Source organism: Garra rufa, chromosome 6 (assembly GCF_049309525.1).
Source record: "Garra rufa chromosome 6, GarRuf1.0, whole genome shotgun sequence".
Lineage (NCBI taxonomy): Eukaryota > Metazoa > Chordata > Actinopteri > Cypriniformes > Cyprinidae > Garra > Garra rufa.
The window spans coordinates 27,854,579-27,926,667 of NC_133366.1; the positions used below are offsets into that span (position 1 = coordinate 27,854,579).

Sequence of the window (72,089 nt, forward strand, 5' to 3'; positions counted from 1 at the left end):
TTTATTCAGTTTACATCTATATGCCAGTAGGTGACAACAAGAGGCTGTCTTTATGAGAAAGTCATTGAATCATTTATTCAATGGATTTGTTTAAAAAAAAATATTCAATATATGATCACATTTACCTTTCCGCAGTGAAATGCAGTAGGCAAAATGTGATCATCTCAATGTCAATCCACGTGATCAAGAAATTTCCCATGAAATTTTTTTGTCAGGTTCAAGTTTGTTGAACTTTGACAGCACTGACAAATACGCTGCTGTTTAGTTCGGCAGAAACCTCTGTGATGTTTCAATCTGGAACACATGCAGGTTCTTGTATGCTTAACTTCCAGTCTCGTCTTCTTTGCCCATGTCTTTTCACTTCCCAAAGAGAAGAATTTACAGAGACAAATTTCATGTTGGGTTCAAGATTTTTGCAATTTTGTCACATTAAGCGATTTAGGCAGTGCTCTGAGAAAAATGTTTTCAAAACAAAGTCTATATAACATGTTAAATATGTAAGTTATATAACATATATAACTTGTTGGTTTGCTTTTTTATGTGTAAAAATGGTATCACACTGCAACCGTGATGTTTGTCATTTGGATAAATTCCTGTTTACTTGGCTTATGCTGAGCTCAATGTACACACTATGTCTTATGGTTTTAATTTAGCCTGTTTTTGAATTTTGTTCCATTTCGCCAAAAACATGCCTTTTTTAAACTCATTCCTACAGCTTTAATCAGATTGCCCCCAAATTGAGGTCAGATGCTCGTGAGAAACAAATTCAGAGGCAGAGACTCCATTCAGGAGGTAAGGCTGTTCATTTTTAACTCTATATTAAAATGAATCCAAATTACAAATTCATGCACTATATTGTCAAATTAACATTTCATTAGTTTTGCAAGTTGTGCTATATGCATTTCTGCTGTACTTGTCCTAAAAAGGTTTCTTATCTTGGCTCCATAAATGTGCTTCTTCAATATGCTTTGACATTGTACAACTGCTGTCTCAGAACTCACAATTAACATCAACTTACTTTTAGCAAAGATGTGTTTAAAAACTAAACAGTGGATATACCAATGGTCAAATCTGTTTTATATGATCTTATATCCATGTTTTTTTTTCATCTTTATGCATATTTGAACAGACCCATGTCTTTTTGAGGACAGACAAGCTTAAGCAGGAAGCTACTCATGATATCTCAAAGCCTTTCCTCACACACATGAACAGTTATCCCATCTCTATCCAGCCATCTGTTAAGTTAAAGAATGTCCTAAGATTTCTATTTTAAGGGCAAGATCACAACACAGACACTAGCCAAATCTTATCTGTTAATTAAGAGCTACTGTCTCCTTACAATGCATGAACTAAAGTAGGTAATCTCTATCCTGAAAACGAGGTCAGGAAACTCAACTTAACTCATGAGCCCACATGCACCATCAATCCAAAACTGAAAAACATGCATCACACCAGGACGCCAGTTGGTCCTCAGTGTCATCTGCCAAGCTTTTAAAATGTATCTTGCTCACATGCATGAGCAAAAATCCTTTATTGATATTTTGTGTTCTGTAAACATCCACATCCCAGAATAGCTGTCATTTCCATTACACTTCATTCAGGTTAATATTTGCTTACAGATGATTGTGGCACGATTTACAAGACTGAGTCGTGCTCGCACTGACAACCAGTATGAGATCCAGTCATGTGCTGTAAATGATGCACTGTGTGCCTTAACAGGTACAGACAGTTCATAGTTAAGAGTGTATTTATTGCAGGCAGACCTTAATTCAGTGTTTTATTAATGGAGGTGGTAAACATGTTGTCAAGCCTCCTGTGTCTATGCTTGTGCCTGGGAGGCGGGGGTGGAGCATCATGAAAAACACCAGTCCTTAGAGCACCTTCACTGATGTGTCCCAGTGTCATGATAATACAATAGGCACCTATTGATGTGGTTTCTCTTTCTTATGACTACCTATAAATCGTATAATACTTTCAATGTCTTCATAAAAGCACAGACATGTATTCACAGTATTATGATGGTTTGTGTTGCCAAGCAACATCACTAAAAATCAGAAGGAAAAATAGAGAGAGAGAGCATGCATAAATGAATGAAAGTGAGGGATAAGTAGAGTGATGTGTGTGGGTGGATAAGATTTGTTGGCTTTGTGTAAACATTTGGAATAGTAAAACCTGAAATCACCCACACTGTGGGAAATAATGATGAACATGGTTTATATATTTACCATAATAAATAGAAAAAAAGGAAACAAAAAAACACTTTGTTTGAATATTAAGAGTATGGGATAAAAAGTACCTTTAGCTCATTCTAAAAACAATAGAAGTCAATGGAAAGTCCCCAGCATCATAGAAAAACAAGCGCGTGTGCGCGTCATGCTCGCATGGTACACTGTGTTCCCCTGTCTTGTTCCGGTTTTCTCCAGGCTCAGAATAGACAGATAGACAAGAGGGGAGGGCAAGAGGGGAAGGGGAGAGAGGTGAGGGGGAGAGAAGAGTGTAAATTATGGATGACAGGGTTGAGCTTAGAGCAGAACAGCAGTGAGAATCTCTCGTATCTTTCAAGAAAACGTCCACCATTTCCTGACCTCTGTAATGATGTGTTAGTTCAGATCTGCTCTCATCATGTACACACAAAACCCACAAGGATGGTGCTAATATGTTGTTGCTTGTTTGAAATCAGGATGACAGTAATTTGCAGTGTCACTCAAACAGTAATAAACATATGATGGATTAGTGCGCCTCACTCAAAAGATCAGTATCAACATTAAATGATGTTTCATTAACAAAGTTCGGGAGAAGCGCGTCAGATACTTAGCGTAAACAGCACAAGAGGAGCCCACTCAAGTCAATCAGCGCCATAGGTTTAAATACAGCGGACTCACCTCCATTCACTTGATGGTTTATCAGTAACCCTCCACCACCCCATCTCCTCACTCCGAGTTCTCACTACTTCTATTGGGGGGGTACTCTGGGTTCGGGCCATCCCCGAGCTCGGAGCCCTTCACCGGACAGCACGCCAAACATGCATTTCTATTCTCCGGCTAATTATATGTAAGCGCGAACTCGTGAATTAACATGTCTGGAAAACCCCTTCAGTTTGAAATCTTTCTGTTGCCTGGAATCTTCCTAATTTCCTAACTGCCGAAACATAATGTATTGGGAAAAGCTAAGATGGTTAAAACTGTGATGTAAATTGTGTGTTGTGTTGATTTAGGCTTGTGTGCTGCTAATATCAGATATATCTCCTCATTACTGGCTTGCTGTACTGCCATAGCCAAAGCAGGGTACACGCTATATCTCTCTCTCTCAGGCAAGCAAATCAGTGTAACACATCCTTTTGTTCTTTGTCTGTCTGTCTTTTTCTTTCAGTTTAATGGATACTGCAGTTTGCAAAGGGATTGTAAGTCTTTGGATATTTTTCACCCATTTACATTAGATTGTTTTTGGTACTAGCACGTTGAACTACTGGACATTGGGATATTGTCCAGAGTATCAGTTAACAAATACTATGTGAATTTAATATATTTCTATGATGACAACTCTCTGAGAGTTTAGCATGGCAATATACTTCGCAATGCTAATGTGTTAGGTCTTGCCAGAATAGATCTGCTATGCTGCTGCAGCAGAGCAAGTACAGCGACTTGCTATTGCCAATACATCTAAAGATATGCGAGTATGTAGGAAATACTGCTGCTGCACATATAACCCCTGTGTACACTGTAAAAAGTGATTTGTTAATCTTACTTAATTAAATTGTGCAAACTCGTTGCCTTAATTCAATTAAGTAATGTTAACTTAACTTTATTTAGTGTAATTTAAGTATTATCTACTAATATAGTTAAAGTATTCCGTACTCACTTTGATTTAAATTAGCTTAAGTCATTTAAGTTTTGTTAACTTAATTGAATCTGTAATCTGAGCAACATTGAGAGCAACTATGCTAATCAGAATGACTGACTCCCAGAATGCATTGGGGCATGAATAAATTATGCAATTGCTTTGTTTTACTGTTATTTTTGTATTTGCCGATTTTATTTGCTTTTATTTTATTTGATTTTTATTTGTCTTGTGTCAGTAACACAACAAAAAGAGCAAATAAAATGGTTATTGTTACAATTTATAAAAATACATGAAATGGAATTGTTACCATTGTTGCGTTTAGTGTGCTGAAAGTTAAAATCTGTGTCTGACTAAAATGCGGCTGATTGCAAGATATTGCCACAAATAGTAAAGGATTATAACAACCCCAATTAAAGCTTCACATGGTGTTTATTATAAAACTTTAGATTATTATTAATCAACATCAAAAGCATTCTTGCTAATGATTTAATTCTAAATAAGATCACCTTTTTAAAGCAATCTTACTTATTATTTCTTTTTCTTTGAAACCAAATAACTTTGACTTCATGATGCATGAACAGAGAAAATTATAAACATATTAATGAAGTTCCAAGTGCCCAACTCAAGGGATCACTAACCACTATAATGGTGAGATCAAACTAAAATATTTTAGGAAAATTAACATCAATTTATGAAGTCAGCTCTCTCTAATTTTTCAGTTGTGTTGACAATTTAACATTCAAGACGACTTTGGGAAATGACTGAATGCAACTAGAAAAAGATGACTTCCAAAGTGGAGGAAATTAGTAAAAAGTCTATTAGGCTAAGAATTGCCCCGCCTCCTTTTTCTTTTCTTCTTCTGTTGTTATGTCGCATATTAGCAACAAATTAGCGCACTGCTGCCTCTCACTGTTGTGTTAATGTCATTGGTTCCTTTGTGGTTACTTAATTATTTGAAGTAAGTGTCACTCAAAACAGTAAGTAAATTGTTTATTTTGCCTTGAAAGCAGCTGTAACTTAATAATACCTAGTAAGCATAACAACTAAGTAAAAATAACTAATTATATCTAAGTAAGGTAAACTGTTGGATTTTACAGTGTATAGCATACATGAAATTACCTTGTAGCTAGTGATGGGAAGTTCGGATCATTTTACCGACTCGGATCTTTGAGTCTCGTTCAGCAAAATGAACGAATCTTTTTACGAGTCATTTCGTTCATTTCGTTCATTTTACCAAAATATAATTAAAAAGCTATGTGTTACTTCCATTACATGTACTGCTTATACGAACGTTGATCACACTGCAAACAAGACAAAACTATAATACTATTAGAAACAGAAAAGATTAATTCATTGTTTACCTGGGTCTTCAGTCTATGATTAGCTCCCTCACCTCTGTCTGTCCGGGTTTGAGTCGTTCGTTCATTAAGTGACAGCCTCATATTAACTTAACTAACGCAGTCTGAGCCGGAAACAGAATTGATTAGTTCATCTCTCGAGTCTTCAGGTTTGAATCGTTCGTTCATCACATGACAGCCCCATAAGCTTAACCTATGCTGCCTGAGCCGGAAACAGAATTGATTAGTTCATCTCTCGAGTCTTCGGGTTTGAATCGTTCGTTCATCACGTGACAGCCCCATAAGCTTAACCTATGCTGCCTGAGCCGGAAACAGAATTGATTAGTTCATCTCTCGAGTCTTCGGGTTTGAGTCGTTCGTTCATCACGTGACAGCCCCATAAGCTTAACCTATGCTGCCTGAGCCGGAAACAGAATTGATTAGTTCATCTCTCGAGTCTTCGGGTTTGAGTCGTTCATTCATTGTTGCGCAATTGCGCATGCGTGACTGAATGAATCATTCCCCGAGACGACTCGTTCTTTCCGATTCACATTAAAGATTCATTCAAAATGAACGAATCTTTCAAGAACGACCCATCACTACTTGTAGCAGATCTAAACAGGTGGAGCAGGGAAAGGTAGAGGGTTTCTGAAGCGCACTGCAACTGCTACAGCAAGCACTAGCCAGTTTGAATGTTGAACAGCAAGCTCATTGGCTGCTGATTCGAAAGAAACCAATCAGCTGCACCATGTGAATGAAGATGTAATTATATCAAACTGAGTTGGAACTCATCGGCCTTCTAGAGTTTCATGACAGAACTTTGTATTTCTATCATGACTAAACTCTCAGAGAGCTCAGCATGGTAATATAAATGGCAATGTTAATGTGTTTGGTCTCACAGAAATAGATCTGCTACGCTGTTGCAGTAGAGCAAGTACCGAGACTTGCTACTGCCAATACATCCACAGCCATGCTGCTGTGAGCATATAGAAAATACTACCACACATATAACATATATGAAATAACCCTGTGTATAACATACTTGAAATTACTCCAAACAAATCTATACAGGTGGAGCTGGGGAAGGTGGAGGGTTTCTAAAGGACACTGCAAATACTAGCCAATTATTTGTATACTGCTGAGCAATCTTATTGGCTGCTGATGCGAAAATGCGGCATTCGAATGATGATGTAATTATATCAGATTAAGTTACCTATCGGCTTGCGCCATCTGGAGTTTAATGACAGAAATTTTAATGTATCTTTTTAAATAAAACTTTTGTATTAAAAAGTTTTTGTTATTGTTTTGTTTTGTTAATCTATGAACCAAACTTGCCCCCAAAATATTTGACATTTGATTTACTTTCTTAGACATACTGTTCTAAAAACACCTGAATTGGTTTACTAGATTGATTTCATATAGTTATTTTAATGTGGCTAAACTCTTATTCCTTGAGTAACAGGACCCCCATTATTTTCTCATAAAACACCATGTGATAAAAATAAACTACAGCACTTTGTACTACTCCATCAATTTTCTATTTTACTGCTATTGCAATTTTGAGACCAGAAAAACACATAATACCTTAATAATGAATTTACAAATATAAAGGATTTTCACTGTGGCTCAAATTTGACCCTAGGACCAGGTGGATGTAGAAAAGGACAATAGACGGGCCCGGACATAGGCATGGGCAAGGTGGGGCAATGCCCCCCTAAATGCTGTGACTGCCCACCCCCCCCCCCCCCCCCAAACGTAAAGGCATGCAAAATTCAGAATTTCATAAAACAAACAAACTAAATAGCCTTATGTTATTTATCTTATTTACACGAAGGCATGTCATTTCTGTCTCTACATGATCGCGCGTTTACAATGTCTCCTCCGCGAAAACACGGACGGGATCGCGGACTCCATTCATTAAAACCGACTTTACTATAGCGCGGAATACCACGGAATTCGTCGATTTTTGGATTAATAAATCAAAAGTTGGTCTGTCACTTAATTCAAATCGCGTTATGGACTAGTGTCTGTGAAAACTGAAATGCAAAAAGACTGGAAAGAGAATTTAAAAAGACTGATGATGATGGCAATGTAGAGTTTGTAGACCTCTCCACCGTTTGCAAATATCTGCACGGGTATAAGAATGCCTTTCCTCAGCTCCATCGCATGTATGTGACCTCCCTTGTGATTGGAATATCATCTGCATCATGCGAGAGCTCTTTCTCCACTTTGTCTCGTGTTCTTACTCCCTTCCGCCGCACTATTGCTACATGAAAGAAAAAGAAATTTAGTTATTCTGGCTCAGGAGAAGGGCATAACCACAGGCCTGGATATGGATGCATTTGTTAGTCTTTTTGCACAGAAAAGCAGACGACCGATGCTTTAATGATTGTTATAAGCCATGCTGTGTACAGAACTAAGAAATAAAAACGACAAAAAAATACACAAAAAAAGAAATAAAAAATATATAAATAAAATAAAAGACAAAAAAAATGAAAGGATAGATAGATAGATAGATAGATAGATAGATAGATAGATAGATAGATAGATAGATAGATAGATAGATAGATAGATAGATAGATAGATAGATAGATAGATAGATAGATAGATAGATAGATAGATAGATAGATTTAAAAGTAAAAATTAAAAAAACAAACAAAAAAAAATAAAAAATAAAAAAAAACATAAATGCAGCCTCAAAAGGGCACAAGCCAGTGTCCTATTTGTGCCGGTCCCAAGCCCGGGTAAATGCAGAGGGTAGGGCATCAAACATAAAACCTATAAGACAAATCAAATAGATCAAAGGAGAAGATAGAGATATGGATAGGTGGACTAATATGATGACAGCATAGTTAGTCTTTGCATAGATAATTAGAGAAGCTCACCCACACAGAAGCTCACACACTTCTACATGCACCCTCTACAGGGGCTGGCTAAATCCGGCCCTGACAATAGAGGATTTTAAAAATTGATGTTGCTAATGGTCCTACCACAGCAATGTAAACAGCAAGTAATGCATGCTTGATTCCACCAAAACTTGTTTCAGAGACGCTTGTTTCAGTGAGCACCTCATGCTGTGCAAATTTTAGATTGATTAGATTGATTTAGCTTAATTAGATTGATTTGGTTTTATACAGTGATTCAACTTGACTCCATGCCTTAGTCACAGTTGTTCTTGATATAATTTAGAATGCACCTAGAAAGCTAAAAGTGAAATGGCCAACTTCCCTCGACTTCAAGAACCATGCTGGAGCACCAGTGAACAATGACATCACATCAGCCATGAGTTATATAATGCCCCCTATAGGGCATGCATTGCAAATGATCTCACAGTTGTTAGTGTTACATTGTGAGACAACAGCAGTACCACAAGCATGCTGTGAGCCATGTGAGCTTTGCACTTATCAATTGCAATTGCAATGCTATCATTGCAAAGGCCATAAAAACATAGTAACAGGTCATTAAGTGCACACGTGAGACTTGCAGAATAAGTGCGTGCCAATCTGTTAGTAGTATGGTTTACTGATAATTCATCTGTGTCCCATTATGTGTTTGTTGCAAAAACATTGAAAGATAATCTGTTTTTCTTATGTTCTGAAAGTTATTTTCGAACAGAGGTTAAGAAATAAAGACATTTGAAAGAGATAAAGATTGCTAAATAGTAATGCTTCTACCTCAGTACTGATGAGTAATTGTTGCCCTTTACTCTGTAGATAATGTATTCAAATGGGAAGTCATTTCAGTTCATGAAAAAACATATTTTACTCGAGTATAATATTTCATTAATATAGTTTAACAAAGGATTTTTGATTAAACTATTGACAAAAAGTCTAAAAAATAATGCCATTTTTATTTGTAGGTTGCTTTTCATGTAGTTTCAAAACAAACATATAGAATAAAAATGCCTTAAATGTACTGTGCACTGTAGATGTTTCACAAACCAGAACTGACCATGGAAAAGCATATTACATTGCAAATACACACTGACCTTACATTCATTGTACCAGTAATCTACTTAAGCCAACCCTAATATAATACAGACCTTACCTTACCTAAGTCTAAAGCTATCTGATTAAGAAACGTATACCATGGGTCAGTTAGTTCAGATGGGTTTCACAGATGTGTTAGTTTCTATTATTAGAGCACATATTCATATTCTAACTGTGTTTTGCATAGAGAGCAAGATATGAAGAGAGGACCTATTAGAATGGAGTTTCCCATTAGTATTGCCTATTTTAAAAATGTTAAAACTTCCACATGCTAATGTATAGCACGACTGCCTAGAGTATTACAGATGTTTTCTCACTCTGCATACATATTGTAGTATAATGATCAATGTACCAAGTACTGTTTCTGGAGATCAAGATATGCATTTTCTAAAATCCTGAAAGTTAATTACAGATGTCTTTTCAAGCAATGGAACAGTTGGAAAGTTATAGAGGCCCATGTGACTAACATCACAGTCTTCTGTTTCAACAGAAAAGTGTCCAAAATAAGTAGCTTTTCTGCCACATTGTATACTGGAATGGTTCCAGCACCTTGTTAAATCCATGCCACAAAGAACTGAGACAGTTCTGACAGTAAAGACAACACTTACCCATATGTGGTAATAAACCTGAACCAGTCTGGTCATTCTCACTTGACCTCTCATTAAAAGGAATTGTACTTACAGAACCACTGGCTGAGCGGTTTTACTCAGTATTTTAGCATTTGTTTAGAAAGAAATGCTAGCTGTTAATAAAAAGGCATCTCAAATACCTAGCAAGCACATTACAGTGATTCATCAGTTAAAAGCTATGTTGGTTAATAGAAGCACCAGTCAAAAAAATAACAAAAAAATGTATGAACGCTAATGTACAGGAGGCTATATGCCTTTGTATATGTTATATGTCTTGACATGTGTACCTTACTCTGATGAATTTCCCTGCCGGAGGCCACACTTGACCTTTGCTGTAAATCATTCTTAAGAGCAATCGGAATTAAATAATTTATTTACCAAGGATTTAGAGAATAAGTGATGAGGATATCTAACAATGACCTAAAATAAGCTACAAACCTATATAAACATACAAAACAACCATGTTATATACATGTTGCAAGCATATTTACATTCTTGTCAGAGCATAATTTGTTTAAACTTAAAATAATAATAATAATAATAATAATAATAATAATAGCCTCCCCAAAAGAACGCAGTTTTATTTTAGTTAGGTAAAGTGACCTACATAATGAAGAAGAGAAATAAAAACAAAAAAGGAAAATAAGCATGATGCTCTAAATCTTTTCTCCTCTATAACAGAAAGTTTTCATATTATAAGCAAATACAGGTCACAGCTGAGTAGGCTTGTGCTTGAAGCAAATCTTCAGCAGGGAACATAATGAAAAGATAAATCAAACCAGAATTACCTCTATTCTATATAGTACAGAAACGATGCCATAAGGTATTTGACTGGATTCAACTTAGCATCATTTGTCATAGGAGACTACACCATAATTTTCCAGGATATCTAAAGACTGTACAGAAATAATTTTAATGTATGTCTATGTGTGCTGAGATGTTGGGAAACTAATGTTGTTTTCGATGTAGCTGGGGTTGGTTACAATTACAAGAGCAGGTTTAACAGGCTGCCTGCTCAAGAAGGGCTTCTTGTGCTGTCAAGCAGAACTGATATTTATGGATCTGAAGATTTTTCAGGGGAGTGTTTCTGAAAGACATAGTCAGCAGTGATGTTTTCTGCATGCTACCTATATTTCTGTCTGTCTGTCTGTCTGTCTGTCTATCTATCTAGAAATATTTTGTAACAATATAAACTACCATTTAAAAATTTGTGGACAGTATTTTTTTCTTTTCTTTTTTTAAAAGAAATTAATACTTTTATTCAGCAAGGATGTGTTAAATGATTAAAAAGTGATAACAAAGACTTAAATTGTTAGAAAAGATTTCTATTTTGAATAAATGCTGTTCTTTAAAATTTTTGATCCATTAAAGAAAATCACAGGTTCCAAAAGCAGCACAACTGTTAATAACAAAAGTAATAAATCAGCATATTACAATGATTTCTGAAGGATCCTGTGACACTTAAGACTGGAGCAGTGGCGTAGCAACTCAGCCCAGGGCCCATATGCAAAAGAATTGGACGGGCCCCCCAATTACAACTCGGTTAACTTTTAGATTTTTCTTGAAGGAACACTCCACTTTTTTTGGAAATAGGCTCATTCTCCAACTCCCCCTGCGTTAAAAAGTTCATTTTTACCGTTTTGAAATCTATTCAGCCGTTCTCCTGTTCTGGCGATATCACTTTTAGCATAGCTTAGCATAGATCATTGAATCCTATTAGACCAATAGCATCGCATTCAAAAATGACCAACAAGTTTCCATATTTGTTGTATTTAAAACTTGACTCTTCTGTAGTTATATCGTGTACTAAGACCGGTGGAAATGCAAAGCTGCGAGTTTGTAGGCTGATAAGATTAGGAACTACACTTCCATTCCGGCGTAATAGTCAAGGAAGTTTGCTGCCGTAATATGGCCGAAGCAGGCGGAGTATTATCAGAAAGAGTTCCCAGCTAGTTTAGCATTTGCACATGTGCTGCGTGGTATTACTGCTCCTGCTTCAGCCTTATTACTGTAGCAAACTTCCTTGACTATTACGCCGGAATGGAAGTGTAGTTCCTAATCTTATCAGCCTAGAAAATTGAAGCTTTGCATTTCCACCGGTCTTAGTACACGATATAACTACAGAAGAGTCAAGTTTTAAATAGGACAAATATCGAAACTCATTGGTCATTTTTGAATGTGATGCTATTGGTCTAATAGGATTCAATGATCTATGCTAAGCTATGCTAAAAGTGATATCGCCAGAACAGGAGAACATCTGAATGGATTTCAAAACGGTAAAAAATCAACTTATTAACTCGGGGGGAGTTGGAGAATGAGCCTATTTCCAAAAAAAGTGGAGTGTTCCTTTAAGTACATAACGTTATGTGAGTTTTCAAAAGCAGTTTTATTTACGGTATAAATGCTTGGAAATAATATTTAACGTTTTTAAATCCATTCATTATTTGTAGCACACAAGTCTCAGCCTATAACTTCTGTCAATTTTATGATAAAATACAAACAATAAATGTGTTTTTAAGCTCTTTAATTTGTAATGAGATAACTATATTCGCCTCAGATCAAGCGGCATGTGAATCAATGATCTATTTAATATTTGCAGTATGAAATAAACATGAAAAAAATATTTGAATGCATTTTTAAAATTAATATACAATGTCTCATGAAATCGATCAATCAGAGTTAAAAAAAAAAACATCAATAAAACAAATTTTGAATAAGTCATAATAATAGTAAAATAACATTTGCCTATACCTCAGAAAAGCCAACAAGCCTTTGCCAACATTGTTTTATTTTTCTCATAAATCACATAGTTAACTGAGTTGAAGCTAACGTTTTTATTGCTGTTTTAACAGGGTTTTTTTGCTAATATTCACAGAGTTTCGGATCATTTTGTGAAGCACTGCTCCTCAAGACAGAGACAGCAGACAGTGCATGTTTGTATTCTTTAGCTATTTTATTTTACTTTTTACTTTAGCTATTTTATTATTTGATATTGTGAGTGCACACAAATAAAAGATCGCCTTTTGCAGTTCTGAATGATGTATTTCTCTTACCTTTATGAGCAAAAATGATGGCTTATTTTAGGTTTCCACTGTTATTAAGAAAAAAATGCAAGTGATCGCCTTGGGCTTCCATGTCCTGCAAAGCGTGCTTTAGCTTTCACTCTCCGCACAAACGATTGGATATGCATCTAACAGCACATATTTATCTAGGTTAAATGTTTAAATTAATATTGTAAAATGCAAGTGTTTTACGTCTATAGATTTTATTTAATGCAAATCCTAGTGATTTGAGAAGGCTAAATTTATCAAACATGCTGGAATTATTGCTGCTGGCTATTGGTCGTTACTTTAAAAAACAAAAGCTTGAATTTAACAAACATAAAATGTTCCAAACCTATTTCTAAATTAACTTAATAAAGAAATGAAACAAAATCTATCCACTTTGCCATTATAATCCAAAACTGAACTATTTTAATGGCTGCAACACGGGCTCTGTTCTGATAAGTTTTCGACAAGGGCAGGCTCGGGCCTGAGCGTCTCGGACCGGGGCTGTGCCCATTCAGGACTCTAATCGTTTCCTCGTTTAAAATTAAAAGTTCCCCCTCGGCTCGGTGGGCTCCCAATCTGCCCAGGCCCATATTCACCTGCATACCCTGCATACCCAGACACTACGCCCCTGGACTGGAGTAATTTATTTTTTTTTTTTCAGTTTTGCATCACAGGAATACATTCTATTTAAAATATATTAAACGAGAAAAAACATAGGCTAATATTAAACTGTAATAATATTTCACAACATTATTGTTTTTGGTTTTTGATCAAGTAAATGTAAGCTTGATAAGCATAAGAGAATTCTTGAAAAAACATTATACATTGTACTGATCCCAAACTGTTGAATGGCTGCGTATTTGTCACATTATTAGTACAGTAAAGTTTCAAAATTCATGCATTTAAATTCTATATTTTATATTAATGTAAAAAAAGTTAATTATAACAGATATGTTTTACAAATTCTGAAGAAAAAAATAAATGGTTTTACAAACAAGAATAGGCTTCTTCCACTATGTTTTAATTTCATAAATAAATAAATAAACGAAATGACAAATGACTTTGATATTTAACCCATACAGGCGATTTCAGGAAGTTTCAACTTATTTCAGATATACAACCGTCAACAGACTCTGAGGGAGGGGGCGTGGCTTTAGCCCTGAAACTGCAGCAAGCACGTGGACTTGTTTACAAGCTCGTGATTACACGCTACTGTCTGTTGCCTCGTGTGAGATTAGAACTAAGCCCATTCATGGTTCCTCAAAGCACGTTACTTGCCTCCACTGGAATGTTATAGGGTTAGTTTAGTTTGTAAACCAAGAGAATAGAAGCAGGGGGTGGAAAGATCAGGTTACACACCATCAGCTGCTGTCCGTGATGCTCATGCACGTGAGCTACTTGTGTACATGCTCTGTTGCATGTGTCGGTTCTAAGGGACTCCCACAGGGCTGCGTTTTTTTGTTTGTTTTGATGCCAGAATCAACCCTTTCTTGTTAAATCGGGTTATGCTGATAATTTTATAATAAAATAAATCAAATACCTACATTGCACATACACATATACTATGCTATATTACAGCTAGTCTCCAAAGAAAAAAAGGAAAATGTATGTGTGTTGGATGAAGCCATTACATGGATCCATCCAAATGCATTTTAAAATCCTAAATGTCCTGCAGTCATTGGGACAAGTCAGTATTACCAGCAATTAGATTAACATGCTGTCAAGCTGTGTTATCTGTTCTCACCCATTTCCTCTGTTCTGCTAGTGTCAAGACTTGTGTAATCATCCTGCTGTAATAGCTTTATAAAAGCACTATATGAAACCATCACAAGTGAAGCGTACATTCACGTGTACTATTAAAAGAAAACTGGCCATGAGAAATCCCCCTGAGAATTGCAAGCAACTACAGTTTCCCATTTTCATCTATGGCTATACAAGAGGTAACCAAACTTAAATTCTACAGGCAATCCATACTGTAATGTCTTTGAACTGTAACTCTAATCTAAAATAAACAAAGTTGGTTTTAGTATACACATGATAACCATTCTGTAATGGTCATAATGCTGTTGTTTTATGTATGCAATCAGTCTTGGTGAATAATTGTTGTCTCCTTGGCTAACTTTGTCACTGACTTTGTTCAGTTTTTATTCATGCAGCCAGTATTGCATAGAGGAGACCGGGGATGATTGTAACACTTTTAATTTCTCAAATAAGGAACAAGTAAAACACCTAAATCACTTAACACATCCTCAGATTAGCCCCTTATTACACATGTAAGGGAAGTAGAGCCCTTGGGCAGACACATCAAATCTTAGAGAAAAACTAGTTTTGAGGTAAAACAGTACATTTTTATATTTTATGTTTGTGATGGCAGTCCCTGTTTTGTAGTTTAAAGGAGTAGTTCACTTTCAGAACAAAAATTTACAGATAATGTTCATGTCCTTCTTCCTCAGTCGTAAGGAAACGACTGTTCAAACTCTGGGCACCATAGAAGTCCATTATATGGAGAGAAATCCTGAAATGTTTTCCTCAAAAAACATAATTTCTTTACGACTGAAGAAAGAAAGACATGAACATCTTGGATGACAGGGGGTGAGTACATTATCTGTAAATTTTTGTTCTGAAAGTAAACTACTCCTTTAACTCATCAAAGTTAAATGTTTATTGTGTGTCTGTGTAGATTTTTCATGCAAGTTGTTAATGCTAATGTTCTGGCTGTTGGCTGTAAGGTGAGCTAATTCATGGCTACAAGAGGTTAGTTGTAACAGCAAAACTCGGAGTTAGTTGTAACATCAATGAAACATATTATAAATTACTCCAAGATAATTATTTGTTTTATTTATGTTTTCTTTGAATTTCAGTATGTCTAGGTCTTGAAAGAAAAGACAAACTGATACATTTCTCTAAATGTTCAAGTGTTCAAGTTAAATTAACTAATTATGTCTGACATTAATTACTCACCCTCATGTTGTTCCAAACCCGTAAGACCTCCGTTTGTCTTCCAAGAACAAATTATTTTTGATAAAATCCAAGAGCTCTCTGAACCTTCATAGACAGCAAGGGTACTACCACGTTCAAGGCCCTAAAAGGTACCAAGAACATTGACAATGTAGTCGATGTGACATCAGTGGTTCAATCAAAATTTTATGGAAATTTTATTAAAGCGCGTACATGGGTCGTGATACTCTCCAAAAGTAAATCACTGATTCAATGTTCTTGGTGCCTTTCTGGGCCTTGAACCTGATAGTCTATGGAGGGTCAGAGATATATCTTAATTTGTGCTCCGAAGACAAACAAAGGTCTTACGGGTTTGCAACAACATGAGGGTGAGTAATTAATGACAAAGTTTTAATTTCTTTTTAAAGGGGTACTCCACCCTAAAATGAAAATGTTGTCATTAATCACTTACCCCCATGTCGTTCCAAAACCGTAATAGCTTCGTTCATCTTTGGAACACAAATTAAGATATTTTTGATGCATTCTGACAGCTCTCTGACCCTCCCATAAACAGCAATGTAATTAACACGATCAATGCCCAGAAACGTAGCAAGGAGATCGGTAAAGTAATCTATGTGACATCAGGTGTTCAACCATAATTTTACGAACTACGAGAATACTTTTTGTACATAAAGAAAACAAAAATAACAACTTTTTTCAACTTTATTCTCCTCTGTGTCACACTATAGCTCCATTTTGGAGCTTATCAACTGAACACAAACAGTGTGCACTGTTCAGCTGTGTCACACGGATACGCTGTTTTCATTCAGATCAAAGCGTAAATGACTTAAACAGCATATTTGCTTGACATGGGGATAAGTAATTAATGACAAAAATTTCATTTTGGGGTGGAGTAACCCTTTAAGGGGAACTAACCCTTTAAACACACACACACACACACACACACACACACACACACACACACACACACACACACACACACACACACACACACACACACACTCACACATTACTTAATTTTATTAGTATTTATTATTATGATGCAAATGTAACACACAAACACACACCAGTTATGTTGAAAAGTCAATGCTAAATAAAAAGCTTTCAAAATCCATTGTTTGTAATAATCCTTGTTGCATAATGTTACATCTCACCCTGGTGGATACCATAATGTTACATCTCACCCCAGGGCATGTTACAACTAATTACGACTATGGGGTGATTTGTAGCATTTTACTTCTCGTGCTTAAACCTGAACCATGCATTTTGTGTTTGTGTTACAAAAAGAACAGCTATGCCATTTAATAGCAGACACTTGTAGCTTGTTTGAATCACATTTTGAATGCACTGGCTTAAAAGAACTCCTGGTCTCCCCTATTATAGATGCCGGTGTTTCGTTGCATTTCAGCTGAATGTGAGAATGGAATAGTGAAACTTAAGTTTCCCTGTGGGGAGAGTATAATGAGCCACGTTTTCTGGAAATATTATGTGTTTGCATAATAGATGGATGTGTGCATGTTTGCCACCATGACTAAATGGGGTCTTCATAAAGAGTGGTTGCTCTTGTAATTGCTGAGGTGTTTGTGTTTGTGTCAGTGGCAGAGAGTTCATTATAAAATATTTTGTTTAGTTCATAGGTATGTTGTTTGGAATGCAGAAGGATAGCCTAGGTAAGTTATTTTAGGACCAAGACTGTATCTGAGAATATCAAAGGAGCTGATTAATGGGTGCTAAATGCATTGGATTCAATACAGAATTTAATGTTACACAGACAATACTAGCAGCATGTTAAGATACTTCATCCTCCTCTTAAATATACATTTCCTCACTAACCCACCCCCTATTATGAACGGCAACTAATTTTATCCAATTTTCTGGACTACACAATGTCATTTAGACCCCTCATTTTTAAGCTGTAGTGGTTCATTATTCAGGCAGTGTACAGATTATGCCATATACCACTGGTTTATTGTCCTGGAAAGACATGTGATGGCCTGTCTGATATCTGGGGAATCCCAAAAATTCCCATTTACTGACAGCGCTGCCCCAGGGACAAATCTCTAAAAACAAGTTATATTATCTCTTTTTTTTACCATTTGTTTTACTGGACGACAAGACAAAAATACTCATTAAGAAAATCAAGATGTTTTTTTTTTTTCAGCACAAAAAAAGGGATGTAGCCAAAATAATACCTAAATTATTTTTGACCAGTGCCTAACCGATGAAGATTGAGCTGACCAATGAAATCTGCTGCTGTGCAGGGTTTGCGTTTAACTGGTTTAGGTGGAAAATCATGCAGACAAGCTCGATTCTTCTGGTCAAAACTTCTACCTTTTCCTAAACAGAGTGTTTTCGTAGCAACACTACCTACATTTAAATTACTTTAATTGACTTGTTTGAGATTTGTTTTGTCTCTGTGGGAGGTCTTTTGCAAAAACAGAAACAGGCCCTGGGACAGAGACAGGGGAAATTGCAGTTCCGGCACAGTGTGTTCTCTGCACACTGACATGGATTATTGCATAACGCAGTGCCCTTGCCTCTTCCCTTCAGTCACTGTGATCTAACAGAGGTCCTGCTGCCCTTGCGCTTCATTGTGCGAGTACAAATACGTGATCATTTGTTTGTCAGGTGTTTCATTTCCCCCTGTGCATGCATGAGTCAGCAAATCTTTTGTTTTCTAAAATGGTCTTAACGTATGTAAGTCTAGTAAATGTCCTCTGAAAACCTACGCAAATGTCTAGTATAAGTGTGCAAATGTATATATGCATGAGTACATGTTGATAATCTGTTTTAATACATTGAGTAAAATTATATATTATCAAAATTCCAAAAGATGCTCATAATAAAGAGCTTAATAAAGGGTTTCTGTTTCTTAAAGTTGAGTATTCCTTTTATAGAAATACTTAACCACATACCACTGGCATAACTGTTTTTTGATTTCATCCAGATACTGTATGATGTCCACTGCAGGAAGGATGTCTTACAAATCTATTAGCTTCCTCCAGACAACAACAGAGCTTGTGCACGTGGAGCTGCACTGGACCTCACAGCTCAGATTTGAATAGTGATTTATTAGCATCCTGTTCTGTCAATGAGAGCCCGGGAATCATGATATGCACAGGAAAACACTTGCCTCTGTCCTGCTCGTTCTACAGGAAGTAATCTGTCCACTTGTTTATGAATGAACTGTGTGTTCCTTCCTCTATTACCCTCAAGCTTAGGAACACAGTGTCAGTAAAGAGGAGGGAATTATGGCAAAATATTGTATGTGTTTATGTAAGACTTTTGCGTCATAAAGTTGTTTTTTTATTATTTTTCACATTTGTAGTAGAAAGGATATAAGAAAGAATAAAACAGTTGTTTTCCTTAAATAATGATTTTATTCGTATTATTGCATGTGACTATCTTTTGCAACACAAACAAAAGCAATATTCATCAAGGATATATTAAATGATCTCTCAACAGCATAACAATGAACAGTATGTGACATTTGTACAATGGAAGACACAGCTTGTTCAATTAAACCTGGCAAATATTGAAAATATATTACCCTTTGATACGTACAAACAATAGTTATATTCATTTTTATGCTTATACTCGAGATCTTCAAGAACACTGTTGAATATATATATTTTTAGTTCCAAAAAGCAAAATAAAATAAGCTTTAAAAGTTGGCAGAAAGAAATGTACAAACAGCATAAATTCAATATCTCTGTAAAATCTTTTAACAAATATATTAACATAATATTTATACATTTGGTTCCACTTTGTAAACTAATCTGATTTGTAAGTATTGCATATAGAAAGGGTGAATGAAAGCTACCTAAGAAGCAAGACCTTCCCAAGAATCAAGTAGAATCTGTACCATTACCTCAAGAATGTGGCATCGAGTCATGTGTCACTCAGGGCTTTAAACATGAAATAAAAACACTATCAACACATCTATATCAGTGCTATACATGTGTTTTTAGATAAGGGATTTATTAAGATATGAACAAAACATGTTTTACCAATGCAGTGCTTAGTATCTTGCATTTCCTGTTTATTTTCTTAGCAGTTGCTAGTATTTTAATATAAGACACTAATATATTGCGTTAAATGAAGAGTATTTTTAAATGTCATGAAAATGCTAAACACATCACAGCTTTTATTTAGTTCACAACATTCAGGGAAAAGCAAACAGTGGCTAAAAATGACTGCTGTTGTGATCATTTTCTCTCTGCCCCACTAATCAGTTCTTTCATGTAAGTGGGTTTTGTGCTCTACATTCAGATGCGTCATGTGTTACAATCTCGTTGAATGAGACATCACTGCCGCATATCAACACAGAGCCAATGTGAGCAGATTAAGACGGGCAGCAACTATTAAACTGTTGTCATGATGCACAGAAATGAACAAAAATTATTGTCAAACTCTGAATCCACTAATCTGAAAACCAAAAGTGCTCATTTTAAATTAAGCTTTGTTTGGAATAACTATCAATTCTTTTAATAATACTTTTTAAGTAAGTGATTACTCTTACTATCTTCGATTTGTGTGACTTTACAAAAAGTTATTGGTTTCCAAAATGTTTTAAATATTTAAATATAACACATAATGCAGCTCCACAGTGTCAATATTAATCAATGTAATGTTTACTTTATTCTAAACAAACATGTGAACCAGATTTTCAGCAGTCAACATTTCTGTGCATCCCTGCCATCTAATTTTTGTGTTTTTACTTAATTTACTGGTAGCTATAATATTTCTAAGCAAAGCAGTCACTGGTAAATATGACTTGAGGCAGAGGAAAAAGGAATGGCCGTGTTTTGTGTTGCAAGGTGAAAAAGTGACAATGAATCTGAGGAAACATAAAAGTGAAAGACTGACCATATTTGGTCATAAATATAATATCTGCTTGTGTAGTTATTAACTATTATGTGCAATAACCACCTCTAATTAAGTGGTAGGAAACTCTGCATATCAAAATGGACTCTTATATAGCAACTTAGTATGTAATTATTTAATAAACTAAATATTTAGAAAAATAGAATGAATACTATAAATATCTTATATTTTTGATAATTTTCTGATTGTTTAGGTCCAGATAAGTAGCTGCAATTTTGCAGACTGATAGAGTAAGGCTTTGGATTGGTCATATGAGAACATTCAATTTTGAAAAAAAAAAAAAAAAAATCATAATTTTTTACCTCGTCTGAATTGCATACATCAATATAAGTATTTTCTTTAAAGAGGACTTGTTGAAATCTTTTAGTCATTGGTATTTTAAATTATTAAAATGCCACAAATGTAGCTATTCGAACAACAGGGCAAAAAGTACCTTACAGTTTAGGTCAGGTAAATAAAGATTACAGGTTTCAGGGTAAACTATATTCCAATTATTGTTCTGAATTTAAACAAATCCAGAACAAAGTGTTCACATCAGCAACAACAATAAATGTTCAAACATACAAGTGGCATGTACGTTTTCTTGACTCTTGTTACCAACAGAGCAGCAGCTTTGCAGTTCCTGAAAAATGGTGCAGACGGTAAAAACAGGAGAAGCACGTTAAAGTGGCCTCACTGGAATAATCACTGACGTTCAGCTTTAGGATGAGGTGTAAAGGTCACAGTTCATTTACAGCAGCATAGTCCAGATCAGACCAGTCCAATCCTGTTACTGGTTGAGCTTCCACTTTGCCTCAGTACCAGGAGGAGTAACATCTGCTTCCTGCTCAATCTGAAAAAGAGAGAAAACAAGAGAAGACTCTTTAAAGCTCTATTTGTATTGAGAAAAAAAACTGTAGCTTCACTGTGCAGAGAATCCCTGAATTCAAACCATGTCAAAGCATCTTAAACGTTATCCAAAAGCAGCCTTTTACAATTCCATTCTTATGAACTGGACAAACTAAACAAAAACTGGTTTAGACCAGTTACAGCCAAAGCACAAAGTTATTTTTCTTTTTTAACTTAAGGCTAAAAGGAAGTACAAAATACCTTCCAACTCCCAAGCTGCTGAGAGCAGTGATTAGATGAGTATGTAAATATCTTCTCAATAACACAACATAAACAACATCAATGATAGTAAGCATCTGATCATAGAGATATGCATAAGTTTGCACCACCTCTGCAATTTGCCAATCTAGTCAAGTTTTGATAATACAAATGATAAAACTATAAAGCAGTTCTTGAGTCTGTTCATGTCTGACCTCAACGGATTGAGTAAAGAAATTATGCTGAAAAGATTTCCATGTTTGTATGTGGTTTCAAACCACCAAAATGAATTGGCCAGATTTGGTTCGTCATGACGTAACACCTGTTTGTTCTTCAATTTCGCTTTAAGTATGTCAGGGCCTTGGGATCTCCTTGTAAAGGCTTGTGTTTGCAGAACCTTTCGATCTAATGTCTGCCCTTTTGGCCTTTTGTTCCTCTTTCACTTGCATCTGGGCCTCCTTACGGAATGAGACATTTGTAAAGCTTCATATTACTGCCATTGTAAAGTATATGTCATTGTACAGCCGCTAACTACCAACTTTTGCACCATTTCTGAAATAACACTATATATACAAACAAAAAAGACTTCTCAGCCATTACATTTTAGTTAGACCATCCTTTTTTATGACAGTCCCAGACATGAGGGATTAACCCATGATGCACAGTCATATTTAAACCTCACTAAGATAAGTAAGGGAAATGGTGACATGTCAGAAGGGATGGAGCTAGCAGCAGTCTTAACCATCTACTGTCCACAGATGGGCTAATCCTGATATAATTCCTTGATAATCTCATTGGAATTACAGTAACAGACCAAAGGAATGGGGAAAAATCTCTGGGTCTGTCTTTGCTAGATCTGTGGTGATTCTGGGGAGTATGACAAATGAAGTATAAAATGATGGCAAAGTACTTCAGGCCCTCATTTTATAAAAGGAGAATGAGGATTAGATGCAGCCAGTGATAATAGCTCTTAAAATTAATATTTGTTTCTTGAGTCAAAACAGACTTCCTTATATTCTAAGTATCAGGCCATAATACTTTAAGAATAATGTGGACCTTTAAAGTGGACTATCCTATTGCAGAGTATATTCATAAAACCAAGGATAAGAATAAAATGTGTCAGATAGAAAGACAAAGGAAGAAGCTCATACTTCACATTTTCAGATTTCTGGCTTATTAAAAAGTTTATTATATGAGTGTATAAACCACTCACAGTGCACTAAATGAGAATAATAATAATGCAGCAGGCTTGGACACCATTCAACATTCAGTTGAGAATGTCTCCAAATTACAATTTATTACATACCACTTCCCTTTAATCCCATTTAAGTTCTGGTTCAACTTTTAGTACAGTGTGGCCAATTTGATTTAAACCACATCTCATGCATTGAAAATCAATTATTAAATTCTGAAGTTTGCCCTACTCTGCAAAAACACTCCTATTACATGTACAATACATGTACCACTGCACAAAAAAATAACTGTCAATGTATAATTCTTTGCTTCAGGGTCAATGAGCAGCAAGGATGCGACACTACAACTGCAAATAAAAACCAAAAGGCTCAGGCTCGCATGCAAGCAGATAAAATAAATGTGATGCTCCTTTTTTATTCGGCTGATGAGATTTACGGTTTGCATGATGACGTTGCTGGCTTTAGGCAGCAGTGAGTGATGATTGGGACTGGAAAATAGTCACGCAATGCTGATTTAATGCACGCATGATGTAGCATCTCTGCTAGCTTGTGCATCACTGGACAGAAAAGTCACAGCACCTACAACTGAGGAACAACAAGAGGGCAACCGAGTCCTCTTACAAACAGTTTAAGCTGTGGATTTAATAAGGGTTATAGATCCTTCCACAGTGATGGGTTAAAATCTAAATCTATAATCGGCAGAGACCCAAAAGCTAATGAGGCTGCGCATAACCATCCCGGAAATGTTGTGACGTCTACTTGAGGACATGGAACCTGCATGAATGACTGTCTATGTCTGAGTCAATGCTCCTTTCATCCGCCTCAAAACAAGCCGCTGAACAATGTCTAATCCCCCACTCTCCCCTAAGAGTAATCTCCTCTCGCTCCTGGCTAAATGTGGGTAACATTGACAGTGTTGACATGGCTATCTCAGGCGGGAACATCCCGGCCTAGTTTAGACAGCTCTGCAGGTGGTGAATCTCAGAGAAGTGCTTGGGTTAACAAATTTTGTTGCTTAAATCTCAGCTTGTTTGAAGTTAGAGCTTGGATTAGAGTTATAAGGTCTTGAGAGCTGACATAAAGCACCTCCTAAAATATGGAGAAATGGACAAATATTAAGCTTAGACTCAAAAGTCAGTGTAGTGATGAGGTCTTAAATGAAAATACTTTTCTATAGTAATTGACTGGTGTTTACATTGCTGTGGTATGTAAGCTGTGAAATTGTAATTAACCCAGATTGTATCTAAATGTGGCAAGTGAAAGTAACAACAACATACTGGGAAATAGTAAATAAATCATTCTATAATTTGACACAAGGAAAGTAAGTGAGAGAAAATAGAGATAGCAAGATAGCCTTATTTTTGAAAGTGTAGTAGAATAGTAACTAAGTTCTCAGAAAATGCACACTCACTGCCCTCGTGCTAAAGTTACACAAAAACTTGCTGGTGTATGACCTGTTCTCACACATTCATATTCAGCCAACTATATAAACTGTACCATTTTACACCCTTCGGGAATAGTTAACCGAAAAAAGAAAATTTGTGGAAAATGTACTCTGGTCATCCAAATTCATTGATGAATTAAAAATACTGTTAATAGTAGTCTACTGGTGTTTTATTTTGAATTGTTTTTACTTTTTGTAAAACTGAACGTCTATCATTTTTCTTGTTAAATCAATTATTTTTGAACATACACGGTAAGTTTAAGACAAGTTTGTACAATATTTGCCTTAATATTTCATGTTTCTTTTCTGCAATGATAGAGAATGAAAGAGGATGTTATGTGAATCATGTTGTAGTTACAACATTGTACACAACGTGAATAAACAACAGGTAAATATGTTAGCAGGGTGGACACAGGGTGGAGTACGTAAAATTTGTTTGGCTGAAATATCATAAGGCAGCTTGTTTCCGATGAACTTCACTCTTTCACTCTAACTGGTTTAATTATCACCTAAGAACAAGATGCCATGAAAAAAAGTTTAATTACCTAATGACCCAAATTGAATTGACAAAACTTTCAGCTAAATCAAAACTTTAATTTTGGTTTCAGTATTTTAGTGAAAAATTCATTTTGGTACATCACTGGTTAAAATATGCAACTTTGTCCAAACTCTCCTCATTTCTTTTCTCTCTGCAAACCACTGTCAACCTTTATCTCTCTGTGCAGCACACTGGTTCTCTAGCTCTCTATTCCCCCACCCCCTACCCCTCTCAGGCTGAAGGGACAAGCACTAGCCACTGTCCTGGGGCAGAAGCAGATGGCGTGCTGTCATTAGTGTATTGTCTGTGCTGCTGCCATGCCTGATAACAGACCTGTGGTGAGCGGAGCGGCAGGTGCACACACACACACACACACACCCCTCTCTGCTCAGCCATCTGCCACACACGCAAATGCACACAAACACCTCTAGAAATATAATTCCAGAGAAAAAGAGATAGTTAGTGAGTAAGCAAAAGAGAGGAAAAAGTTTCTTATGCACTAAATGTCTCAAAACAGCTTCTTGAATACTTGGTAAAGGCTGTTCCCCTTTTTTTCTAACTTTTACACATATTGTATGTATACCAAAGTGTTAATTGATTGCATCTTTGTTATTATCTGGAAAATCTATACTAACAGGCCAACTGTAAATGCCAATTCATACTAGGATGTCTGATATAGGTTATGTGTGATTTTGTATATGGGGAGCAACAGGTAGCCTAATACACTGACCATGTTTACATGCCCACAATTTTTAGATTAATGTCCATATTCTGGTTTTGTCTTTATTATGAAATGAACTAAATCAACTAGCACCATGCATGTTTTTTTTCCTGCTGTTTTCTTGTAGAAACAAGAGTTTCCTTTTACATATATAGCCATTTACATTTAGTATTTCTACACAGTAATGTGCTTGTAAACAGGGAAACTTGCAAACACAATGTGGTTTCTCTTTCTGCAACTACGATCATTTTTCTCTGACATTCTTTGATTTAAAACACATCAAAACACGTTGTTGTTAATGCATTGTATGTGAAATTGAAGGAGTGGAGGGAGTGAACAATACTAAAGCTCAAGGTGAAACCAAAACAAGCGAGTATTCGCCTTTCCCAGCAACCTTTACCCAGTCAGGCATTCCAAGCGTGAAACATCATCGTTACCTGACAACGAACCACAAACAACCAACTGGCTTGTTTTTCCTCCTGATGGAAGCACATGGCTTAAGCTTTCATCAGGCTCTCCCTCTTCTGTTCAGCCAACCCGTGGACATGGTTGCACATGTTCATTTCCAAGACAAAATGCAAACAAGCTATTGCCCCCACCTCCTCCTGCCCTCTCATATTATCAAGGCTCAGTACTCCAGGCAAGAAAGAGTTCAACTGCTGCGCACTATTCCTCCTCTGACTGATGTTTACACTGCAGGCTGCCTGCTATTAAAACTACCAGCCATGAACGGCCTTTTTAACCAGTGGGGATAATTTTGGACCACAACACTGCTTCTAACTGAAGCATTATGGAAATATGGGTGAACCAGATGATGTGATGTACGTGCCTCAGAACATGGCATGTTCTGTCTTCTGTGTGGCATGCAAAAACAGTGTGCACATGGAAAAGCCCCAGGCACTGCACTTTATTAAGAGCAGCATATTGTTCCAGCTTGTGACAGCAATTTGATCTCACACACGCCCACATATGATTCAAGTAGGCAAATTAGCTCATGCACTTCTGTAAAATATGTATGTCAGGTGGAGGGAAAATTTGATAGGGGAATCATTCTTAGCCTTATATTAGTATCTCTGTTGATGGGAAATTTAATAGCAATTTGTTTCATGATGTTGGAGTAAACAGGGCATAAAATTAAAAATATAATGTGCAATGAAAACAGTTCTGCCTTCAGCACAAAAGTAAACGGAGATTAGTTTCTTGGAAAAGGATCGACCAGGCTATGGTCTCGCAGAATGAAAACGCTGCGCATGTGAACCAAATGAACCTCAAAACAACATTTCTTTCTCCTCAGTGCACGCTCTATTCTCTGAAAACAGCTCTACTTAATTATACACAAGCCTACAAACATTAAGACATTGTTTAATCATTAACAAACTTTCTTTAAAAACCCAGCGTCTATCAAGTTTGGAGTAAATAAACAGACGCGCGCGCGCACCTCTCTATCCTGCAGCGTCATAGTGCCTGCGCAGTTGGGTTGTTTACCGCGCGCGGGCACTCAGCTAGTCACGTTTCTCATGCTTCAAATTTCTCTGGAATTTCTCTGAATGAAAAACACCTTATCGTCGCCATAAACGCCCCATATACTGACATAAATAGCCAGAGGTGCAAACCTTAATAAATAAATGTTTTGAATTACATAACACTCGTTCCGCCCTAATGTTTGGTTTAATTACTTTTTGTATAATTTATGTATAACTTCGATACAGTTGTGTCCTAAATATCCAATAATATTCACATTTACAGTTAAAATAAGCACAAGCAAACATATAGTATATGCTTCATAAGACAACTGAAAATACATTTTATAAAGCAATAAAACAAGTAACATCCTAATATAATCTAATATAATCTCCTGCTCTTGCTCATATATATATATATATATATATATATATATATATATATTATAAAAGTGTTTATTTTTAAAGTACACCTTGAATGAATGTGCCTATGTACAAATACTGCTATTATTAATTATATTAATCTGCAATTACACAGTAATAAAAGGACTACACTGTCCAACACAATGATATCAACCTCATATGCTGCATTTGCCAGTCATCTTTTTAAATCATAACAGCCCATCTCATCGTCTGAACTCACCTTGTACAGTGGTTGCAGTCTCTTTGAATCCCAGACACACATATGGAGTTGCATGTAATCCATTTATTCCAGCTTTGCAGCAACCACCAGTCTTGAAGCCCACAAGCTCACAATTGCCCATCTCTTGTTTCTCCATGAGGTTTAAGGCAATGTAGTTAAATCTGTTCTGATAACCAGCTGAAGTCTCTCGGCACATGGGAGACCCAAACTCCTCATCAGAACCTTCACTGCTTCGGACAGAGACGTTTTCTACTGAGGCAGAGCTGTGGTGCTTAACATTGTGTGCAAAGGAAGGAAAGACAGGTGCAACTGTGGTGGTGGATGAAAAGGTCTCAGAGCTATGCCGTCTCCGGCCCTGAGGGTCTGCTCGGATCACCTTTGCTCCTCCATTTGGGTCTACAGAGGAGGCAGCCAACAAGAAAGCACCGATTCCTGTTGAAACCCCCTGATCGCTCAAGTTAAGCCTTTGAACCCTGCTAGCTGGGCTGACTGAAGCACTCTCATCATTCTCAGTCAGGAATGGAGGTGAGATCTGACCATTGTTGAAACTCATCTCAGTGTAGTTATCTTTATCTGTGTCAGATGGGCATGGTGAGTTTCTCTGCTCATTGAGGAAAAAAGCCCTCTCATCAGGTGGGCATGGGCATTCAGCCAGCTCTGGCATTCCAGCCAGGGGACTGCTGAGCGCTTCCCTCAGTTTAGAAGAGTGTGAATTCTGGTTGAGATTCATGTAGTCTGAGAGAGGGGATCCCTGTCTGATGTTGGCCAATGAGCCTTGGCTTTCCACAGAAACCACAGAGGGAGAAGAGCACTGTGTAGCAGCAGCAGCAAAGTCTATGTTGATGTACTCACCAGGGCTTTTAGGCTCACAAGGGATAGGATGTTCTGTCATGCTGGGAAGCATCCTCAGAGTGTCTAGAGATAACCTATTGGGCCTGTTGACTCTTGCTCTGTGTGCTATGCCATCAGTGCGACGGAGCGGGGGCAGGGCAGAAACCCTGTTTGCCTCTTCTGTCGGATTTTGGCTTTGGGGACTCATCAAAACATACTGGTCATCCTCTGCCCGTTTAGGTGCCTGTTGCTTGTTGAAGCGAATACTTAGAGATGGCGAAGGCCGTTGTGTTGGTTCACACTGACCCAGCAAATAATCTGGTGGTGTGGGCGAGACGTATGAGTCAACAGGCGACATATTCATGTATTCTCCACTCACTGCTCTCCCATCAGAGCTCTCAAGTGAAAACTTGGATCCTGACCACATCTTCATGTACCTGCTGTCTTCTAGAGAACCACTGCTGGGTGAGTTAGTAGTGCAGCCACTGCCTGTGGGCTGGGGATGTAACCTCGGGTTAATGATCTGCTTGGGTGCTGAAACACTCATAGGACTCATGGGCATGTAGTGATCATTTTTGGCACACTGAGGTGCCATGCCTGGCGTCATAGGCATGTATCCATCATCACCCACATTAATGTTAGAGCCAATCTCAATGTCCCCATAATCTTCTGGGTATGAGACATTAGGAGAAGCAGAATTTGTGCTTCGTCCAGAGTGGCTGTTCGCAGCCCTCATCAGCATGTATTCATCAAGTGACCCTGAGGATACCTGGGAGTGTGCTACCTGTTGCCGCGGAGTTGTCAGAGAATATGTCCTCTTCCGGTATGTCTCCACATCTAGCATTTCTCTGCTACTTGGCCACATCTTGTTTTGGGATGGCCTGTCCATCATCATATAACCATTAAGGTCACTAGCTTCTCGTGAGGGTGGTGTACTGGAGAGAGAAGAAGGAGTGTCACTCCTGTTTGCTAAATTGTACCTCACATCCCCTGGGCTAGAACTGTAATCGTCACATGAGAGGAAGCCAGTATCACTGGGTGACCCAGAAACAGAAACATTGCAGCTGGAGGGTCTGTGTACTCCATTCATACTGATTGAGGACAAACTTAGTGGGCTTACAGCAGATGGGGGCGAGTGTGACATTGTCATGGACATAGACCTGCTGTGATGAAGCAGTGATGGTTCCGATGTCCGGCATCCCACAGAGACTGTGTTAGATCTACTCATGTGGTTCCGGCCAACAGTTGTCGGGCTCCCATTCTCAGATATTGACATGGAGACAGGCCTGGTCATGGTACCTTCCCCTTCGCTTGCTGTCCGTATTCGGCAAGAAGAAAATTTGGGGACAGGAGATGTTGCTGCTGTACTGTCCGTCCTTGACCTCCTCACCAACCCTGTCTGACTAGGGGGTAGATTGTTTAGGTTCCGCCGAGTGGGTACAGATATGGGATTTGATCCTGATGACTGGCTTTTACTGCGTGGTCTAAACTCTGACAGCTCTTTCATCGCTTTCATCGCTTCTAAAATTGTCTCGTGTATATTTTGTGCCACCACAGAATCGTCTGCTTGCATCCACAGCTCTCCAGGTCCAGTAGAAGCAGATCTTCCGACCTCAATGAAGAAAAAGCTATCAGAGTGCCCACATCTGCGTATATTCATCAACTGCAGTGTCACAGATTCCACCTCCGAGTTAAGTTTCACAAAGCTAATTGTCCGACTTGATAAGCACAGTCTGTAAACTCCAGTGATATTTCTGCTCTGCCCAAGTCCCTTTGCTTTAAGATTTACTTGCCATACCTCTTTATACGCAGCATTCACTGGTGTAATCATACCATAATTTCCCTCTTCGAAGCCCACCAGAGATGACGCCGAACTAGAAACGGGGCTGTCACACACTTTTCCCTTACTTAATAAATCGGTGAAGTCTGCGTGCCAGCTCTCCTGCTCTTGTTCATTCTCTGCAGCAACAGCAAAATACTCGTCCTTGGTATAGAGTGCTATTAAATATCTGTGTTTTGCGTCAGCGCGCTTGTTTATGCTCAGACAAGAGTCGATAAATATGACTCTTTTTGCAGCGGACTTGTTTTTCCATTTCTTTTCATTCTCATAGTACTCCAGCCGCGCAGGGAGTCCATCACTCTGATCTTTCAAAACAAAATAGCGCCGATGTCCATGCTTTTGCTTCTTGAGGTATCCACATTTTCTGACGTTGTTTGAATGAATGTTGTTGTCATTTGATAACGCGGGTCCCCCTTTAAGAGGCGGACTTGCCATACTTGCGTTTACAATTTATTTATTCAGTTTCAAGAACTTGTTATCCATCCGTAGAAAAGAGACGAAAAACTTAAATATCCGACAATTGGAGATTTCCGCGCTCTTTCACAATGCGATGTCTATTACTTCACCGCAAAACAACTCCTCGCTCAGAATGACTGAGCTTAAAAAACAAACAACATGTGACGATATACACAGCCCATCTTGGAGCAGTGAAAAAACAGTCATATAAGGCGGCGCGATCTTTTAGAGGCGTACCTTCCAAGCCAACGAATGGAGTTTCTCATTGGATTCATTGGCCAGGCGAAAAGATTGACACGGTACTTTGACAAATCCGTGACGTAGTATAGGCAAATCCCCCTCTACACAAGCTGTTCTCTCCTCCTCCTCCCAAAACAAACGCTGTCTGGATGACACATCTACTGTATATAGCCTACGCATTTGTGCTGCAGAGACTTTGCGTCTTGTTAGCTATAAAACGTTTTATTATGTCGCTAGCAAACTAGATTTGAATGTAAATGTAAAACCATCAACATGTGTTAATCTGGAAAGCTACATTGTAGGCTTCTCCAAACACATTAGATATACACACATTTGAGTCCCTTTTAAAAATGCGATGACGACAAACAGCTAAAGTGACCTACGTGTAGCTTTTTCAGAATTGTAATTTAGTCCGACCCAATGTTCATTTTACACTGTCAGAATGTGAAAATACGCACTTGTGGGGTGAGAAAACGCATATGTCAGTTATTAAGATCATAGTCATGCAGTCTATTCTAACTTGTAAACAAGCGTGAAGTCCTTGCGCTTGCTGCGTGTTACATAACGCATATGGTCTATTTTTACGCACTCGGGTGTCCCTGTCTAGCAACAGTGCCTGCGAACCAGCTTTAGCGTTATTGTACATAACACCAAGAAGAACGTGTTTGGATACAACATTCCATCTAGTTGTTTTTTATGCTGAATGTTTACTATGCATCTCGCGTCCTCCGTGCTACATATATGGATTTTCAGTATTGTGGTCTGTTGACAGTTTATTAAAAGGAATGCTGTTGATTTTAATATTAGAGCCGTAATTTAGAGGGACTCGGAACTTTCTGGAATGGTAGGCTATAATACGAGCTGTTTGTTCCAGAAAAAAATAACTACGCAGCACGTAGAAGTAAAAATACGCCACCCCCCCTGCTGAAAAAACCAGCATATGCTGGTTTTTTCAGCAGGGCCATGGTCACGCATGTCGTAACACAAGAATATAAATATTACATTGAACTCTGCACCATGGTTTATAGCCTCAAATTTTAAATTGACTTTTGCATTTAGTGAGATTATGAAAGCATTACCGTGAAACCAACAAGTGGTGGAGTTTGTAGTTGTAGCAACACATAAAAGCACAGACAAATGTTTGTGTGATCTTAATATTTGTATGCTCAGTTAAGCATGGAGACATCTGTACCTTCCATGTGATGTAACTAAAGTAGTCTATCATATCTTCTCCAGTGGTATAATAGCAGCTTAATCTGTAAGAAGTATTAAATGATACTGTAATAGTATTTATTTTAATTATAAATATTAATGATGTTAAATTAATGACAATGACTGTGCTGTTTTTCTACTCCCAAGAATACCTCAAAGACTAATATGGTATTTATTGCTGGACACCCAGTAATATTTTATTCCTGACCTCTGTGACAAGCCTAATAAACATCAACGTCTTGTTATATCTATTGCATAATACTCTTGTAAATAGTTATTTCTTAACAAGGATGAGTATTTGTTCTTTGCAACTAGCCTTTGATTGTTTTCCCTGGCAATGATGTAGCTCAAATCAGGTCAGAATAAAAGTAGCACCTCAGTTGAATTTTCATAGATGTGTGCATAATCTGGGGATTACAAATATTAGATGCAACTGTATGGAGGCTATATGCGAAGTAAGGCATTGTATTTGAAATATGTACCAGTCCAGTTCATCTCAGTCCAGCAGAACCCAATAGGAGTTCATTGGGTGTTTAGCCCTGCAATTTGTTTCATAATCTGACCCTTAAAGAAGATTATGGTATACAAACAACATGGCTGATCTTCCTAGGAAAGATTTGGGTCCTTTACACCCCAATTCTGAAAAGAGCAGCTGTCTTTTGTTAACACTCTGTGTGTGTGTCACACACACACACACACACACACACACATGCAAACAATCCCATGGATTAAATAAGATTCAGAAAAATAACTGCTGCCGTATTGCTTTGTCCTGAGATTCTGTTGTGCTTGCTGTTGTTTGTTGATCTGATCTGTCAGGTCAAGGGGATTTCGTCACACAATAACATGTGTTTTGAGGCATTAGCAGTAGCCGTCTCTAATCTTACATAACAATGAAAATAAAGCATATAAAATCCATTGATCATCCACAGTTTATCCACATAAATCTAGCTACGCAAGACACAGCAGACCTCTATGTTACAGGGTGGGCTAACATGAGGCCAAGAAAATGAAATAAATAAATAAATAAAACTAATTTTATTTATCTGATTTCAGGACTTTTTAGGAAATCTATTAGGATTATTCTCTTTATACCTTAATTTAATGCTTATATTTAGCCTGGAAAAATAATAATAAATCTTTATAGATTCAGGGCACATTATTTACGCTACTGTGGATATTAAACAACAAGGTTTTTTGATGAAATAAAAAAAAATGTTTTGTTTTGTTACCATTTTTTTAAAGTAATGAAGTCACGATAATTGATGTGAATAACTGTTGCTTTATTTCACTGGTGTCAATAGTCAATAATCTGAACATTATCATTTTTAGTTAATTTTATTATAACTGTAGTGGATTCCTTAAAATGAATGGCTGCATGTAATCTTTAGTATGATGTTATTGATATGCAGTTGGGTTATTTTGACATAAAGTAAACTTAACTAAAAAAAATACAGCTACTAACACAAAAACATGAACAATTTGAAATCATGAAACTGTTCTGCTGAAAGATGCTTAAGAAGGCATTACTTGGCTGAGGAATCATTATTTGTTATCAATAAATTCTTCAACTTTGTTGCCATATGTTTATGAAACATTGGTATATGTAGTAAACATTTTATAAAATAAATAAGCCATAAAGCCATTGTTTACAGTGATTTTAAAACAGATAAAGATATTCCATTACAATACTTTTTAGCTGTTCTAAAATCACTATACACTACTGTCACACCCTTGGGCTGTTTATGTTGGTTTCTCCCAGTGTCTCCCCCTGCTCTATTGTGTTTATTGGTTTCTCCCTTGCCCATATTTGGACTCCCCCTCTTTAGCGTGATTCCCTACACCTGTCCTTGTCAATCAGTGTGCCTTTATAAGTTGGTGTGTTTGTTCAGTTCCTTGTCCAGCGTTGTTGTTACCTCCTGTGTTTCTGTGTTCTCCTGTGTTTCCTGCACCTCCCTGTGGATTTATTAAAGACTCTCATTTATATTATGTTGTTGTTTATCCGTTCCTGTCTGCACCGTGACAGTACGCCAGACCAAAACAGTATCTCCACGTTTTTCCCCCCGTTTTTGTTTATCATTCTTTTTTACAGTCTTTTTGTCTGAATTCCTACTCCTAAGGCTGAAGCAGGGGGATATACCGCTCGAGGGCTACATCAAACTTTTCCAGCTACTAGCTAACACCACCAGCTACCCGGATGACGTGAGCCTAACGCAGCATGCAGAGCGCCGTTGTGGAATGGACACTGGCAAGAAACAGATCCTCGTTCCCCGCCTGTTCCTTGGAGAATCTTGCCAGTGCCGCTCCGTATCCAGAGCCCAGCCAGCCACCACCCCGACACACGGAACACGAGCCTGACCCAACGATGACAGAGAGCCAAAGCCCGCCACGACCATCGAGCCATCGCCGCTAGGAGCGACAGAGCTGAGGATCGCCGCTGAGCCAGAGCTGCATGAGCCGTCGGACCAGGTGCGAGAGCCGGCCATGATGCCCGTGACGGTGAAAGTTTCAGTGGGGCATGAGGGTGCTGAGGACAGCACTGCCCACTGCACCTCCACTGAGGGTGAGCCTAAACTAGACCTGGGACAGCTAGCGATGGAACAGGACATGATTGACTTTTCTGAGGATATAGTCAGTGAACTTCCTATATACCCTGAACTGTCTGCCTGTGTGGATTTCCCACCCTCCCTCAGTTAACTCTATCTAACAACCATGCTGCTTCAACCCTGCCACTGCTGTCCCCTGACAGCCCCTCAGCTCACTCTCAGCCCACCATCTGTGCAGTGGGTTCACCCGCGGGTCAACCAATCTCCATCGGCGTCATGGCTGGAGGATCCCTCATCTTCGCCTCCAGCCTCCAGAGTCCTGGACTAGGCCCTCCGACTCTGCGGCTCCACCCCGGCTCTCAGCCCCCTCGTCTCCACCGTCGGTCCACCAGCTCCACCGGGCTCCATCGTCCATTCGACTCCGCCTGGTCAGTCGTCATCTCACGTCGCCTTAGGACTCTACTCCTCCGGCTGTGCCTCGTCGCTCCATCCCACTGACTCCGTTGGACTCCTCCCTCCGTCCGGTACAGCCTCAGTCCTCTGTCGCTCCGGCTCCACTGCGGACCTCCAGATCTCCGCCTCGGTCGCCAGAGCCTTGGGCTCCGCCTTGGCCCTCTGGATCCTCGTTGTCGCCCAAGATCGTCGGCTCTCCATCTCTGCCTCGGGCTCTATAGCCAATTGCTCCGCCTCCGTCGGTCGGCCCCCTGGAGTCGTCAGCCTTTCCTCCACCATGGCTCCTCCCTCCATCGGCTCCACCGTGGGTCTCCATCATGGCTGCGGTCTGGGTCTCACCTGGCTGCTCCTGCTCCAGCTCCCTCCTGTCTCCTCCTTGGCATCTTCCCTCGTCATCAACTCCCTGGACTGTCTCCTCCCGGGAGTCCATCCTCCATCGAAACCCCCTCCTGAAACTTTGTTTATTTTTTTTTCCCTGTTTGTCGGCGCGAGGACACGCCTACCGGGAGGGGGATGTAATGTCACACCCTTGGACTGTCTATGTTGGTTTCTCCCAATGTCTCCCCTGTGTGCATTGGTTTCTCCCTTGCCCATATTTGGACTTCCCCCTCGTTAGCGTGATTCCCTACACCTGTCCTTGTCAATCAGTGTGCCTTTATAAGTTGGTGTGTTTGTTCAGTTCCTTGTCCGGCATTGTTGTTACCTCCTGTGTTTCTGTGTTCTCCTGCACCTCCCTGTGGATTTTTTTAAACACTCTCGTTTTATATTATGTTGTTGTTTGTCCGTTTCTGTCTGCACCGTGACAACTACAGCTTTTGGGGACTTGTGGCATTTTTATAAAAAAAAATGCATTCTGAACAAAAGAATATGCACATGATAAAAATAAAAATAAAAATTATGTTGTTTATTTATTTTAGAGCACTACATACACAAGACTCTTAATTCACAGAGTCTTACCTTCCCCCACTTGGCATATTTCTGAAAAAATAAACAATGAACTTTAACCTGAGCCTTAAATTATTAGAATAAACAACCTGTTAAGAAAATATCTAGAACGATTAGTAGCTTGGTTCATACAGATCTAAGATTAATGATTGTATTTCACATATCAAAATTACTTTTTTTACATATAAGTATTACTGCTTATAATTATTGTCCTAAGTCTAATGTTGTCACGAATCCGGTTTGTAGACTTTCGTCCATTTGCCACCAGAGGTCACTCTTCTATTACATTGACTCTCACACAACACAGACTGTTATGTCACCCCGGACTACATTTCCATTATCCATTGCACTGATTACACACACTGCGGCAACCAATTAAACACACTTTATAAGCTATGGACTTCTTGATCATTAAGTATAGTTTGCAGTTATCTTAGCGATAACAGTACTATGGAGCCTTGCTTGCAGTTCTTATTTCCAGATCTAGTCTGTTTCATCCGTGTATTTATTCTTGCCTGGTGTTCTCTTCTTGTTTGTTTCGCTGGCTGCCCTGGAACTCTCGCCTGTCTTGTGGATTACCGTTTGCCTTGTCCCCTGGATTACATTCGCTGTTGAACTGACCTTCGCCTGTCCCTGCATTACTCTTTTGTCTCACCTGTACTGTACCTGTTTGCCATTGTTTCGACATAGCCTGTGTTTAACCACGTCTTTGTCTAATAAAAGCTTTGCCTATGGATCTGCCCGCTTCACATCTCTGTCACTCTGTAACAGAATACTCATCCAAACAAGGATCCAGCAGCTTTTCAGAGGAACATTGGCCAGGTATGGACACCATATGCATATTATTTGCCCTTAAACAAGGCCCACAAATGCTAGATAACCATATTCATGAATTTTTAGTCATTGTGAACGATACTAATCTCCCGGACTGTCTCCTTAGCTTAGACGCGAGGGTGTGCGTTTGTCACTTGCTCAGTTTTTGGACTATGCTTTGTTGTGTGTCGGCTCATTCACTGTCGGTGTTGCGGAGGAGGAATGTGGCATTGCGGTAATGATACATTGGATCGCGTTCACATAATGGCAGCGACAGTGGAGCCCGTTCGCAGCAGTCCAGCAGTCCTAGAACATCTATGTGGAGCTACTGTGTTTAACAGGTTGGACCTCAGCAGTGCCTACAACATAGGTATCATCTGGATACCTGAGGGGTATGAGTGGAATCTGAGTGTCATTTGTGACACCCACTGGCCACTTTGATTATTTGGTCTTGCCATATGGGCTTGTTAGCACCCCCTTCCTCCATCAATTTGTGCTCATTGATGATAACCTCCATTTAAGAAAAGCACCCAACATGTTAAAACATACATTTACATTTCTGACTTACCATGATGTCTTAGGTCACAAAGGTCATTAGGGCCTCTCATCAACACAACCAAGTTACAATTAAAGCATTTACTTTCATTTTTGTCTTTAAACATTAGAAAATAATGAAGGATATTGTCTGAAACCTCAAGATGGGAAAAAGTACTTCATATCTGGATGTTTGTAGTAAGTTCTTGATTAGTATTTTCTATGAGTGTGTAAGTATCTTTCTGTGCAGAAACGGAGACAGTAAAAAGTAGTAAAAATAATTTAAATAATAATAAAAAAAAATAATAAAACAGAATGCTATTGCACGTTTGTGTGGACGATAATACTATCTTTATAGTTATCGTTCTTGGTGTGAATGGACCTTAGCAACACACTTACTGAGAAGAAAATGCTCACATATTTCACCCCAAATTTCACTCCCTCATTTCGTTCTAAACCATTTTGTAGTTTGGACTTTTAATTTCACAATATGGATTTTTTTTCTCGCAATTCTGAATTTATATCTCACAATTCCTTTTTTCATCCCATGGCAGACAAACAGTCAGAATTGCAAGAAATACACAGAATTGCAAGATAGAAACTACCACAATTACCCCTTTTTAATTTTTGTATTCCATAAAGGGGAAAAATGTCAGAATTCTGAGGGGGAAAGGGGCAAAACATCTCACAAAACTTTTTTCTCGGAAACACACACAAAAAAAGCTGTGAGAATAAAAACTTGTAATTACCATTTTTTAATACCATGGTGGAAATTGGCTTCCATAGACAGCAGCCTGGAGCTGCAAAAAGCAATAAAATATTGTTAAACAAATGTATCATAAGAATATAACATGTTTATTTGTATAGCATTTTTCACAATACATTTTGAAAGTTTTATTTTCAAAAGAATTGGTAGCTTTCAAACTCCAGAGAGCCAAAGAGAACAACTCCTTAAGAAATCACGAGAAGAGCAAAAAACTGTTTGGATGAAACGAGTCTGCTAAATGAGCAGATAAGTAGAAATGCATTGTGGATAATTTAATGGTTAAGCTGTAGTTTAAATAAAGAAACATGTGCTAAGTGAGAAGTGGAAATGCTATTCCAAAACTAATAATGCACATCAGTGAAACTCTCCTTATGCTGTTAGAGTTGACAAGAACAACTGATTGAACAGAATTCCATTGCATTGCATCTATAGGTATTGTTCTCTGTAATTGCACCAGTCAGCATGCAAACATGCTTTTCTCTCGAGCGTTTTTCCAAGTATAAAGCGACCTCTAGTGGTGGAAAGTTTTTTTTGCTGTTGTTGTTTTTCACAAAAACAAATATCAGTCTGTTCAATAAGGAAATAACTAGACAAATTACAAAAACAAATCTATTAACCAAGTTAGTACTGTAAACACAATGATACTTGTTTACATTTCACAAACAGTTACAAAGAAACAGTAAGTCCTTAACTAGAAAAGCTGAAATAATATTTTCTTGTAAAAATAATTATGTACAACTTAGAAAAAAAAAAAAAAAAAAAAAAAAAAAAAAAAAAATATATATATATATATATATATATATATATATTACAGTTTGCTTCATGTATATCATATATCTACAATACAAGGTCTGTAATAATGGACAACGTAAAGATTCTGTTTTGTTTTATGTCTGAGTGACGATTATTTTAACACATATCAGCTTCTGTCTCGTGGTCTTCACATTACACACGTCCAAGCAAAGTGTAGTCTACATCGTGTTTGAACTTGACATCTTACTACAACTATCTGAAACATCAAATCAGAATAATTATTTCTGAGTAACATTTGAATGAAATGAATAGAGTGGTTTATTCCAGGGATTCCTGAACTCTTGAACTATACGCAATCGTTTTCAGAGATAAGGAGAAACCTTCAGGAAAACGCCAGGTATCATGCAGCTACTGGGTAAGTAAATTGTGAGCATGTAGGCTACGTGGGAGCCCTGAAGTTAAGGTATGGAAAACAGAGGACGTCGCATACACGCCCTCTGTTTAATTTGTTGTTTTTTTATTTGTTTACTTATTTTTAGACATTCCAGATTGTGATGCTTCGCTCTGACGATCTTGTTTATTTCTCCCTTGTATCAAAATGACAACAAATGTCTCAAATCCTGATATTCATAGTGAACTACATTGACAAATTTAGTTTAAAAAGGTATCAAAATTCAAAGTGTATGTAGGCCTAAAGTACATACAATGCCCGTGAACAAAAATGGCATCTGCGTGGACTAAGTTATGGAAACTTTAAGGATTCCTCAAATCACTGCAAAGCGAACTTTGTTTTCGTCTACGTTGACAATTTCTGGACATTTCTAATTGTAACGTTATTAACTCACAAATGTGTCTTCTGGAAAGACATTCTAACCCACAAGAACATAGTCATGCAATTTTATTGTAATTTTGAGGTAATCGTAACTCTCATGTCCGAAATGTGAATACTCTTTAATCAGGATTGCAAACTTGCAGCCAGAATTAAGTGAAAGTGGCTGTAAAATGTCATCTGCGACATTTTACAGCATAAGATACTTTTAACTGGAAAATGTGAATCAATGTATTTTTAAATAGTATTTTTATTTGCTAATGCAGGAATTTAAGTGTAATTGGTGGGAAACCACGAATCTTCTGAGAATCTGTCTACCTTGATTAAGGTAGTACTCTAAGTATGTTGCACAAAGAGAGATCAACCCCATCAGAGTCCAGCTGTGTATCCATGAAGAGTGACCAGTCTATGGGCAAGCCAATAAAATTTAAGGGAAGACAAACATCAACTGATCAAAGGTATGTTTCTGTCTACATGGTCAGATAAATATAGACTAATTTCCTATGTGAAATTTATATACATGTCAAATAAAGTATATGAATTTTGTTACTTTTTCTAATGTCTCTGTTCTATTGTACACCAGCTGTGTGTCTATGAAGAGCGACCAGTCTATGGGCAAGCCAATAAAATTTAAGGGAAGACAAACATCAGCTGATCTAAGGTATCTGTCTAGATGGTCAGACAGACAGATATATAGAGAGTGATTCCCTATGTTCAGTTTATTTACATGTCAAATCAACTATAACTATAATGTCAAATTAACTATTTTGTGTGGTTTTTTTTTGTTTTTTCCAAATTTCTCTATTCTATTGTACTCTAGTCTTTTTTACAAGGAGAGATCAAACCCACAAGAGGCCAGCTGTGTGTCCATGAAGAGCGAACAGTCTATGGGCAAGCCAATAAAATTTAAGGAAAGACACCCATCAACTGATATGAGGAACACAATGTATGTCTAGATAGATAAATAGATAGATCTCTATTTATTCTGCTCCATTCTCCATTCTACCCCATTTTAAGTGAAGACAGTGACAGTGTAAATGAAAAGTAATGCAAGGGCTAAATGTATTATTTTCTTTTTTCCAAAAGAACCAAACTACAGATGTGAACACACCCTTAAACTGACATTCAGGGATTTATAAGTAATAATCATTAATTAATCAGCATTAATTAATAATGTATGAGATAGTTAATAGTCAGTCGATGCAATGTTGACAGAACCAAGCCAAGCTAATATGGTCTTACCTCTTGGTTCTAGTAAGTCTAGTAATTCTAGGTGCTGCATTTTGGACCAATTGAAGATTGTTTAATAAACTTGCAGGGCAAGCACCCAGTAATAGGTGGCTTTCAGTGTGCCCTTCAAATGACAGATTGTATTAAAAAGCACACCCAGGTTCTTAACTGATGACTAAGACTCGATAAAACATCCATCAAGAGCCAGTCAGTAATTTATTACATGTGGAGATGTTTGGTCTAATAGATAAAACCTATATTTTTTCCTAAATTAAGTAGTAGGACTGTACTAGTCTTTCAAACTTTAATATCAACTATGCATTACATTATTTTTAACTGGTATGTTGAAATTTGTTGAATATGTTGCCTCATGCCTCAAAGAAATACAGAGCCGAGTATCATCTGTATAACAGTAAAAAAAAACTCCATGTTTCTTAATGATACCTCCCAAGAGTAGCATGTACTGGGTGAAAAGCAATGGTCTTGGTACTGAGCCTTGTGGTAGGCTACTCCTTACGGGACTTGTGAGCCACATGGTACCTCATCAGTTGCTGCTACAAAGTTATAATGGTCCAATAATAATGATTTAAACTATTCCAATGCCATTGCCCTAATGCCGACATAATTTATGGGTCTCCAAAAAATTTGTGGTCAGTATAATCAAAAGCAGCACTAAGGTCCAGTTGTGCTGATGAGTACATTTTCAGTTCTGTACACTACTGTTTTCCAGATATAATATCAGGAGAAGCCAGTGAGATAATAGATTGATCAATTAATCATCTGTTTTTAATGTCTCTATTCTTGTGTACTCTAAAATAAGTATTTTGCACAGAGAGAGATCAAACCCACTGGAATCCAGCTGTGTGTCCATGAAGAGTGACCAGTCTATGGGCAAGCCAATAAAATTTAAGAAAAGACACCCACCAACTGATAAGAGGTACAATATTTATATCTAAATAGACAGATAGATAGATAGATTACCTATTTGAAAGTAATCTTTAGTAAAATAAATCTGAATTCTTGTATCTATTACTAAAGTCTGTATTCTGTTGTTCTCTGTTTTAAGTCTGTTGCGCAGCGATAGATCAAACCCACCAGAGGCCAGCTGTGTGTCCATGAAGACTGACCAGTCTATGGACAAGTCAATAAAATTTAAGGGAAGACAAACATCAACTGATATGAGGTAAATAGTTTCTGTTTAGATAGATATATACAGTCGTGGCCAAAAGTTTTGAGAATGACACAAATGTTAGTTTTCACAAAGTTTGCTGCTAAACTGCTAAGAGATCTTTGTTTCAGTTGTTTCTGTGATGTACTAAAATATAATTACAAGCACTTCGTACGTTTCAAAGGCTTTTATCGTCAATTACATGACATTTATGCAAAGAGTATTTGCAGTGTTGGCCCTTCTTTTTCAGGACCTCTGCAATTCGACTGGGCATGCTCTCAATCAACTTCTGGGCCAAATCCTGACTGATAGCAACCCATTCTTTCATAATCACTTCTTGGAGTTTGTCATAATTAGTGGGTTTTTGTTTGTCCACCCACCTCTTGAGGATTGACCACAAGTTTTAAGATCTGGGGAGTTTCCAGGCCATAGACCCAAAATGTCAACGTTTTGGTCCCCGAGCCACTTAGTTATCACTTTTGCCTTATGGCACGGTGCTCCATCATGCTGGAAAATGCATTGTTCTTCACCAAACTGTTGTTGGATTGTTGGAAGAAGTTGCTGTTGGAGGGTGTTTTGGTACCATTCTTTATTCATGGCTGTGTTTTTGGGCAAAATTGTGTGAGTGAGCCCACTCCCTTGGATGAGAAGCAACCCCACACATGAATAGTCTCAGGATGCTTTACTGTTGGCATGACACAGGACTGATGGCAGCGCTCACCTTTTCTTCTCCGGACAAGCCTTTTTCCAGATGCCCCAAACAATCGGAAAGAGAGGCTTCATCGGAGAATATGACTTTGCCCCAGTCCTCAGCAGTCCATTCGCCATACTTTTTGCAGAAGATCAATCTGTCCCTGATGTTTTTTTTTGAGAGAAGTGGCTTCTTTGCTGCCCTTCTTGACACCAGGCAATCTTCCAAACGTCTTCGCCTCACTGTGCGTGCAGATGCGCTCACACCTGGCTGCTGCCATTCCTGAGCAAGCTCTGCACTGGTGGCACTCCAATCCCGCAGCTGAATCCTCTTTAGGAAACGATCCTGGTGCTTGCTGGACTTTCTTGGACACCCTGAAGCCTTCTTAACAAGAATTGAACCTCTTTCCTTGAAGTTCTTGATGATCCTATAAATTGTTGATTTAGGTGCAATCTTAGTAGCCACAATATCCTTGCCTGTGAAGCCATTTTTATGCAACGCAATAATGGCTGCACGCGTTTCTTTGCAGGTCACCATGGTTAACAATGGAAGAACAATGATTTCAAGCATCACCCTCCTTTTAACATGTCAGGTCTGCCATTCTAACCCAATCAGCCTGACATAATGATCTCCAGCCTTGTGCTCGTCAACATTCTCACCTGAGTTAACAAGACAGTTACTGAAATGATCTCAGCAGGTCCTTTAATGATAGCAATGAAATGCAGTGGGAAGTTTTTTTCAGGATTAAGTTAATTTTCATGGCAAAGAAGGACTATGCTGATCACTCTTCATAACATTCTGGAGTATATGCAAATTGCTATTGTAAAAACTTAAGCAGCAACTTTTCCAATTTCCAATATTGAGGTAATTCTCAAAACTTTTGGCCACGACTGTAGATAGATAGATAGATTAGTTTGCTGTCACTTTTACCTCTTTAAGTGTTGTAATCAGTTATCTGAATCTTTTTTAATGGTCCTTGACTGGTACAAAGCATGTTCAAAATGAATCTTAAGAAGAAGTTTCAGTGTCTGCATGAAGGAACAGCAAAAGAGGGAAACCCAAAACTCCTGAATGATATCTACACAGAGCTCTACATTACAGAGAGTAACAGTGGAGAGACCAATAAACAGCATGAGGTGAGACAGATTGAGACACAATCCAGGAGAGCAGCAACAGAGGACACACCAATCAAATGCAATGACATCTTTAGACCTTTACCTGGACAAGACAAAACCATCAGAACTGTGCTGACAAAGGGAGTTGCTGGCATTGGAAAAACAGTCTCTGTGCAGAAGTTTATTGTGGACTGGAGTGAAGGGAAAGCAAATCAGGACATCCAGCTCATATTTCCACTTCCTTTCAGAGAGCTCAACTTAATGAAGGACAAAAAACTCAGTCTTTCAGGTCTACTTCAGGTTTTGTTTCCTGAAACAAAAGAAATGAAAATATTCAGTGATGAACATAAAGTTTTCTTCATCTTTGATGGTCTGGATGAGTGCCGTCTGTCTATGGATTTTCAGAGCAATGTGATGTTGTTTGATGAAAGTGAATCTGCCACAGTGGATGTGCTATTGACAAACCTCATTGCAGGATACATGCTGCCCTCCGCTCTCATCTGGATCACCTCCAGACCAGCAGCAGCTGATCTCATCCCCTCTGAGTATGTCAATCGAGTGACAGAGGTACGAGGCTTCAGTGACCCACAGAAGGAGGAATACTTCAGGAAGAAAGTAAGTGATCAAAGTCTGGCTGACAGGATCATCTCACACCTGAAGTCATCAAGGAGCCTCCACATCATGTGCCACATCCCAGTGTTTTGCTGGATCTCAGCCACTGTGCTAGAGGGTTTGTTGGGGAAATCATGGAAAGGTGAGATTCCTAAGACTATTAGTCAAATGTACACATACTTCCTGATCCTTCAGACAAACATTAAACATGAGAAGGACTATGAGAAGAAAGTGAAAGATGAAGACATGATCCTCAAACTTGGGAAACTGGCCTTTCAACAGCTTGTGAAAGGCAACCTAATTTTTTATGATGAAGACCTGAGCGAGTGTGGCATTGATGTGACTGAAGCATCAGTGTATTCAGGATTGTGCACACAAATCTTCAGAGAGGAATTTGGCTTGTATCAGGGGAAGGTCTTCTGCTTTGTTCATCTGAGCATTCAGGAACATCTAGCAGCTCTATATGTGCACCTCTCTTTTACAGACTACATAAATGTGTTCGACCAAGCCACCGAACAAAATATCTTCTCTAAGGTCTTAAATTGGATGAAAAATAGTTCATTATCTGGCTTACATCAGACAGCTGTAGATGAGGCTCTACAGAGCAAGAATGGACATCTGGACCTTTTCCTGCGATTTCTTCTGGGTCTCTCAGTGGAGTCTAATCAGACTCTTTTACAAGAACTACTAACACAGACAGGAAGCTGCTCCTATAATAAAAAGGAAACAGTTGAGTACATCAAACAGAAGATCAGGGAGAATCTCTCTCCGGAGAGATGCATCAATCTGTTCCACTGTCTGAATGAACTGGGCGATGATTCACTAATGCAGGAGATCCAGGATTATCTGAGATCTGGAAAAATAAATCAAATCAAACTCTCTTCTTCACAGTGGTCTGCTCTGGTTTTTGTGTTGCTGACATCAGAGCAGAAGATTGAAAATTTTGATCTAAAAAAATTTATAGGAGCACAAAATACAGCTGATGAAGTTCTTCAAAAACTGTTGCCTGTGATTAAAGAATCCAGATCAGCTCAGTAAGTAAAACTATCACCAGTCACTACAATATTAAAAAATGACCTATATCAGACAATGACAAGTGCATTAAACACAGGTGTAAGCAGAGTCTAAAACATTTTGTGATTGGCTTACCATATGGAGGTAGTCAGAAAAACTATATCGAAAATTGCAACAGCCCTCATCGTCCTTTCCATTTATTACCTTTTCCGTTTGCGCATAAGCCATGTAACATGGGCTGCATCTAAAGCGGAAAAATAAATTTAAAAAAGAAGCAAAAGCTAATTGGAAAATTGTATGTATACCATGGTGTATCCACTACCCAACCAACAATTTTTGGTTTGTTTTTGTTCAGTTTGCTATAGAAATATATACGGAAAGCACAAGGACAGTTGACTCTGGAAAAGTGAATTCAAACAGTATTCGTTACATGTTTGCTTTACTGTCTATATGAATTACATTTGTATTTTGCAAAATTTTCACTGTGTTTTCTTTAACTGCACCTGGTGTCAGTTCCTCACTCACATTCAATAATATATACAGATTGAGTAGGTGTGGTGTCACAGATAAAGGATGTGCTGTTCTGGCTTCAGCTCTGAGCTCAAACCCCTCACACCTGAGAAATCTGGATCTGTCTGGAAATAAGCTACAAGATGCAGGAGTAAAGTTGATCTCAGATGGACTGATGAATCCTCACTGTAACCTGGAAACACTGCAGTAAGATTGTATAAATGTATCATCTTCATTCCCCACCTACTGGGATTTATTAAATTAACAATTTCAAGTACCGCTTTAGAAAAAAGAGACCACTTAATGCAATTAGGTCTGGTCTAAAGTGCAAGTCTCTATTTTTGATTGTAAAATTCTTGTGTATGAGTTGTATATCTTGAACTGACAAGTGTCATTTGTTCTCTAAAGGCTGAATGATTGTAGTGTCACAGATGAAGGTTGCACTGCTCTGGCTTCAGCTTTGAGATCAAACCCCTCAAACCTGAGCTATTTGGACCTAAGTGGAAATAAACTAAAAGACCTAGGAATTAATCTGATCTCTTCTATACTAGATGATCCTCACTGTGAACTGAAAACACTGCGGTAAGATGATATTAATGTGTCAGCATACTTCTCCATTTTCCTCCCATGGTGAACAATGAAATTATTCGCAAAATTAAAACAAAAACTGAAAGTAAATAATGCCATTGTTCTCTACAGGTTGATTGATTGTGGTGTCACAGATAAAGGTTGTGCTGTTCTGGCTTCAGCTCTGAGATCACACCCTTTACAACTGAGAGAACTGAATCTGTCTATAAATAAACTAGGAACATCAGGAGTGAAACTACTCTCTAATGGACTAAAGGACCCTCACTGTAATCTGGAGATATTGTGGTAAATCATTGTGGTACACACATTGTTACTTACTAAGAAATATTCACTAAAGGTTTATAGTTGTAGTTCTGAAAAGGAAAGGATGTGACGTGTGGCCAAGTAAGGTGGCCCATACTCTGAATTTGTGCTCTGGATTTAACCCTTCCAATTGCGCGCGCACACACACACACACACACACACACACACACAGTAGTGAACACACACCGTGAACACACAACACACACCCGGAGCAGTGGTCAGCCATATTGCTGCCATACCTACAGGGCAGTTGGGGGTTCAGTGCCTTCCTCATTTGTGGTATTGAGGGTGGAGAGAGCACTGTACATTCACTCCCCCCACCTACAATCCCTGCCGGGTCTGAGACTCGAACCAGCAGCCTTCGTGTTACAAGTCTGACTCTTTAACCATTAGTCCACAACTTGATTATCTTAATTAAGTAAGTACTTCGTAAGTACTTCGCGTCGGGTGGTTATTAGCCTCCACGTCGTGCATTTAAAATCCTTTAATGCACGACAAACCGTTGATTATCCCGCTTATTCCATGGTCATTTGCTAAATTATAGGCACATTAAAACTAGGATTGATATTTGCAGCGCAAAATTTGACTGAATGGATAAAAAAGACGGTTATTTTCGTCAGTTATGACACGCAGCTCTAGCATTCTGCCCGCGTCAAATCAGACTCAGAGATTAAATAGTCCGGTAAGATCACATTTATTTGAATGAAGCATTTGTTTCAGTAGATTATCGATCGACCAAGAGAGAGTGTGAAGGCAAGAAAGATGACAGTTTTGTGTGTGTGTGTGTGTGTGTGTGTGTGTGTGTGTGTGTGTGTGTGTGTGCGCGCGTGCGAAAAGTATGATAAAATCACATTTTGGTTCATATTCATGGTGTCCCAAAACTGCACATTTGAGGACACTTCGATGTTCTTAATATTATCTAAAGAAGTACTAAAGAATATTTTCTTTAGTATATCAAGTATAAAATTAGTGTGTGAAAATAGAGCACATTAAGTACATTATAGAATTGCACTTGTTTTTTACCCTGGCTTTTGGCTTATAACCAAGAGGACTCACCTGGGCCCACACTCCACACTCTGATTTTAATTACTTAAGCTCAGCACTCTTTATAATCAGTGAAGCTAATAATAGATCTAGGTGAGCTGCATTTGAGCTGGGTACGGACCTGATCTGGGGGACTGCAGTGACCATCTGATCTAGATACAGACTTGATCCGCCGGCTACGGTGACCTCGTAATAAGAATAACACAGACTAATGTAAGCATAGATGTCATTCTTCTTATGCTGCAACAAATACATCAGGTGTTTTGGGAAATGCTCCTGGTTTCGGTTGACCTAATTAATGCAGCCTAACAATCCTTTAACGGATTTGGAATATAGAAATCTGTTAATGTGTTTTGTGTAGGCCAGATTGAAGAGTATTTAATCTGAGTGTGTCTGCCTCCTAAACAGTGCTAAACCATTGAGGGTTTTAAGTAATTAGCAAGATTTTCAAACTCTATATGATGTTTAATAGGGAGCAAGGGCAGTGTTGACAGAACTGGGCTAATATGGTCATACTTTCTCGTTCCAGTAAGAACTCTAGCTGCTGCATTTTGGACCAGCTGGAGTTTGTTTATTAATTGTGCAGAACAACCACCCAATAAAGCATTACAATAATTTATCCTTGAGGTCATGAACGCATGAATTAACGTTTCTGCATTTGACATCGCGAGCATAGGTCGTAAATTCGATATATTTTTGAGATGGAAAAATTCAGTTTTGCAAATGCTAGAAATGTGCCTTTCGAATGAAAGATCCTAAGTTCCTCCCTGCGCTCAAGCCCGTCGGCCTCCTTCCCGCACGGTCTGCTGACCACCGCCCAGCGCTCAGTAAAGCAGGCCTCAGAATCCCCGGCCAAGATGGCCACTACGCCAGAGTCTGCATCCAAGATGGCCGCCACGTCAGAGTCTGCTCACAAAATGGCCACCACGTCAGAGTCTGCTCACAAGATGGCCGCCACGTCAGAGTCTGCTCATAAGATGGCCCCTCCAGAGTCAGCTCACAAAATGGCCACCATGCCTGAGTCCCCGGCCAAGAGGGCCACCACGCCTGAGTCCCCGGCCAAGTTGGCGGTCTCTTCTGAGCCCCGGACAAGATGGCGGTCTCTTCTGAGCCCCGGACAAGTTGGCGGTCTCTTCTGAGCCCCGGACAAGATGGCGGTCTCTCCCGAGTCCCCGGACAAGATGGCCACTACATCTGAGTCACTGCTGGTCTCGCCCAGCCTTCCAGAGTCTCCGCTGGCCACGCCCAGCCTTCCAGAGTCTCTGCTGGTCTCGCCCAACCCTCAAGTGACAGCGCCTCCCGAGCGCCCTCCAGTGTCCGCGCCTCCAGAGCGCCCTCCAGTGACCGCGCGTCCAGAGCGCCCTCAAGTGTCAGCGCCTCCCGAGCGCCCTCAAGTGTCCGCTCCTCCCGAGCGCCCTCAAGTGACCGCTCCTCCCGAGCACCCTCAAGTGTCTGCTCCTCCCAAGCTCCCTCAAGTGACCGCTCCTCCAGAGCCCGCTCTTCCAGAGTCTCCGCTGGTGGCGTCCAGCCCTCCAGAGTCTCCGCTGGTGCCGTCCAGTCGTCCAGAGCCCGCTCGCCCAGAGACTGTTCTGGCCTATGGTCCCCTAATTGTCCCCAAGAAAAATTTTTGGGGGTGGCTATATGCCTGCAGCCATAGGGGCCGGTCAAAGGATGAGACCAAGGCCAGGGAGGCTGCTTGGCCATGGCCTCCTGAACTGTCTACTCCGCCATGGCCTCCCGAGCTCTCTGACCCGCCATGGCCCCCTGAACTGTCTGCTCCACCATGGCCTCCCTGCCTAGCGGCCTCCAGGGTGCCCACCCTTCCTCCCCTTTTGGTTGTTATACGGTGCGAGACGCGCCTTTTTTTGAGGGGGGCGTTAATGTCAGTATTGTGGTCTGTTTTGTAGTGTTTTCCTTGTGTTTTTCCCCCCTGTGTTCCCATTGATTTGGTTTGTTCCTTTGTTTGTCATTCCCCTTGTCGGGTCTTACAAGGTTACGAGTTACATAGTGTTGTTGTCTTTCTGGTTTCTGTTCCTTGTTTTCTTCTTAAATTACTGTTGGATCATTACTCCTGGCTTCCACAAGTTCCATCTGGCTCCTCACCACCAGCGATTGTGACACACAGGAGCATTAACATTATATTTATATTTATGATATTGTCATATTTTATATCAGCAGCACAATTATTGTGTATAATGAGTTTTGATCCATCTTGATCCACTGTCAGTTTAGCATCAATTTGGGTAACACTGCCGCATAGCAGTGAAGTTCAGAACAGCAGCGTAACAAATACCAAGATGAGCGGAATCATGATTTAGTACCGTTTTAAAAATAATATGTAGGCTTACTGGTATTTTTCCAGTACCAGTATATTGCGCAACCTTACCCTCATGTCACACAGGTGGCCTCTTCAGTGACACTGTTAAGGATTTCACAGATCAGTGACTCTGCCACCAGCTACAGGCCTCTGAGGTCCCAGACCACATCCACTTCCCTTCAAGGCCATCCACTTGCAACAGCTGCAATAGCTTGGCCACAGCCATGGCCAAAACGAATGGCCCCCTGCAGAAAGGTAATGTTAACCTCACGGCAGACCAGCACTAAGAACTCCAGATGGGCTTCGAAGCACTCCTGAGATGGGCAAAAAATGGGTGAAAAACAAGTGCACTTCCAAAATGTATTTAAAGTGGTCTATGTTCACGCACACATTTTGTACTTAATATACTATAAATGATTATTTAGTACGTTTAAAGATGATCTTAAGAATATCAAAGTGTATTCAAATGTCCTATTTTAATATATTAACTAAAATGCATATGACCCTCATAATGACAACGGCCAGATATAGAGCACTCACAGAGTAAGTGTAATGAAGTTTCTTGCCTCCTCACACTCAACTTTAAATAAGTACACTCTACTTAAAATAAGTATTTAAAATTCTAAAATATTCTTCATACTATGGGGAAAGTTACTTTTTTAAGATTTATTTTTGGCATTTTTGCCATAATTGTGATAGGACAGATCAGATATGACAGGAAGCGAAGTGGAAGAGAGATAAGGAAAGGTCCTCAAATCGGGATTCGAACATGGGACACCCAGAGCACAATGACACTGTATGTCGGCGTGCTGCCCACAATCTGCACCAACAGGAAAGCTACTTTTAAAAGTAATGCATTACAATATTGAGTTACTCTCTAAAAAAGAAACAAATTATGTTCCTTAGTTACTTTTTATGTAAAGTAATGCGTTATGTTACTTTTGCATTACTTTTTAGATCTGATCAGGACTTGCTTGTTCATTTTTAATTTAAAAAGTTATGTTTTTTTGGCAAATGTAAAAGCCCTTTCACACCAAAAGTGAAATTAATACACCTCAGGCTAAAGGAAAAGTAAATTCACATCTGTATACTAGAACACGGGAGAAGTAAGTTCAACACTCTTTAATAATATACAAAAATGAAGCACTAATGTTAGTTTATCTAAAGTAAGTTTTGCTTATTAGTATGGATGAATTGGATCATCGAAGGTCAGCAGCAAAGACACTGGTAAAAAAAATGGGATTAAATACATAAAGGATATTTGTGTTATTTAACATATTTAATTATTGCAAATTTGCGCCGTTTGCATTTCACTGTTTTTATTTATTTTATTTTAAGGAATACTGAATCTGTTTTTTGCAAGTGGTATGAATTAATGCGTGTTCACATTTAGTCTAGAACTTCAGTAACATCATGTTTACACAATGTACACAAATTTTCTTGTAAATTCAAAAGTAATTCATTACTTCAGTAGTTATTTGAAAAAAAGTAATCTCATAAAGTAACTTGCGTTACTTGTAATGTGTTACCCCCACCACTGCATGTTTCACTGCATAATTCACTTTTCATTTTTTTATGAAATTAACCCTACTAAGCAATCATGTAGAAATGGGTCTGCATCGTAGTTAAGACCAGTTACATTTTTCTTTTATTTAGTCTTTCTTTCTGATTGTGACGTTCCTGCTTATCTAAGCTTATATCCTACATAGACTAAGCAGTGTCATTGTTCTTTACAGGTTGATTAATTGTGGTATCACATATGAAGGTTGTGCTGCCCTGGCTTCAGCTTTGAGATCTAACCTTTCACATCTGAGACATCTCAATTTATCTAGAAATAAACTACAAGACAAAGGAGTGGATCTGCTTTCTGCTGGACTGAAGAATCCTCACTGTAAACTAAAAACACTGTGGTAAGTTTGCATCAATGTGTCAGCACCCTCCTCATATTTCCTCTTATGGTGTATAATAAACGAAATCCAAACAAAAACTAGATCATATGGTCAAAAAATTATCCTGTCAAATAACTGAAGTAGCTTTTGTCTTAGTCTTCATCTCTCTTTTTACTGTGAAGTTTCTTCTTATCTGAGCTGCTGAAAATGAAGAGTATCATTGTTTTCTACAGGCTGATGGATTGTAGTGTTACAGATAAAGGTTGTGCTGCTCTGGCTTCAGCTCTGAGATCAAACCCCTCACAGCTACAAAAACTGGATCTGACTAAAAATTTCCTTGGAAAGTCAGGCATGAAGCTGCTCTCTGCTCTGAAGGATGATCCGGATTATGAACTGAAGGAACTTCTGTGAGTAGTGATGATTGAAATGTTTGTATTTTAATTGCTTGGTATTAATTGCTATTAATCAGTTTTGTAATGTAGATCACATCAGAGTTGAAGGGATAGTTACCCAAATATGAACATTTCTGTCATTACTCATCCTCATGTTGCTCCAACCCACTTGATGATGACTTTTTAAACCTGAGAGATTTCTGTCCCTCCACCAAAACTTTGATGCTTTAAAAGTCCATCCAGCATAATCCATAATAATTATTCTATATAATCGAAGTCCTTTTAAGAGACATGAGCACTTAATATATGGAACAAATTTAGGCGTTTGTTGACATTTAAACACATAAAGTTTTGTCATCACTTTCACATTTTTTTACCCTTTTCATTTTCCCAAAATTATGTATTTTGAGAGTAATACACATCTTTGTCATTTTTTAGAGAAGATATTTATAATAAATAAAATCATTGTGATACATAAACAGGACAGTCATACTGGATAATGCCCTTTCTTTTGTTAAAAAGGGCATTGTTGGCACCATGCATTGCATGGTTATATTATCTCTTGCTAATAGAACTAATAGTTTGTTATGGAGTTGTTTGTCCACCTTATTTTTCCCGTAAGAGTGGGCAAGGCCATTTGTAAATTTTATGGGTCTGGCTTCCAGCCTCATCCATGTCCAGCTATTTTTAGCTGTGCAAAACAGCTTATTTTGCTGTTTGATATTGCAAGTTGGCATGTCATACCATATTATTTTAATGTAGCTTAATTATGAACACACTGGCTTGTAGTGCAAACAGTTTTACTGTGTACTGCACTTCTCGTTTTCCCTATAGCATCTAATCAATCGGAAGTCTCGCCCGTAGGCTTACTTCCACATTAAAGAATAAGGTGGATAGTGGATAATTTTTTGACTGTCTGTGTTTTACTCACAGGTTTTAGATGTTCGTCTGACCTTCTCTGGATTGTCTGACAGTGAATAAAAAGCCACTGAAGAAACTTCACATTTAACAAAGACAATTCTATAGTGATCATAACACAGAGATGTATTTGTGCTTCCTTACTTAATGAGTAAAACAAGGAAACTGTGTTTCTTCTTCAGAAGTGACGTTTGTACTGGTACCCCATTTCATATTTCAATATAAAAAACATAAACATAAAAAATTAAAAATGAAATCTGTGTCTATGTTAGAAATCTATTATAGAAATATATCGCTTTAATGTATTGACCCATTGGATGGTGTTGCTTTGAGGAGATCAAAGCGCATTCTATACTTTAGATTAGTTAAAATTTATAGCTTTTTATTATGCATTGTGTTGCCAATAACAGTATAAAACTAGTGTTTGTAAAGTATAGCCTGTAAAAATAGTTTTGTGATTTGTATTTAAACATTTGTTTACATCGTTTTTTGGTTGAATAAATTGTCACTACTACTTTAGTTTTGATGTCTCAGATTTGAGTAATTTCTCTACTAGACTTCAGATAATTTCTACATCCATCCATTATCCAAACTGCTTGTCAGGGATGCTTGACCCTATCAGAGTGTCTTGTGGGAAACACTCTGGACAAGGGCCCAGTAAGTGATTTCTCAATGTCCATAATGAGATCCAATATAGAGGAGCCACTGTTTGTTACAGGGGCCAAAATATTCTGTATGTAGTTTTGAGGCAAGCAGTTCTATTGTTCAGCAAAAGTGCTGTATGACATTATAATTAGGGCTGTGCAATATATCGAACGATATTGTGAGGCGCATTTAGTCAATGAAGCCGGTGCTTTGATTAGTAGTAAATCTCCATCACGTGCGTTCCGCTCAGGTTCCGCTGGAGCGGCAATTGATAAACAGAGACGTAAATCTCTGACAAGCTACGCCATATCGAGCTTAATATCGCATTCGATATTTAGCGCGATATGGCGTAGCTTGTCAGAGATTTACGTCTCTGTGTGGTAATTCAGAATAGAACAGAATCTGAAATTCAACAAAAAAAGTCAAAAACATTAGTATATTGTCAAGTTTACAGATCTGTAAGAATATGTATTTTAAATAAGTAGAGAAAAACATAACTGCAATATCTTGCAATGTCCTGCAAAATCTAAGCACTTAATATTACCTAGTAATTAATAACAGTTAATTACCTAGTTTGTATTTGGATGTATGAACACAGTGCTCAAAGACATTTAAAGTATGTACCTACTTTAGAGACTAGCAGAACATTTTTTTCAAATAAGAACGACCATTTTTTGCAAGAGACCTTCAATAAGACTTAATTGATGACCATTTACCCTGAAAGTTAGGAAAGGAAAAAGCACAACAGAACTATCACAGAACAATTCTTTTTAAACTGTATGTCTTCTATGTAAAAGTAACCATGTATCACATGTTATTTGACAACCTCTTTGTAAAACTTTTCTGAACCAATTTTGAAAACACTAATGTTAACTAATTAGGGTTTCTGCTTAACATTTCTTCGTGGTGTGTTTGGGGTGATGCGTGTGTGTTGCGTAATAGCCTTGTAATGGACTTTCTTGGAATCAACACAGTTGTTCAAATACTCACTAAACATGTATTAAAAAAGACTGTTTCACAGATTCTTGCCCTTTCCTTCACCCCATGTTTCTGATAAGAATAAACAATGGACTTTAACCTAATAGATATAAGATATGAGATAACAAAATGAGTGATATAAGAACAAACAACCTGTTGATGAAAATATCTTTTGCAAACTGGACCACAAAACCATGAAGGTAATTTTTTTAAATAACTTTCCATTGATGTATTGTTTGTTAGAATAAGACAATATTTGCCCAAGATACAACTATTTGAAAATCTGAAATCTGAGGGTGCAAAACTAAATACTAGATCTAAATCTATCTAAATACTGAGAAATGTGCCTTTAAAATTGTCAAAATGAAGTTCTTAGCAATGCATTTTACGAATCAAAAATGAAGTTTTGATATTTTTACAGTAGGAAATTTACTAAATACTTTAATGGAACATGATCTTTACTTAATATCCTAATTATTTTTGACATAACAAAAAAATAGTAGATTTTGAACCATACAATGTATTTTTGGCTATTGCTACAAATATACCTACCTAAAACTGGTTTTGTGGTCCAGGGTCATATAAGGCAAAAGGAAATGCTGACAGTGTAAATGGTCTGTTCATAATGAGGTTTCTATTCTAAGATTGTGTGCACTTCCTTCTGTATGCACTGCTTTCTCAGCAAAGCAAGGATCACTCCCTGTAAGGATTGTTTTATTGTTTTATTAACTTTGCAGGTGCACATACCCTGTGTAGATGATAACCAGTTCTTGATCTTGTGCGTCAAATTTCTTTAGCCGACAGAGATCAAAAAGCTTTCTGTTGGCTGAGGACAACTTGTGATCCACTTGACCATCCCACTTTAAATCAGTCTAAATTGTAACCCCTAAAACTTTAACAGAGTCACAGATTTTCAAAGTTTTCTGATCTATGGAAAGTGACGGCCAGTATCTTTTTTATACGGGTAACATGTAAGACTTTTTTGAGTTGAGTTTTTATTTTAAATTTCTCTACCCAGATGCCAAGACCATTTAACGTCTGGTGGAGAGTACAGGGCTGATGAGAAGTCCACCTCTGGGCCATGTTCATATCATCCACATATTTCCAGTGGTCAATTTAATCCTGCAGAGCATTGTTAATAAGTGCTAGAAATATTATGGGCCCCAATATGGTTCCCTGAGCAACTCCACATGAGGGATACTCCCAATCAGATGGATATCCCTGATAACGCACTCTTTGATCCATGGTATGAGGCTAGGTCTCACTCTAATGTCTAGGAGGCACTGCAATGCTACTGTATAGTCTACAGCAGGCTTCCTCAAATCTTGCCCTGGAGGGCCAATGCGCTGCAGAGTTTAGCTCCAACCCTGATCAAACTCATCTATCATTAGATCTGATTATCTAATGATCTTGGAGACAATGATGTTTGTTTGTTTGATTAGCGTTAGAGCTAAAATCTGCAGGAAAGTGGATATTGTGGGCCAGATTTGAGGATCTACAGCATCAAAGGCCTTAGCTAAATCAGTTGTGTATAATGTGCACACTGAACTCATCACTGGCCTTACACACAAAATCCATCAGACTAACTATTTTTGGTTTGGTGCAATATCATTCAAGATCCATTGCTTAACAAATTTTTTGTTGCAATCGGTCTCAATTCCTCAATATCCGGGGGAGAGATTTTGGTATAGGTACGACAATAGCCTCTTTCCATTGTGTAAGGACAACACCTTCCACTATTGATGATGTCATAAATGGGGTTGCTGATTTCACATGCAAACTCCTTCAGTATTCACGGAGGGATCATGTCTGGGCTGGGAGGTTTATGACAATTAATGGAGGACAGTCTTCTGTACACTTTCCATTCTGAGATAGTAAAGAAGAAGGTAAATTTACATACTTAAGGACTCCTTTTGTGTTGATCACATTAGCAGTTGTCACAAAATCCTGAGGATTGATTCCTGGAATTTCAATTCGATTTTTTTTTTTTACAGATCCACACATTGATTTAATTCTGCCATGCCAAGCCCCTTGGACTCCCTTTTTTACCTTCCACTCTGGATTTGTAAAAGTACTTTTTTTGCCATACATATTTCCCTTTGGACTTTGTTTCTGTAGAACTTTGACAAGCACTTGATTTCACTTTTTGTCTCAGGCAGATTAACCACTTAATCTTTGGAGTGATCCATGGTTTATCTGAGGGAAACATTTTTACTGTTTTCATTGGAAAATGTCTGTCAAAAATTTAGAGATAATATACTCACCCCCTTCACCCCCCGATGTTCATGTCTTTCTTTCTTCAGTCATAAGGAAATTATGTTTTTTGAGTAAACATTTTAGGATTTGCCTCCATATTATGGACTTCCATGGTGCCCCCGAGTAATTAGAAAATAACCGATCATTTCACTAGATAAGACCATTCTACCTCGGCTGGGATCATTTAGAGCCCTTTGAAACTGCATTTTGGAAGTTCAAACTCGGGAGCACCATAGAAGTCTATTATATGGAGAGAAATCCTGAAATGTTTTCCTCAAAAAACACCATTTCACGAGTTCCCACTTACATATAATTAGCTGGAGTATGTAAAGCGTGTTTGGCGTGCTGTCCAGGGAAGGGCTCCGAGCTTGGGAATGGCCCGAACCTAGAGTACCCCCCCCCCCCCATGTATATGTGTAGAAGGAACTCGGAGTGAGGAGATGGGGTGGTGGAGGGATGCTGATAATCCGTCAAATGGGTAGAGGTAAGTCAGCTGTATTTATGCATGATGTAGATTGACTTGAGTGAGTTCCAGCTGTGTTAATTATGCTAAGTATCTGACGTGCTCCTCCCGAACTTTGTTAATAAAACATCATTTCTTTACGGCTGAAGAAAGAAAGGCATACACATCTTGGATGACAAGGGGGTGAGTACATTATCTGTACATTTTTGTTCTGAAAGTGAACTACTCCTTTAAGACTAGATTGTCTCATAAGTCATATTACTCGCTTAATGCACTGAGGTGGTCTTACTTGTGCTTTAGGACTCCACAGGACACAATTATGATCTGATAAACTAACAGAAGGGAGAATTTCAGGTTTCTTGTACACTGATGATAATCATGTCAAGAATAGCTTCACCTCTAGTGTTATTCTAGACAACCTGTTTGTTATCTAAACAGATATCCTGAGTGATGAAACCAATGTCTGGGTACTTAGTACGAAGCAGATCAGATGAAACTATGTGTTCGATGAGTTCATCCTGATGTGATGATTGGCACAGAAGCTACTAATTACAATTGTCTTTGCGTGCCATAATTCATATTTCTATTTCCAATGAATGTTTATGTTTTATTTGTGTGCTATTCTGCAACTGATGTTGCTTACAAACAGCATAAAGCGTTTTCTCAGCCTGAATCAACGTCTTGTGGTGAGACGTTATAGTGACATATTTGCATTAAAAAAAAAGGCTTTCCCAGTTTAGAATGAAAGAAAGCAGAATGTAAAAGTGGGAAATAATTGATCTTACAGAAACTTGAAACTTACAAAAGCAAATCTATTAACAAATTTAAATCAAACTCTGTTGAAAATTGTATTAATAAGCCTTTATTGAAGTCACGGGTCATTAAAGATTATATATAAACACTAATCATTATAATGTAATCATAGAGAATTAATTCAAATTAAAATATTTCTAAAAATATAAAAAAAAAATGCTTGGTACTCTAAACAATGTCAACTATTTATAGTGTTCAAAACCAAGTGAACAAATTGAAGGTCAAAACACTCAGTAACTTAAGTTCAAATTCTTTGTGCTCTATTTGTGAAAAACAAGATATAAACACACACAGACAGTCAGAACAGAGATAACAATGTGCTCTTGTTATAACAATGTGACAGTAAACAGTTCTGTAACAGATAAAATAACATAAATGTCCATAAATAAATAGATATTCATGCATTCATGCAAGACTCCAAATGCTCTTCAGCAAATATTTTCATGTGCAACAATCCCCTTTACTCTTTATCGCCTCTTCATTATAGTCCTCCAAATGCAATACTGGTGAGTCATTTTGGGAGCGTTTTTGAATGACGGATGGCAACACCAGATCAAAGAGTGTTTCAAACATAACATCTACATTAAATCCAGTCTTAGCACTTGTCTCGAAGCACATCTTTTCTGCTGGTGGGCTGGTGCCCTCTAGTGCCTTATAGTGAATTATGCGGTTATATAGTGCTATGGCATCATCCTGACTCACCTGTTTGTGCAAGGAAAAGTCTGGAGGTGTGGGAAAGGATGGAAGGGGAAGCACACTACCCTCTTCTGCCCTGACTTCTTCTAGGGTCATTACATGGGCTTGAGGGTCAGTGAGGTCTGCTTTGTTGCCCACAATAGCAAATAAGCTGTCCCTATTTGCTGAGTCAGTGAGAGAGAGGAAGCGATGTTCAAGCTCAACAAAACTCTGCCAGTTTGTGACATCATATGTGAGAATGATGGCTTCAGCGCCACGACAATACATGGAGCCTAGACCATGGAACTGTTCACGACCTGATGGAATAAGAAGCACAGAAATACAGAGATATTAAAGAGATATATAGATAAAGAGACATATACACTGCCATTCAAAAGTTTGGGATCAGTAAGAATTGTATATCATATGCTCAGAGTGCATTTATTTGATTAAAAATACAGAAGAAAACAGTAATATTGCAAAATTTTATGACAATATAAAATAATGTTTTACATTTGAATATACTTTAAAATATAATTTATTTCTGTGATGCAAAGCTGAATTTTAATCAGCCATTACTCTAGTCTTAAGTATCACATGATCCTTCAGAAATTATCATAATACGCTGATTTATTATTAGAATTATCTATGTTGGCAACAGTTGTGCTACCAAACATTTTTTGGAACCTGTGATTCTTTTTTTAAGATTCTTTGATGAATAAAAAAAAGCATTTATTCAAAATATAAATCTTTTCTAACAATAATAAAAGTCTTTGCAATCTCTTTTTATCAGTTTAACACAATTTATTTTTATTTTTTAGAAATACACACACACACACACACACACACACACACACACACACACACACATATACATATACATATACATATATATATATATAGATAGATATAGATATAGATATAGAAATAGCTTTTAATAGAAGTCTCTTCTGCTCAGCAACACTGCAGTCAATCTATTAATTTAGCCACACTAACAATTAAATCAAATTATGTTTTTTTTATTCAACCACATCTCAAGGTCATGATTTCTTCTGACCATGTTTACAGAGTCATCAGAAATTTTGAGGGAGTGCAGATTCAACTTTCAAATTTCTGTTCTCACACATCTTTACTAATGGTATCACATGGAAAAGAGCAATATGAAAATGTAATATGATTGCAACATTAACACTTAATTTTTGTGTTTCTCAGAAAAAAAAATATTTTGTGCTTGGAAAACATAAGGTTGAGTAAATTATGACTTTCAGTTTTGGGCAAACTACCTCTTTAATATGTGCTTCATATTTCTGCTTTTACATACTCTGAAATGTCTCAAGAGTTGCATTGTACTGCAAGTCCATTACGTATGTCATTTTTGTACAAAGCAAATGTGAAAAAATGTGTTGGCATAAAGGGTGGGCAATATTATCAGAATGTATTTCACGGTATTTGAAAATTTATTTCACAATAACGCTATATTTGTTGATGTAGTTATTTTTGTTACTTTGTTTTATTTTTGTTATTAAAAATAAGAATAAAGAGTCGAATTACAAACAACCGGATAAATTAAACAAAGACACAAATGAAATAATTAAATTATCAAATTAATATGTTTTCATATGTAAACATAATTTTTATGCAGTAATAAATGGGGTTTAAAAGTGGTTATAATTAATTAAAAAAAAGTAAAATAAAAGGGGTTAAATAGGTACAGTACAATTATTCAATTTTAAGTGGTGGAAGAGAATACTACTAAATAACTAGCTAAATACCAACTCAATTTAATGACAATTAAAAAAAAAATATATATATATATATATATATATATATATATATATATATATATATATATATTTTGCTTTAAAACTTTTTTTAAAACTGTTCAAATAGTTTTATGGAATACAACATTTAGATCTTTTGTTTGCATTCAGCAAACGTGCATGAAGACATGCTTCCTCTGCCTGATAAAATTCAGAGTAAAAATTTCCACATAGCTGGAACATAGCTGAAACTACCAAGATTGCAAAACACTAAGACAACACGGGATAACTGCAGTCATTGATGCAATATGTCAGAGTAATCCTTTCCCTTTTTTGTTTCACTTACTGCTTTTAGAAACTAGCAAAAGATTTATTTCCTATGTCCCCAGGCCTGTGTCTGTTTGGTATATCAGTAATAGTTTTCTCTAATGTATATATATATTCTAAGTATTAAATTAATTTAAACAAAAATAATAAATAAAGGTTTTTAGCTTGTCCCTCAAAATATACTGGAAAGTATATACTACTGGCCCTTTAAATGCAAGTTGGAAAAAAGGAAATTACATCATATCAAATAGCTGACATCAATTCATTAGAGGGAAAACAACTGGGTAAGGTGAGAAAGAGCCTCTGTTTTGTTAATTGTCTGTTTTTTACTTATTTTATCTTTATAATTTGGTGTGGTCCACTTCAACATGTCCACCCTGTTATAGGGAATATGAAAAAAAAAAGTAAATAGAAATTCTTATTTGTAAAAGTAGCATTTTAAAAAACATTTCATTCTTTAACTGACCTTTTGTGTTGGCTTTTTTTTTTTTTTTTTTTGCTCATACTTAATGTAATGGCTGATATTAGGTCAAAATGTCCACTATGTTAGATTGAAAAAAAATAATTTTCACGTTTTACACCTCTCTATCATAATTACACAAGAATTAAAAAAAGAATAAATAAATACATATATATGTATGTATGTGTGTGTGTGTGTGTGTGTTTACTTTTTTAATAGTTATGATGTCCAAAAGGCACATACTTGAAATGACCCATTCCCCTAACAGGGTGAACATGGAAAATTTTTTATATTTAGTGGTTTAAAATGCTGTAAAATGTTTAGAATTGTTTTAAAGTTTGCTTAAAGTTTAAAAGGTATTATTCATGTAAAAGACACCTTTAACACATTTGTTGAAAATTCTAAGGCAATAATTATTAAATATTAAATATTAATATAAAAATTAAATATTATCTTTACTGGGGATACAAAAGACACAGAACACAAGATATGACCCATATATTTAGCGATTATCATTTATATCGGTAGGCTACTCTTTTAAACTTTACTTATTAATTAAATGTTTTCCTGAGATTCTGTATCTGATGCCTCTCCGTTATTGTACCAAATTTCAACATTTTGGACTGACATTAATCAATCTTACCCGCTGTATCCCAAATAGAGATGTTGTACGGACCCCACTGCTTCAAGTAGAACGCTCCGCCGATTGTGCTTAAAGTTTCCTTAAAGCTTCTCTCTGTGTACCTGTGTAGCAGGGACGTTTTCCCTACATTCATGTCTCCCAAGATAACAATTTTAGTATCAGGCCTTCTAATTTTTCCAGGAGCAGGCATGGGTTTAAAGTTGAAGACTCGGTGATGAAACGAATATCTCAAAATTATAGACTTCCAACTCTGCGATCCATAAATGCGCGCCGTCCAAGTTCCTTTGGTGGTTGATACTTTTAACTCGTATTGTAGAAACACTTTAAGGAGCTGATTTCAGCATGTCTTCTGAGCTATTCAGGTTTAAATTGACTCGTTCTTGCCTAAACATGAACTTTAACAGCGGTCCATTTAAGAGAGCATCAGTTCTATGTTCCCACTTAAAGTTCACTTCTAGCAATGACGAAACAGGAAACTCGAGATCAGTGGCACAATCCAAAAAAGTCCCGATTTAAACTATAAATGTCGTCACACAGAAAACCGGAAAAAAGGGAAAGAAAGATTAGATTTAAAAAAAGGAAAAATAAAATAAAAAAATAAAAAAACATTTGGATCTTATAAATCAATCTTTATTGTTCCCATCCTATTTATTTAATTCGAATTCTGTTTTATTTATGAGTATTAAAATACAGCAATGTCTAGATCCCAGACCTTTAATTTGCACCAGTTCATAATGAATCTCTTTTTTCATACTTGTGTTTATTATCCTCCACATTTAAAGAGAAAACTTATTACAGGTGTTTGTAGAGCCTCTTCAAAATGCCCTCAAATATCAAAGGACAAATCTTGCCAGGAAAAAAAACAACAACATAAAACAGGTTGTGAAAAGAAACACAGTGTACACAATTTTAAACCAAACAAACATCTAATAACATTTATACCTTTGCTCTACCGTGTAACATTGCTATGGTTAGCATACCATATTTTATTAGAATCATGAGACTGTGGAGTTCAGTGAGAATCCTTGACTTAAAGGAGAAGTTCACTTCCAGAACAAAAAATTATAGATAATGTACTCACCCCCTTGTCATCCAAGATGTTCATGTCTTTCTTTCTTCAGTCGCAAAGAAATTATGTTTTTTCAGGAAAACATTTTAGGAATTTTCTCTATATAATAGACATATATGGTGCCCCGAGTTTGAACTTCCAAAATGCAGTTTAAATGAGTCTTCAATCGATCCCAAATGCGGTTGTAAACGATCCCAGCCGAGGAAGAAGGGTCTTATCTAGTGAAACGATCAGTTATTTTCATTAAAAAAAAAAGCTATTTAAATACTTTTTAACCTCAAATGCTCATCTTGTTATGCTCTCCCTGAACTCTGTGTATTCTGGGTTAAGACAGTAAGAGTATGACAAAAAACTCCCATCGTATATTCTCTCTAAACTTCAAAAATCATTTAAAATTATCCTACATTGCTGCAGAAGTACCAACCCAGTGAAGATGCAAAACAGATCAAACACCCTTAACAAAAAAGGTAAAACAGCAATGTAGGATGAATTTGAAGTTGAGGGAGAACATGAGATGGGAGTCATGAGATGGGAGTTTTGTGACATACCCTAACTGTCTTGAACTGGAAAAAAACAGAGTTCAGGGAGAGCAAGACAAGACGATCGTTTGACTTTAAAAAGTATATAAATTGTATTTTTTTTAAATGAAAACAACCGATCGTTTTGATAAATAAGACCCTTCTTCCTCGACTGCAATCATTTACATCCTCATTTGAAATCGTTGGAAGCCGCATTGATCGCATTGAAGTTCAAAATCTGGGGAACCATTGAAGTCCTCTATATGAAGAGAAATCCTAAAATGTCTTCCTCAAAAAAATATGTCTTTACGACTGAAGATAGAAAAACATGAATATCCTGGATGACAAAGGGGTAAGTACATTATCTGTAATTTTTTGTTCTGGAAGTGAACTTCTCCTTTAAGTAATTTCTTTATCAGAATGGTTGAGAAATCTCCTTTAGTTTGTCCTAATGTCCTTTACTGAGACAAATATCATACAAAAAGACATTTAATAATAGGTTAAACTAAGAACAGAGTTGTTTTATTAACTACTACAATCATTATCATCAGATGCAAGATGTGCTTGGTTATGATTACTGGTGGTGTTATAGCTTTAGTTGCATTATAGAACTAATAATTTTTGTGAGGCTTTTCAGTTAAACTGTAAATTCTTTAAAGAGAAGAAAAACTTGACAAAGAGTCACCACTGAGATGCTATAAACAGCTTGTGTTCTAATAAAATTTGGTCCCAGCTCAGTAAGAGGTTAATTCTTTCTTGTCTCTCCTCTTGTTATTTCCCATGTGGAGTTTGTGCCTCTATCCTGAAACAAAAATCAAAAACAAAAATTTGCAATTTAAACCACAGTAAATTTTTCAATACATAATAATAAGAATATAGTTTGGTGACTTAAAAAAAACCTTAGAAACTCTAATTACTTTTTAATTATGCCTTTGGGTTTTCAAAGAAAGATATGTTTACAGTGTACCATGCTTAAATAATAACCATGAATTTTCATTTAAATGCTCTACTGCACTTAGTCTAACAGGATTAAATCTTACTTTAATGTGGACTCCAAGGGGTGCTAGATTATTCCTTAAAACATCACAGGCCTTTAGCAAGGGCACTCTGTCTGGCTGTGGATGCCTTTTCTGAATTTCAGAGCCAGTCTGTGGATCTTGATCTTCCACAGAAAGAGCAAACTTACGAACCTCACTCCGAAAATGCACCAACTCCTCCACCACATTATTTAAAACTCCAGAGGAATCATGGACTTCCTAAAGGAGACAGTGTTTTAATTTTAAGAAGAAAAAGATGTCAATGTCTACAAGGAAGAACATTTTTTCAGTCATTTTTTTCATGATATTTAAGAGGTTACTCTACAATAAAAACATACTTCAAGTTTTAAAGTTTTAAACTGCCCAGTTTAAAAATAGGAATTATTTTTTTCTACGATTATAAAACATCTTGATTTGAAATCAGGAGAATTGAGACATCTTAATTGTCCTCAACACGCCCCTTTACATTCATCATTCTTGTATGCAATCAAGGATAAGCATTCTTGAACGACTTGTGTCTCCATCAATCACAAAAGCGAAATTGTTGATTAGTAAAGAAAGACCTTTTTGGTGCAAAAGATTTTGAGAACTTTATGTATGAACTAAATTTGAGACACAGTATAAAAATCTGTGACTACCATCATGACCTGTGATCGGTGTAATATGTAAGGGCTCATTCATTGGTTTACTGTTTATGCATTAGTGAATCAAGCCAGTGACTACATAATCACCTTCAGAGTCTTCAGTAGTGCAAAAACCATTTGTTAACTATATTGTGGATATTTTATATACAGAGACTATCAGTGATTTGATTTCTGCATTTTTGCCCAAAACTCCTGTGATAATCAATGATACACTTTACACTGCTCAACAAGTCTATTATTTACATTGTGTTTTTACTGTTAGTTAGGACAGAAAATATTTATGAGATTGCAGAAATTGTGCTGTCATAAGGAGATCATTGCATCATGTGATCAGTAGACATGACTGTGTTCAGCTACAGTGTAGTGGCCACACAACTGATCATATGCCACAATAAAAGATAAAAAGAAGCTATCATGCTTGACTCGTGACAACCAAAGAAGTGTGTTTTTGCGCAATGGTTTGGCTTTTGTTTACCATATTTAATGTGCTTTATGTAAGTGCACTGATCAATGTTTGTGTAATTAAAAGCTTATATTTAAATCTGTTCATCATATTAAGACTAGACTTGATTCCATTACTTCTATTATTTCTTTACTTTTTAAAAAAACGTTTGGTTGGGTAGACTTTCAATGTATGGTCAAAAATTATGAGAGAATATGAAAATGATAACATTAAATCTTGGTGCCATTTTTGCCCTATGTACCCATTCATTTCTGACACTACAGTACTAATCATTTTGTATTCAATTATTTATAAGTGATATATAATTGTTAACAAGGGCTGGAATTGTAAAACGCCTTATATTTAGGTGTGCATAATGTTTTTAATGCACCAATTATGCATTACCCTTTTTACAATATATAAAATAAGTCTCAGGTGTCTCCAGAATGTGTCCGAAAAGTTTCAGCTCAAAATACCTCACAGATATATACCCCATTTATTATATACTTTTGAAAAAATATATTTTGAGTGGAAGCAGAAACACACTGTTTTTGCACATTTGTCTTTAAAGGGGTCCTATTATGCTCCTTTACAAAGTCTTTAATTTGTTTTTGAGGTGTACTTGAACATGCTGACATGCTTAGTTGTTCGAAAAACGCATTATTTTTCACATAATTTACATTATTACAATAGCTTTCTCCCCAGGCTGGCACAAACGGCTCGATTAGTTCCGGGTCCCGCCTTCCAAAAAGTCAAAAGTATTGTGATTGGTCAGAAGTCCCACTGCGTTGCGATTGGCAAACAGCGTAGACCGCGTTCCGCCCTGCAGCGCCCCTTTCCAAAGCAGCAAACTAGATTAAAGTGATTCTTACGTTTTAAATATATATATTTTTTTTTTACACAAACACATCTGATCGCTAAAGGAGGTTTTTACCGACCGCCCCGGAGCCATGTGAGGCATTTTTTTTTTATTATTATGGATCGACTTATTTTCAGTCTATGCTGTTCTATGAGTACCAGAATTGATTTAATATAACTCCGATTGCATTCGTCTGAAAGAAGGAAGTCATATACACCTAGGATGCATAAAGGGTGAGTAAATAATACGCTATTATTGGTCCTATCGTCAGCATACGAGATCCCGGATACGTGACATTATCATTATTGTGCTAATGTATTTAATTATTTGCATGCCTGAAACCATAAGGCTAGTGAAGCTATCTACACTGTATGATAAATAAATCTCTTACCACATACTGCACATATCTACGGCGCGGCGTAGACATGTGCTAGTTCGTGTTTACATCAGCCGCGGATCTGCGTGTGTTTGGATCCTCTGTTCAACACGTGAATGGCGCTGCTTCAGCACGGTTACCGGAGCAGTTCGCGAACCTTTAGTTAAAGCTGCGTTTAAACGAGCCGACCTACGGCTCGCTGTAGCATCCCAAAAGCGGCTGTCCATATTACATGGGTAAAGTTAGGCGAATCCCCCACCCGCCAACGAATTGAATTTCAGTAGGCGGGATACCGCGTTGTGACATCATTGCATCCGGAAAACAAACGCTGTAGTCCAAACGAGTCGTTCGCTGTAGTTCTTGAAAAGTGATTTTTTAAAAACGAAATATCTCCGTTTGGAGTGGACTTTGAGATTTGTAACTTTGTAGATGTTTTTTATGCCCAAACATATACACCACACACTGGCTAAAGTTCAAAAAGTGAAAAAGCATAATAGCACCCCTTTAAATGCAAATGAGCTGCTGCTCCCCGCCCCGTTTTCCAGAACAGGGCTTTTTTCACTCTCCCAAAACATCGGTTTAAATTTGATTATAATGTCTATTGTGCTGAAATCATGCATTTTAAAGCCTTATCAGTTTAAACTTCCGATATACAGTTTTCTGAGCGAACAAATCCGAAGCACATGCTCAGAAAGCGTCTGTCACGTGGCATGTGAGTACTAAACTAAGTTCTCTTTCACACACAAGTTACAAAAACACAGTAGGTTATGTCTTTGAAAATAAACAGCTGGGAAAGAAATGGCATGTATATTAGATCTGTGTATTAAGTGACAGCAGCATAATATACAGTACCTATACTGCTGTCTATGCTGTTAATATAACCCAAACAATAAAATAAAAGCAGAAAATCACTCAGTGCTCTGGACTAATAACTAATAACATTTATAGCTTTAATAAGAAGATACTTCTTACTTTAAATGCTCTAGCGTGAAGATAAACATGGCGGATTGTGTGCGACTCACTCAACAGTCGTAGGTGGGGCTTGTATCAGTCACATTTTACGGATTCTGTGATTGACTGATCTTGTTCATAAGGAAACAAGCAGGGTTGCGGGTAATGCATTACAAGTAACGCAAGTTAAGTAACGCATTACTTTTTAATTGACAAGAAAATATCTTTTTCAAATAAGTAACGCCAGTTACTTTTCCCCCCCATTTATTGATTAAAAGCTCTCCTGTCCCCATGTTGAGTGAAATTGTCTTTGCTGCCGACCTTCGATGATCCAATTCATCTATACTATTAAGCAAAAATTACTCAAGATAATCTAACATATGGTTTCCTTTTTTTTATTGCTGAGGGGTTGACATTTTTCTTCTGCGGTCTACTGTGCATTTGCCAAAAATAGAACTTTTTAAATCTGGGCAGGGCTTGCTTGTTTGTTTTAATATAAAATGTAACGCAAAAGTAACATAACGCATTACTTTCCATAAAAAGTAACTAATTAACGCAATTAGTTACTTTTTTAGAGAGTAACTCAATATTGTAATGCATTACTTTTAAAAGTAACTTTCCCCAACACTGGAAACAAACAGCCCTATGTCTTAGATATTTTATAAAATAAAGATAATTTAATTTATACAGTATTTGAATATAAATGGTTTAATTTATTTCCTTCCTTCTATCTATTCATCTGTTCTTAAATGCTTTGTGAAATTTCTGTGCCACAGAGTGGAATTGCAAATAATGATCATTTCAATATGGGTTTCGGGAATATTTCCCTTGTGCACCACTGTTCGGTCAAGCAGTTAAGTATTTTAACACTAAAATACACATCTCTCACCTTTCTGTCCAATAGATCAACTCCAAAAACAGCCATGATTTCCCTGACATAGGACAGCATGGCCCCAAACACAGCAGGACTCCTTGGCCCATCAACCTTCAAACACAAAATACTTTTTTTAATCTTTGACTAATAAATATAAATATAAAATATCTAATTACAAATGTTCAATTAAGGATGTAGAATTTTGTATAATGACAAACAAATTGAGGCCTCAGTGACCTACCCCATGATGTTACCTTAGTAGCAGGCTGAAGCTGACAGTTGCCATGGTGAATGAGGTTCATTATGACATCCACAGCTTTTGGGGTGTCAAAATCATCAGCGAGTGCTTTCCGAACACTGGACTGTGTGGCAGACAACCTTGACCAAACAAAGACAGTTGAGACGACAAGGAATTGAAGAAAAGGCATTTTCATCATCAGCTCTTCTAGGCTACGTTCACACAGTCAAATGTCTGAGAATTATAAACACATTTACTATGAGGTGTGAATCTATAATTGTTCTGTTTAAAAACGTAAGCTCCTTCTCTATTCTCACTATAGCTGTGTATAACACTTGCAACCATACTGAGAGTGTATGAAGTAACTATTAAAGATGGTGACATCCATAACACTGGAAAGTTTTGTTTCAACTGACACAATATTAAAAGTCAAATGTAGGGATGTATTTATGTGTAAAACCAGTGTTTTTTTGTTTTTGTTTTTTTTCAACGAGTGTAAGGCACATCCAGACCACAAAACTGGATATAAATCCTATGCATGATACACAGTTCATATATTAGTCTCTTCACGCTACTGTACTTTCATTTAATTCTGCTGTTCAAAACGTATATAAGTCCCTGAATATGATCTGTCTTTACCTTTCCCAGAGAATTCCCTCCTCTATAGGCTGGCACTGTATGTGGCCCTGCATGTAGGCCTGTGCATTGTGAAAGAAGGCAGAGATGGTGGACAGGGTAGATCGGGCTTCATTCATGCTAGCATCACTGTAGTCAATTGCTGGAAGGGTTAAAAGACAGCACAGTAAATATAAATATCTGGCCTTATTTGCTGCAAAACTGCATGAGTGTTACTTTCAGGAGTCCCAGCATGTAACACATACCTGATCTGTATCTGGTCAGAAGGCAAAAAAGTCGAAACTCATTAGCAGTGTAAGATTCCAGAAAATCCTAGATTGTGAAAAGAGTTAGAATAAACACTATTAGGTATTAATAATATAACATAATTTTACATGTATATATCTGTATAACTTCTTACCTTTATAGTTATAAAATTCTTCAAGGATTTTGACATCTTCTCTACACTTCCTTTCAAATGAAGGTGTCCTAGAAAAAACGTTTATTAAATTTTCTTCCAAGAGTAACCAATACTACATTTTCACAAATCCTGTTACAGTATGCACCCTAAAATATTACTACCAATACTACTTAACCCAAAAGACTAAGGGCATTACCGGAGTGCAGGAAGTAGTTTCCCCATTGTTCACACTGATGATACGCCTCAGACTGGGCAATCTCATTCTCATGATGTGGGAAGGCAAGGTCAATTCCTCCAGAGTGGATGTCCAACTGACTTCCAAACACTGAACTGCAGATAAGAGTAAGAAAGTGTTTATGGATTTTATAAGATTTTATAATCCATTTCAATATGGTATGATACGTGTACATTTCTGTTGTCTTTAATAAATAGGCATTACTGCTACATCTGCCGTCCATTTTTAGACATCCATTCCTCACCCATACAAAAGGGGCTTGTCACTTTTTTTGGTATACCTATATCTGTAAAAGTTTATCTGCATAGCTCCTCAGCAATAAAACCGAAGTATTTGATGCACGTTCATAAAAGCACTTTGCATGCGTGTGGTACCGCTGACGCAGGAGCTGGTGTTGGTACTGTCTTGAACGTGTGTCAAAGACTGACACAGATGAGAAAAATGGTTGAATAAAGACGTTTTCTTTACGCACAAAAAGTATTCTAGTAGCTTCAGAAAATTAAGGTTGAACCACTGATGTCACATGGACTTTTTTAACAATGTCCTTACTACCTTTCTAGCCACTGAATGTGGTAATTATAATGCTGTAATGCTGCAGAGTCAGAAAGCTCTCGGATTTCATGAAAAATATCTTACTTTGTGTTGTGAAGATGAAAGGTCTTACTGATTTGGAACAACAGGGTGAGTAATTAAATAAAAAATACAGAATTTTCATTTTTGGGTGAACTATCCCTTTAAAGGCCTACTAAAAACTGATTAAACTTACAATGGGGTAATCCTCTATTATGTTAGAGTACACAGAGTAAATGTACCACTGACATCCATTCAAATTCCATTCAATCAGACACAACATCGAAGCAATACAAAACAAATACCAACAAACAAATTTAGTTGGACAGAGAAAATACCTAGCAATCGTAGAACATTCAATGTGCCACCCAGGTCTTCCTTGTCCCCAAGGTGATTCCCAATAAGGTTCATTTGGTTTGGATGCTTTCCACAGAGC

At 37.5% G+C, this 72,089-nt stretch overlaps 4 protein-coding genes across 6 annotated transcripts in view; 1 reads left to right on the forward strand and 3 right to left on the reverse strand.

The window, feature by feature from the left end:
- Positions 1-19,160: 19,160 nt before the first annotated feature.
- irs2a (insulin receptor substrate 2a) lies at positions 19,161-31,069 on the reverse strand. The gene is made up of 2 exons (XM_073843153.1): positions 27,776-31,069; positions 19,161-21,522 (listed from the first exon to the last, which is right to left on the reverse strand). The coding sequence occupies exons 1-2, from the start codon at positions 30,879-30,881 to the stop codon at positions 21,518-21,520; spliced, it is 3,111 nt and encodes a 1,036-aa protein (XP_073699254.1). The 5' UTR covers positions 30,882-31,069; the 3' UTR covers positions 19,161-21,517.
- An 8,476-nt stretch (positions 31,070-39,545) lies between these two features.
- Positions 39,546-54,303, forward strand: LOC141337353 (NLR family CARD domain-containing protein 3-like). Its single transcript, XM_073843152.1, has 12 exons — positions 39,546-40,451; positions 40,577-40,654; positions 40,814-40,939; positions 42,056-42,160; positions 42,290-42,406; positions 44,074-45,843; positions 46,367-46,540; positions 46,742-46,915; positions 47,033-47,206; positions 52,322-52,495; positions 52,708-52,881; positions 53,800-54,303. The coding sequence occupies exons 1-12, from the start codon at positions 40,336-40,338 to the stop codon at positions 53,804-53,806; spliced, it is 3,189 nt and encodes a 1,062-aa protein (XP_073699253.1). The 5' UTR covers positions 39,546-40,335; the 3' UTR covers positions 53,807-54,303.
- A 4,669-nt stretch (positions 54,304-58,972) lies between these two features.
- Positions 58,973-63,224, reverse strand: LOC141337369 (ras-related protein Rab-20-like). The gene is made up of 2 exons (XM_073843178.1): positions 62,805-63,224; positions 58,973-59,931 (listed from the first exon to the last, which is right to left on the reverse strand). Exons 1-2 carry the CDS (start codon positions 62,992-62,994, stop codon positions 59,381-59,383), a joined length of 741 nt encoding a protein of 246 aa, XP_073699279.1. The 5' UTR covers positions 62,995-63,224; the 3' UTR covers positions 58,973-59,380.
- A 207-nt stretch (positions 63,225-63,431) lies between these two features.
- Positions 63,432-72,089, reverse strand: part of cars2 (cysteinyl-tRNA synthetase 2, mitochondrial) — a 10,731-nt gene continuing 2,073 nt past the window's right edge. Inside the window, exons 7-15 of one of the 3 annotated variants that reach the window (XM_073843160.1) lie at positions 71,992-72,089; positions 71,045-71,178; positions 70,849-70,916; positions 70,694-70,760; positions 70,452-70,590; positions 69,829-69,952; positions 69,590-69,685; positions 65,432-65,647; positions 63,432-65,193 (exon numbers count right to left, since the gene is read on the reverse strand). The exon at positions 71,992-72,089 is cut by the window's right edge and continues 32 nt beyond it. In XM_073843160.1, coding sequence (XP_073699261.1) covers positions 65,137-65,193; positions 65,432-65,647; positions 69,590-69,685; positions 69,829-69,952; positions 70,452-70,590; positions 70,694-70,760; positions 70,849-70,916; positions 71,045-71,178; positions 71,992-72,089 — 999 coding nt within the window. In that variant the 3' untranslated portion in view covers positions 63,432-65,136. Of the gene's footprint in view, positions 65,648-69,589; positions 69,686-69,815; positions 69,953-70,451; positions 70,591-70,693; positions 70,761-70,848; positions 70,917-71,044; positions 71,179-71,991 lie in introns of all 3 variants that reach the window. The other 2 variants (XM_073843159.1, XR_012355743.1) reach the window with 2 other exon arrangements.

Bases quoted from the DNA above. Each gene is read 5' to 3' on its own strand.
- irs2a (XM_073843153.1), bottom strand. From the start codon at position 30,881: ATGGCAAGTCCGCCTCTTAAAGGGGGACCCGCGTTATCAAATGACAAC.
- LOC141337353 (XM_073843152.1), top strand. From the start codon at position 40,336: ATGTTGCACAAAGAGAGATCAACCCCATCAGAGTCCAGCTGTGTATCC. The intron at 45,844-46,366 runs GTAAGTAAAACT...TAATATATACAG, and splicing joins AAAGAATCCAGATCAGCTCA to ATTGAGTAGGTGTGGTGTCA. The intron at 46,541-46,741 runs GTAAGATTGTAT...TGTTCTCTAAAG, and splicing joins TGTAACCTGGAAACACTGCA to GCTGAATGATTGTAGTGTCA.
- LOC141337369 (XM_073843178.1), bottom strand. From the start codon at position 62,994: ATGCCTGCTCCTGGAAAAATTAGAAGGCCTGATACTAAAATTGTTATC. The intron at 59,932-62,804 runs GTAAGATTGATT...TTATTCCATCAG, and splicing joins CTCTATTTGGGATACAGCGG to GTCGTGAACAGTTCCATGGT.